Below are 72,089 nucleotides of genomic sequence, written 5' to 3'. Positions count from 1 at the left end.
GACTGGAGTAGGTTTGCTAAAGCTGCTTGGGGTGAATTGGGGTCCATCTCATCGTTCCAGATGAGCCTGAACGAATTGTCTCGGTGCCAGAATCGCGTGTCGAGGTTGGAGCTGCTAGGTTGTAATCCGTAATCGTCGGGCGGTGTGTCTGGGTCAGGGGCTTTGATGTATGTGACTTCGAAGGGGTCACTGGAATCATGCTCGGATTCGCTGGGAGTGGGGCCTGGTGCAGGGGTGTAATCATAATGTGGTGTGCTGTGGCTGTCGTCATTGCTGTCGCTATCACTGTCGCTGCTGGTTGAAGAGGGAAAGGCGGAGTTGTGCCTCTGGGGGTGGAGTTGATGTGTCTGAGGACGGGCTGGACTGGCTCGGGGAGGGTAGGAATACGTCATCTGTGGGCGGGGCGTGCTCGTCTGCTGCTGCGAGAAAGATGTGGTGTGTGGCCTGTGTTGTGCCTTGTGGTGATGATCTCACATTCATGAGGGGTTCCTGCATATTGCAAATTATCGGCTAGGAAGGTGTGGGTCTTGGTTCTCTTCACTGTGATGTCCCGTCCCTATAAAAGAAGGGTCCAACGGGCTGCGCGGATTTGGCTGACTGTGCCATCTTTAAGTCAACCGTCTAATAATAGCTGTGTTGGGGTGTGTTCAGTGAGAATGGTGATGGGGTTGAGTCCTGTAATGTAGGCGAAGTATTGTACTGCCCAAAAAACTGCGAGCAGGTGCCTTTCGCAGGCAGAAAATCCTTGCTCGACAGGATCTAACACGCGTGAGGCGTATGCTACGGGGCGTAATTGGTCATGGCGTTCCTGGAGGAGTACGGCCGAAAGGGTTCGGTTGGTGCTTGCAACTTCAATTGCGTACGGGGAAAGTGGATCTGGGACCTGTAATGCGGGGGCTGTGCTGAGGGCTCTTTTTAAAGCATCCACAGCATCCGTGTGCTGTGGAAGCCATTCCCAAGGTGCCTTTTTCTTGAGAAGGTCGGATAGGGGCGCTGCTTCAGTGGCGAAATGGTCGATATGGTTTCTGCAGTAGCCAACCAGTCCTAAAAATGACCGGAGGGCTGAGACATTATGGGGCAGGGGCAATTTGACGATCAAGTCAATTCGCTTTTGCTCGATCTCGCGTTTACCAAGTGTGATTACTGTACCCAAGTAAATCACGTTTTCCTGCAAAATCTGGGCCTTCTTGGTGTTGACTTTACATCCAATTTCTTTTAGGAGTGCAAGGAGTTTGGCGAGAAGTGAAATGTGCTCTCCCTTTGTGTCTGTCTGTAGTAACAAGTCATGTACATACTGGACCAGACAATCGGGGCGGCAACATTTTGCTAGTCCATTTTCCAGCTGTCAGTGGAAAATGGAGAGGGAGTTGTGGAAGGCACGTCCACGTATATTGTTGTCCCTGGAATGTAAAGGCGAATTTGTACTGGCACGCTTTATCCAATGGAATGGACCAAAAGTTTTGTAAGGGCCCCGAAGAATCCAGCACGAGTTTTAAGGATCCAAAATAATAAAGTTTATTTACTATAACAATATATACATAGCAGTAGCAGTAACTTCCCTTGATACCTTCTCCTTCCTCCTGGTTCCTGGACTGGCCAGCTTATTTATAGTAGGAGTTTCTCCGCCCCCCTCATTGGGGAAGTTCATACTCCCATAGGATTGTGGGATAGTCATTAGTCCCCAGCCAATCGTCAGTAGGCAGGTTATAACATCCCTCCCCCCCAAAGTCCAAGGAATCCACCGTAGGCCCTGGCGAAGGAAGGCGTCAAACTCGTTTGGCCGCAGGCCGGACGCCATTTGCACGCGGCGCTGGATCAGGTGGCGTATAATGAGATGGAGACCGGCGCTTCCGTGATGAACGGCGCGGTTGTACATCCACGGCCTGTGGACCCAAGGATTCCCCCTCTGATTCATCCTGTGTCTCCATCTCGGAGTCAGAGTCTGCTGCCTCCGTCATGTCAGCGTCTCTGTCCCCATTCGGTCCCGTCATGACCTGCGCAGGCTTGGAGTGAGGCACCAGTGGAAGATTTGGAGGACTACCTTCCCTTGTTTCTGGTCTTTGCCGCTGTTGAACTGAGCTCCGGGGGCGGGGAGGGGGCATGTTGAATTGCACGCACCTTCTCTGCGACGGGGTGCAGACCCTCGCGGTCCACCCGATAACCTAGGTAGACTACTTCTTTTTCCTGAAATACGCACTTTGTGTGACGTAAACGGACTCCAGCCTCCGAAAGGCGTTTAAGGACTGCCTCCAGATTTTCCAAATGCTCTTGCTCCGACGTCCCTGTAATCAACACGTCATCTAGGTAGACAGCCACACGTGGTAAACCTCTCAAAATGCCCTCCATAACACGTTGAAAAAATTGCGCAGGCAGAGGATACTCCAAAGGGCAACCGTGTATATTCATACAGGCCCCGGTGTGTGTTAATTGTTACATATGGTCGGGAGGCAGGGTCCAGCTCCAACTGCAGGTAGGCGTGACTCATATCTAATTTTGTGAATGAGAGTCCGCCTGCAAGTTTCGCGTAGAGATCCTCTATGCGAGGCATTGGGTATCGGTCGAGTCGGGAAACTGTATTCACTGTAAGTTTATAGTCGCCACACAAGCGAACTGTGGGAAACGCCCCTCCTGGCGTCCATAGACAACAGGGGTCATTGTAGTTCCTGCAATGTCCAGTGGTTCCCCCGTGTAGGTGGCCAACCTGGCCTGTGAGTCAGTTAGTGTAAGGGTCTGTATACCCTGCTTGATGCGGTCGAATGTCCTCTGGGCGATCACGGAGACCGCTGCGCCAGTATCCAACTCCATCTCCAGCGGGTGGCCATTGACCCGTACTGTCACCTTAATGGGGGCCACACGGGGAGCTGCCACACAATGCAGCTGCAGGCAGTCGTCCTCCGTCTCCACGTCCTCAGGAGTGGTCGCCGCAGGTTCATCCACACGGAAGGTACGGCCTCTGGGCTGGTCCCAGTTACGGCCCCTGGGCTGGTCCCAGTTTCGGTCGGAACGACGGCGCCTCTGGCGTCCCCAGGACCGCCGTCCGCGACGGGGTCGGCTCCTACAAGTCTGACACGGACATGGCTCCTCATCCATTGGCTCTGGAGAAGGCTCCCTTCGGGGAGGAATGTCCGATGGCCACTGGCGTCGGTCTGGTCGTTGCCTCGCCCAAGGTACCGCAGGAGTGCGGGGTGACGTTTTTGGGCGGAAAGGGTTTCGCCCCAAGGCATGCACTTCCATTCCCTGTAGCTCCTGTACTCCTCGCTCTGCGCTCTCTCGGGACAAGACTATTTGTATTGCCTGTTGAAAAGTCAATGTTGGCTCCGCTAACAACTTTCTCTTTATGGCCGCATTGATAATACCGCAAACCAAACGGTCGCGTAACATTTCTGACAAGGTCTCACCATTCACCATAGTCACAGTATTCCGCAATCCCGCGTAGCCTGGATAAAAAATCGGCAAGGGATTCTCCAGGGGTCCTCTCAGCGGTATTAAACCGGTAACGCTGGACTATCGTGGACGGGGTTGGGTTAAAGTGTTGCCCCACTATATTCACAAGTTCGTCAAACGTTTTGGTGTCCGGCGCAGCTGGGTACGTAAGGCTCCTAATCACCCCAAACGTATGCGGCCCACAGGCGGTGAGCAATATGACCACCTGGCGCTCGTTTTCAGTGATATTGTTTGCCCGGAAATAGTAACGCATCCGTTGTGTGTACTGGTTCCAGCTTTCCAGCGCAGCATCAAAAACATCCAAACGTCCGTACAGAGGCATGGTGTAATAGAAAACACTTCCAACCTGTATCCAACAAAAATCCAGGGAGGTGGCTTCAGCAGTGTAGACAGCTATTCACTTTTACCTTCGTCGCCAGTTTTGTAAGGGCCCCGAAGAATCCAGCACGAGTTTTAAGGATCCAACATAATAACGTTTATTTACTATAACAATATATACATAGCAGTAGCAGTAACTTCCCTTGCTACCTTCTCCTTCCTCCTGGTTCCTGGACTGGCCAGCTTATTTATAGTAGGAGTTTCTCCGCCCCCCTCATTGGGGAAGTTCATACTCCCATAGGATTGTGGGATAGTCATTAGTCCCCAGCCAATCGTCAGTAGGCAGGTTATAACAAAAAGCCGTTGCTAATGTCCAAGATCGAAAAAATATTTGACTGGAGTCCCTGTTTGAGCATGGTCTCGGGACTCGTGGCTACAGTGGGGGCTGCTACTGGGGTTACTTTGTTCAGTTCCCGGTAATCAATGGTCAGTCGCCATGATCCATCGCGTTTCCTGACGGGCCAAATTGGTGCGTTGTTTGTGGAGGCTACTGATCTGAGTACGCCTTGATCCAGCAAACTCTCTATTCCCTTTGAGATTTCTCCCTCTGCCTCTTGGGGAAAACCATACTGCTTTTGGGGTCTGGGGTCGGGACCTGTAATATTTACCAAGCCAGCTATTTTGCCACAGTCGTGCTTGTGCTGTGCAAATGCTGCTTTGTGTTGCTGCAGGACTTCCCTAACCTGATTGTCCTGACTAATGGCTCGAAGGTCAAACCAGAAGTCTCCTACTGAGCTAATCCAGTTTTCATAGTCTCCAACTGTGAGCATGGTGGGGTCTCGTGCTGCCTTTGCCATTCACCAAACACATTTATTAACTGGATCAAAAGAGAGGTTGTGGGAGTTCATAAAATCGATCCCTAGGATGTGTTCAGCTGGCTGGGGTAGATCGACCAAAACTACGGGGTGCTTAGTTGTAATGTTCCCTATTTGTATCAGGGGCTGTGATGTGTCCTTGTTGTAAATGACCTGTAAGGCCACTGAGTGTGATGGTGTCTGTTGTGGGCCACGTGTCTTGCTGAAACATCGTGGAGGAATTGAGTGTGGTGCGGGACCCTCCTGTGTCCCAAAGAAATTCTACAGGTTGTCCCCGGACATTGCCTGCTATGACCGGTCTACCGGACTTGTCCCAAAGGGTGTCGCAGACCCAAGTTGGGGAGCCCGAACACCGTCAGTCGGTGCCGTTCATGTCTATGTTCTCTGAACAGGCGCTAACGCTATGGATTGGCTTTGCCCTATTCATATTTAGGGTGCCTGTCTTTTGGTTTCTCTGCTGCTTTTGGGGCGCATTGCACTCTCGTGCAAAGTGTCCTAATTGTCCACAGTTGTAACATTCCTGGGATTTTGGCTGTTGTGGGCTATTCCTGCCCTCATTTACATATGAGGGGTACTGGTGCGCTTTAACTGGATTCATGTCTGCCTGCTGTTCCTCGGGTTTTGCAAATGCGGTTTCGCCTTGGGCTGATTGTTCCCAAGCGTGGGACAATCTCTTCAAAACCCATTTCTCGTTGTGGGCCTTGTCTGAGGGGTCGTAATTTGCGCGAGCTCTGTCCTGCGTCTGTCGCATGAGAGACCAGGATTCGAGTCCATTTGGCCATGTTATCTGGGGACAAATGAGCGTGGACTAACTCTCCGAAAACTGCTGTAAAATATATCCACAAGCATCCAGCAAACGCTGTGGGGTGCTCTGTCTTATTATCATAGAATTTACAGTGCAGAAGGAGGCCATTCAGCCCATCGAGTCTGCACCGGCTCTTGGAAAGAGCACCCTACCCAATGTCAATACCTCCACCCTATCCCCATAACCCAGTAACCCCACCCAACACTTAGAGCAACTTTGGACACTAAGGGCAATTTATCATGGCCAATCCACCTAACCTGCACATCTTTGGACTGTGGGAGGAAACCGGAGCACCCGGAGGAAACCCACGCACACACGGGGAGGATGCGCAGACTCCGCACAGACAGTGACCCAAGCCGGGATCGAACCTGGGACCCTGGAGCTGTGAAGCAATTGTGCTACCCACAATGCTACCGTGCTGCCCTTCTTCTTTTGCCTACACTTGTTTAGGCCTTCTTCTCGTGTCTCCCCTGTTATAGCCAATCGCATCTAGGATCGCTGTGTGCATCTCTTGTAGGGTGCCTCCTCCTACATTCTGTGGGTCGGGAAGAGCTGCCACGACTGAAGGGTCGAGGCTTAAAACTATGAGCTTCACTTGCTCCTTTTTGTCCAGGCCGTACATGGTAGCCTGCTGTTTAACTCTAGCGAAAAACTGGTCGGGATCTGATGTGGGAAGGAACGGTGTAATTTTTCCACACGCGTACCGTAATTTGGTCACGGTTAACGGGGTTTTATACAGGAAATCTGCATCTCCTTCTGCTGCGGCCCTGTGGTGTGTGGTTACATGGTTCATGGGGGAGTGTTCTGCCTTATCAGTCAGGGGTTGGGGTGCTTTTCTCTTTTGGGGTTTTTCTTGCGTACATGTCCCATGTACGTATCTGTGGCCAGTCTCATTCAACTCCTGCCAATCGAGGCCGTTTTCCTAGTCTAATTGGGGTCCAAATGTACTTTGAAACCCATTCTGGACAGAAAGCAGAGATTGCAATTCTGCAATTTGCTTCCGGCACTTTGCGTGATCTACTGAGCTCTGCCTTTGTTCCGTCGTGGAAGTGTGGAGCTCAAATCATTGCACTGTTTCTACAATTTCTCTACCTGTTGCTCGGTTTCTTGTCTTACCAAGACCGCATGTTGCGTGTCCTGGTAGGCCTTATCATATTGGGTCTTAAAACTATTCAAATGGGCGAGACAAGACTGGTGTGCCCACTTGGCATCATCCACCTCTCTGTCCCTCGCTGCTAACTGTTCTCACAAATCTTTATTCTCTTTCTCAAACTCGCTCACATCTCCCTCACTATTTCTGTATCTCTCCTCTATCTCTCTACGGAGCGTCCTAACGACCTCCTCTGTGCCTCGCAATTGTGCCAAGCAGGACACGATTGCCATCGGCTTGCGAGCTTTCCCTAAGCTCTTCTTGTGGATCTCTGGCAAGTTCTCCCACCAAGTATACCCTATACTCCCGGGACCTGTTTCGTCATTCACGCAGAATTCACTCCAAAGGGGTCATCCTTTCCCTTTGAGGTACTTTCTGATTTCCTCTTCCCATACGGGACACTGTCCTACTCTACTGGTCGCTGCGACCTCGAATTCCTGGGGGTTCATAAGGCGTTCCATTGCCTTCATTGCCATTTTCTGAATTCTCTACTGAATTTGGAACAGGGGGGTGATAAAGTGGTGATGTAAACACGGGTACAGCTGACGCTAGTTTACGGCCTACAAAACTCCCAACAGTTTTACGCAACAAAATCTCTCAGGTTTACCTTATATCCCTGTTAGTACGCATGCATTAACACACTTCCGAATCTCGGAGGTTTGATCAGTATTGTTCTTACAATTGTAGTTTTTCTGTTTCGAATTGGATTCCAATTCAAATTTGGGTTCTCTCGGAGTGGTTAGGCCACTTCTAAGTCGAGTCCCGGCGGAGTCGCCAGTAAATGTTGCTAATTGTGTTTCTCTTAATTTGGCTCTGAAGATGGCGGCCAAGGTGGTTGACTTCCTTAATTCTAATTACGTTTGCTCTAGAGTCACCAGGTATCTTTCGATAGCACCACAAGATTCAAAACCGAATACTGATCAAAGACTCGATACACCAGTTAGTAAGTTCAAACTCAATGCTCATTTATTTACACACACAGTCAAATACACTCATGCATAAAGCTCTACAAACTAAACTATCACTTCTGCTAAAGGCCTATACTTAGCTTCGGGCGCCCACTCAGTCAGAGGAACAATGGCCGTTGTTCGGTTCTGAGGCTGCTGGGGTCGAATTGGTATGGAATAACAGCTGGGAGCGTCTGTCTCGTAGCGTGCGTTGACCTTGGACTTACTTGTTCTGATGTTGCTGTTGGTGAGAGCCGGAGCCACAAGAGAATGATTCTCTCTTGGGAGATTCTTCTTATACCCAAAAGGGGCTTTACGCGTTTTTGGGCGGGCCTTGAGCTTGGCCCCAATTAATTGGGCCGTTTCCCAATCGTTCCTATCGATTTCCTCCAATAGAGGGGTAGGTGCCCTGATTGCTGGGCGTGTCCTAGGTGGCCATTGGCCTGCTTTGTTCTGGTCTCCTCTTGCGCCTGGATGTCTGTCTTGGTAATGTTTATTTAAATGTTACCTTTTTGTCCCTGGGGATGGCTCATTAGTATGGTAATGGTTTTGCAGTATCGGTCTTGTCTGGGAGCTACGGCTCCAATCAACAGACAAACCCTGCACCTGCTTGCTTTCCCAGTATTGTCCATTTTCCCTGCAATCTTTGCAAAGTGTCCATTTTGTAATCAGGAAGTGGCCATCCCAGATGGCTACAATATATATATTACAAAGAGCAGAGGTACCAGTACTGATTCCTGCGGAGCACCACTAGTTACAGACCTCCATTCGGAAAAACACCCTTCCACTGCTACCCTCTGTCTTCTTTGGCCAAACCTTTTCGGAATCCATCCAGCTGGTTCACCCCTGACCCCATGTGATTTAATCTTTTGCACCAGCCTGCCATGAGGGACCTTATAAAATGCTTTATGAAGTCCATGTGGACAACATGCACAGCTCTTCCCTCGTCAATCAGTTTTGTCACCTCCTCAAAAAATGCAATTAAATTAGTGAGACATGACCTCCTTCGTACAAAACCATGCTGTCTGTTGCTAATAAGACCATTCATTTCCAAATGTGCAAAGATCCTATCTCTGAGAATCTTTTCCAACAATTTCACTATCACTGACTTCAAGCTCACTGGCCTATAAATACCCGGTTTATCCTTGCAACCCTTCTTAAATAAAGGTACAACTTTGGCTATCCCCTAATCTTCTGGGATCTCACCTGTGTGGTTCAGAATAATGCCAACAGAATGGGTTCAATCCCTGTTCTGGCTCAGGTAGACTTGGGGCTGCCTCACCATTCTATCCTGGAGTAAAATCACAGCATATGTCATGGTTAAGCCATCCTCAAATAATCAAGGACACCACCTTGGCCATGCTAAATTGGGTTATGTGGATAGGGTGGAAGTGAGGGCTTAAGTGGGTCGGTGCAGACTCGATGGGCCGAATGGCTTCCTTCTGCACTGTATGTTCTATGTACCTATGTATCTATGTACCTGAAGAAGAGAGATGCAGCATCACTGTTTAGGTCATAGTAGCACAGTGGTTAACACTGTTGCTTCACAGTGCCAGGGACCCGGGTTCAATTCCCGGCTTGGGTCACTGACTGTGTGGAGTACATAAGAACGAGGAGCAGGAGTAGGCCATCTGGCCCCTCGAGCCTGCTCCACCATTCAATGAGATCATGGCTGATCTTTTGTGGACTCAGCTCCACTTTCCGGCCCGAACACCATAACCCTTAATACCTTTATTCTTCAAAAAACTATCTATCTTTATCTTAAAAACATTTAATGAAGGAGCCTCTGCTGCTTCACTGGGCAAGGAATTCCATAGATTCACAACCCTTTGGGTGAAGAAGTTCCTCCTAAACCCAGTCCTAAAAACGTCTACACTATCTCCCCGTGTCTGCATGCATTTCCTCCGGGCGCTCCAGTTTCCTCCCGCAAGTCCCAAAAGACTTTCTTGTTAGATGAAATGGACATTCTGAATTCTCCCTCAGTGTACCCGAACAGGCGCTGGAGTTTGGCGACTAGGGACTTTTCACAGTAACTTCATTGCAGTGTTAATGTAAGCCTACTTGTGACACTAATAAAGATTATTATTATAACAAATAAATTATGAACTTTCTCTTTTCTTTCTTTATATAATGGCTTATCAGCATAAAATTACTTTAGGTGAAACTTGAGACTTGGTTCTGTGCCTATAGGGCCAGTTGATAAGAGGTATGCAGTAATTGCATGTGATACATGGAAACTAGTCTTGTTTTCTTATTTTAGAATGCCTTGGACTCCAGATAGGAAAATTAACATGGTGAAATTGAAAATTGATGCTAATTTCTGTGATTCTTGGATTATGGTATATACCAATGTACTTACTGTTTTCCTTCCCATAGAAAAATCATGTCTGTTGTGTCTGGTACTGTAAATAAAGAAAACATTTCAAACCATAAACATTTTAGCAATTATGTATTCTCCCTTTGGTAAAGCTTTAATTAACCAATTTTATTGTTGTAGTACAAAGCAGCTTACAAAAATATGAAGAAAAAAACAGATGCGTTTGGCATTGTTTTGGGGGGGGCGGGAAATGGTCTGTAGAAATGTTAACAGTTTCAAGTATTTTACTGATCAATGTGTTTCTTGCAGAGCATTTGTAAGTACCATAGCCTACCATGTTGAAAAATCATTAATCTTTTAAAATAATAGTTTATTGGTATGCCATCCCAGTAGTTGCAGTGCGAGTTCATTGGCTTCTCAGCTGGGAGAACTCAGTTCCAATCCTAGTCTTGATTGACATTCACACTCTGGTTCTCCCTGGAGTGCAATTTGCCAGTCTGAGCTGGTTCATCTGGGGGGAGGGAAGTGGAATTAAGCAGAAGAGCATCCTTTACTGTACAACTCATGCATGCTTCCTACCAGGTCAAGTGATGAACAGCATATGTCTGCAGGCTGGAGAGTTTCAACCTGCTAAGGGGGACAGCAAGGCTAGCAGAGGAGGCTACGCAAAGGGGGCAAGGGAAGGGAAGGAAGAAGGAAAGAGGAGACACTAACGTTAAAAATATATTTCAAACTTATCTTTAAACAGTGAAGAAAAGGAAACACAACATTTTCCAGTCCATATTTAGGCTAGAAAACGATCATTCATTGTACATCCAATCTGTATTATGTAAACAAAATCCTCATGAATTGTGTCTGTTCAATTATTTTCCCAAAACACATGAAGAAGTGGCATTTTACATATTGCACAAAAAAATTGAGCAATATTAAAAGTGGAAATCGCAACTGAATCCTCAATATAGATTAATGCTATCATTTATTCATCAGACTGAAATATGGGCTTTTAATTGCAAAATCATTCCAATTTGAGCAACTATTTTGTGATTTTTTTTGGTTTAAAAATGTTCACAAAGGATGCTTATGTATATGTAACTGGATTTCGACCAGTTCTGAAAACCAAGGTCAAGGGATCAATTCCAAATGTTAAAACTCAAGGGATCGCACGCTATGTGGTCAATCTGCAGGTTCTTTTAATAAAAAAGAATAACATTAAATTTTCTACCCAAACACACAGGTACTCACATAGACCTCTCCAATGGTAAAACTGTCTGCTTATGTTGACAGCACGCTGTTAACATAAAATTTTAACTTGATTCTAAAATTGATCTTGTATCTTTCCAGTGTTGGGACCTTCATCTCTGAAATGGTTAGACATACAAATTAAAATGTAAGCAAGTCCAATGAATGCACAAGCTTCCATTTAAACTGTGCTCTTCAACTTATTTGTGTCAGTCCTGTTGAATGATTTTCACAAAATATAAAACATAGCATTTTTAAAAAGCAGTTTTGATCAAACTATTTAAAATGCAACTCATATGTAAAATATCAGTTTTTGTTTTCAAAGTTCCACCTAAGCGGAACAGTGTCGTTTTAACCTTTCTAACCATGGCTCATCTGGCCTGTAAAGCTCTTTCCCCTCATTTCTTTGCACCGAGCTATGAATGTTAATTGAAGCGAGTAATTCAACGCATTGTTGAAGGCCAGCTGACAGGGAATGGTGTCAGCTGCATAGGCAGCAGAAAGCCGACATCTTAATAAAATAGCCTCAGGCAAAATCCCATTAAAGCCCTCAGAAGCTTGTTTCCCCGCAGTTGAGCAGGTAGGCGGCGAGCAGTGCGTGGCAGCCCCAAGCACTCTCGGGGAACGCAGTTCAAATAAAATGAGCGCTGTTAAAAAAATATCATCCGGGCTGGCTCCTCAGAGTCATTTTGCAGGCAGGGAAACAGAGAAAGCTCCTTGATGTCGGGGCTGAGTGGCTGTGGTATGACGGCACTGACAGGGCTGTTAGCAAGCTGTACTCTTCCATTAACGAGTCACACAGACCCCATGGTGACCTTTGGGGAAAAGCGGAAGAGACAGCAGAGAGAATTCAAGAGTAAAAAGGAGAGAAGGCAGAATAAAAAGACAGGAGATTAGTAAAGTAAAATGAATTGATAACCTGACCACATATGTCAAAAGTGATTGTTTTCTTTTTAACAAGATCAATGGGACTGCTGGATTAAAAACAAGTGTCATTATAATTTGAGATGATGTGAATACGATCAAGTGTTAATATTTTTACTGGGGTGAAAAGTACTAATATTTAGCCTGCAGTAAGAATCTTTATCTTTAACATTGTGAAATGAGTAGTTCGCCTCAACAAATCTAATTAAAGTTCTGGAAACAAAGGAAAAGCATAAATATTGTACGGTTCCAGACCATCGGTAATTTTTAAATTTTCCTTCATGGGATGTGGCCGTCCTTGGCTAGGCCAGCATTTAATGCCCATCGCTAAGTAATAATCTTTATTAGTGTCACAAGTAAGCTTACATTAACACTGCAATGAAGTTACTATGAAAATCCCCTAGCCCCAACACTACGACACCTGTTCGGGTACACTGAGGGAGATTTCAGAATGCCCAATTCACCAAACAAGCACGTCTTTCGGGGCTTGTGGGCAGAAACCGGAGCACCCGGAGGAAACTCATACAGACACGAGGAGAACGTGCAGACTCTGCACAGACAGCGAACCAAGCCGAAAATCGAACCTGGGTCCATGGTGCTAACCACTGTACTACCGAACTTCTATGGGAAGGTGGAGGTGAGCTGCCACATTAAACCACTGCAGCCCATGTGATATAGATACAGCCACAAAGCTGTTAGCAAAAGAGTTCCAGCATTTTGACCCAGTGACAGTGAAGGAATGGCGATGTACTTCCAAGTCAGGATTGTGTTTCGCTTGGAGGGCAACTTGCAGCTGATATTCCTATGCCCCTGTCCTTCTAGGTGATAACGGTCACAGGTGTGGAAGGTGCTGTCGAAGAAACCTTTGTGAATTGCGGGGCATCTTGTAGATTGTCCACGCTGCTTCCACTGCGTTTCAGTGGTGGAAGAAGTGAACGTTGAAGGTGGTGATTGAGGTACCAAACAAGAGGGATGCGTTGTCTGGGAGGTGTTGACCTTCTTGAGTGTTGTTGGAGCTGCACTCATCAAGGCAATTGGAGAATATTGTGGTGTGAATGTAACTTACCACTTATCAGCCCAAGCTTGAGTGTTATCCAGGTCCGCATATGGAACCGATTGCTTCAGTATCTGAGGAGTCTCAAATGGTGTTGAACATTGTGCAGTTGTCATTGAACATCCCCACTTCTGACCTTATGATGGAGGGAAGGTCATTGATTAAGCAGGTTGTGCCAAGTATGCTACCCTGAGGAATTCCTGCAATGATGACATGAGAGTGAGATGATTGACCTCCACAACAACCATCTTTCTTTGTGCTAGATATGACTCCAGCACATATTACAAATATACTACACTAAAATGGACAGCATTTAGTCACCATGTAGCATGAGGCAAGACTAATTCTTAATTGGCTTAAAGGGTACGTGATCAATCTACTATTGGTCTAGGTGGACATGATCAATTTCTAATTGGTTTCCTGAAGATGATGGTCATCCATTGATGGAATTTCCCATTATCCTCTTACTGGTCCTCTAAGATGTCAATTACTTTTGGGACCATCCCTCTCATTAAAGTTTGTTTCTGTCACCTCTTACTAAAATCAAACAATGATTTATGGTGTCTTTCTTGCCCATTTGTTAAGGATGGAGGAAGTAAGCTTTCTTATCCTTATGAATGGTACCTTGAGTGCGTCGTCTTGGGATTTGCTGAATTGGTGCAAACTCCTCATTAAATCAAATGCTTATCGGTGATTATCGTAGAGACCATTGTCCATCACTGCTTGGAATGAGTCACTTCAATGTTAGAACAAAGAATAAAGTGCAAAGTAGCTTACAACTTATAAATACGTATATCTAATACAGAAAGTTACAATGCAAGTTGTACTTAGTTATACAGAGTGAGTAACAATATTAATGAATGGCAATAGTACTGTTTAAAATGTAATGTTCCAAACCAGTCTACTTATACATTTGATTAATACATGGTGCTGAACAATAATGATCAAAAGAATTATACTATTATAACTAATCACACACTGTCACAAAGTTTAACTCTAATACAAAGTTAAAGTTAATTGCTTCTTCTGAAAACCTATGAGCGAAACTAATGTAAGGAACATCTGCTGTTACACTTCCCTGCCTTGTCCCCATGAATTCCTGCTATCCTTTTTTCTGGTAATGAATGTGAGCTGCCCATTGAACCTTGAAGGCTACAAACTCCTGCAGTAATTTACAACAGGGGCCTCTTCAGGTGTTATCCGTGATTAGCTCATCCAGAGTTAGCTTCACTCTGTCTAACGTCCCAAGCTGCAACGTCCTGTCAAGTGTAGCTAAGAATAGTCACAAGATGCTAAATCTAAAATTCACTACAATTTAATCAGAATCACATAATAGAATATTGATTGATTATTATAATAAATTAAAACTATTCATGTGAAATCAATTTATCTACGCTAGTTTGAATTGCACCCATTTTATCTTCATCAAATATAAACAAACAGTTGGTGCATGCAGAAAATTTCCTGCTGCTTAGATGCAAGCCTCATAGAACAAAGAGTGCAATACCACCCTGGTGTGGCGTAATAGAGGAAGCGTTATTTTTGAATGGGCAGTGTTTGCACAATGTTATAAGTTTAAATCCAGAAAAAAGCTCTGAAAGATATACCCTTCAGAGTCAATCTCAATTGGTTCTAAATTAGCCCAGTTTATATCAATTCAAAATTTGGCCACCTCCTCCGCATATTCCAGGGCAGGATTTCCCAAATGGTGTTCCGCAGAACCCTGGGCTCCATTGGATGCATCCAGGGATTCCAAAGTAGGTCAGGCTGATGCATAAAATTTGGAAAATGCTTTAAGCTGCTTGTCCAATCAGAGGCTGGATTCACCCTGCATTGTTGAGCCTATCAGCAGCCAATACAGTGAGAAGCCAGCCTCTGATTGGATGAGCTGGGAACTGAGGAAAGTGAGTCTTCAAAGTTCATGATGTGGAGATGCCGGTGTTGGACTGGGGTGGGTACAGTAAGACATCTTACAACACCAGGTAAAAGCCCAACAGGTTTGTTTCGAATCATTAGCTTTCAGAGCGCAGCTCCTTCATCAGGACTTTAAACCGGTGTTGTAAGGCTTCTTACTGTTTTCAAAGTTCATGGCCAGGGCGAAAGTAGGGGAGAATGCGGATGGAAGAGCCAGGCAGGGCAGATGGTGGAGTGTCCGGGTGAGTGCTAGATGAAAAGCATTGACAAAAATTTTTATTTTCAGCAATCCTCAAAAATAGCCTCATCGTGTTCCTAGACTTGGGTGCAGAGGGCAAAATTTCAAAACTTGTAGATGACCCGAAACCTGGAAGTATTGTGAACTGTGAGGAGGATAAGGATAGATTTCAAGAGGACATAGATTGGCTGGCGGAATGGGCGGATACACAAAAGGAGAAATGTTTTGGCAAGGAGATCGAGGAGAGGCAATGGGCAGAATTTACCAGCTGTTCATGCCGGCGGGATATTCCAGCCCCACCGATGACAGAAGGGTTTCCCGGTGAAGAGGGGAAACCCTGTTCACAATGGTAGGACCAGAAAATCTCGCTGGCGGGCTGTCTCTGCCGCCGGAAATCACCCAGCTGGTTGCTCGGTAAATCCTGCCAAATATAAAATAAAGGACACGATTAAAAGAAGTTCAGGTACAGAGAAACCAATGTGTACATGTGCACAAATCGATGGAGGAGGCAGGGTAGGGTATGAAAGCCGTTAAAAAGCCCTGGGCATTATAAATAGTGGCAAAGGGCGCGATTTATCAGAAAGGTTCCAAGTGTCATATCGAGTGCAACTTCCTGACAACCGAGCCAGTGGGATCGCGGCCGGCATTTAACGGCACTTAGTGCTGAAAACTATCTTCCATGAGCTTCACGCTACTACTGGCTGTCCCGCCAGCTGATTCGCCAGATTCACGCCCAGCAGCTTCCCACGAACAAGGAAGAAGCTGCTTTTAAAACGGCACCTCCAAACTCACTCCCGGTCAGCATACAAACATAGCACCATGCAGACCAGCTCCACGCTTCGGGGTTGCCGAGCTGGCCAGGCTTCTAGACGGTCCGGAGGTGAGACGGGGCACACTGTTCTCCCGTAAGGTCGGAGGACCAGCTGCAGGAATGCCAATGCCGCCTGGGAGGCAGTGACAGTAACCGCCAGTTCAGGCAGCGTGATCAGGAGGACTGCCATACAGTGCAAGAAGAAGACCAATGACATCCACCAGTCCGCAAGGGTAAGTTAAGACCCTGGCATCAGTTCCACTTGGCACCCTCCTGATCTCAGCCCCCGACAACAGGTCAGCGGCTGGCATCTCGGACTTTCCTCATATCCGAACACGGCACTTGTGCTCCAACACACTCTGGCATCTATCATGTCCAGGCGCAGTGCCCCTACATGCCGGCTGCCATAGACACCACACCAACCCCCCATGCATCAAGTGTGCAGCTCACAAAGCCCTCTCTTTGTCCCCGCAGGAGGTTAGCCTATAATAAGCGTAAAAGGGCCCAGAATGGGAGGCAGAGATCCAGATATCAGAGTCCTCATCCACTATGAGGAACTGGCTCTGGAGATTGCGACGAGAAAGCAGTCACCAACAGCGAGGTTGGCCTGCAGCACAGAGATGAGGATCCACTGCCCCTTCATCCTGGTGGCCTGCCTCAAGTGAGTTGGTAAGCTCTGTGGAATGCCTGGAGCACGACATCAGCGCCTTGAGTGTGGAGGCTGAGGGCCTCAACATCTTGTCCCAGTCGATGAGGGACCTGTCCCAGACGTAGGTGGACATTGGTGAGGCACTCCAGAGCATGTCCCAGTCACTGAGAAGCATCGCTGAGAGGATCAACACCATGTGGTAGACAACAGAAAGTTGGCAGAGCCAGATGACTCGAGGCCTCTGGAGCTCAATCCAGCTGCTTCTCCATCCCATGGAGACCCCAGGGCCCTACGGGCAGTATCTGAGTGAAGGTAGCGCTGGAAGCTGACCCGGTGCTTGCCTGGGAGACGACAGATGTCTCCACCTCACACAAATCCCTCATGACACCAGCGCGTCTCTAGGTCAACAGGCAGAACAGGGTGGCACAGCGATGCCAGTGACACCGGTAGTTGGCCAGAGACCTCTGATTCCAAGCCCTCCTGTGAATGTCCGCCAAGGGCATCAAGGGCCACAGGGTGTGGGAAGCAGCAGGTTGTCCCCACTGTTATGATATACAGACATGCAGATAATGATATACAGACAGACAGCTAATGAACACAGAGAACAGGACATGACCAATGAGCAGGCAGGACACTCAGGGGTGGTATCTCACTCTAAAAGGCATGAGGCACTCACACTCTGCTTCTTTCCACTGATGAACATCTACAGAGTGAGTCAGGGTGTATGTTCAGTATCACACCTCCAGCACGTGGCTAAGAGCTAGTCTGGTTCAGTCAGACAGACTAACCACACTTAGGTTAGCAGAGAGTCAAACTCATAGAGAACTGTGCTAACTGTGCTACTGGTTCAATAAATCAGATTGAACGAACTTCAAGGTCTGGAGTGTCTTTTGGTTAAAGCTGCATCCCGTTGCAGCCTGTGGTATCCCAGACTACATAACACAACATGCTACCAGGAGACTGCTTAATCTAGGTAGTTTACCTCAGTCTGTTGCGTGACGACCAGCGAATGTATCCCGGCACCATGGAGAAGATGCAGGCTCCTCACCAGCTCAGGACCTCCGGCAATTTCAGTGCCAACTGGCGGACATTCAAGCAAAAGTTTCTGCTGTACATCGAAGCTTCAGACCTTGTGGGTGCGTCTGATGCAAGAAAGATCGGCTTCTCCTCTCAACAGCGAGTGATCAAGCCATCGAACTCCAACTCTTTTCACTTCACCAAAGGCCTGGACAAGACAAAGTTTCAGACCATCCTGGACAAGTTTGACAGTCACTGTGAAGTAGACACCAATGAAATCTTCACCGCTACATATTCAAACAGCGTCTACAAGGTAAAGATGAATCTTTCAACTCCTTCTGAACTAACCTCCGCCTGCTAGCGCTGTCCTGCAACTTTGGTGATATTGCTGACTCCATGATTAGAGACCAAATCATTTTTGGAGTTCACTCTGATCCTCTGAGAGAGCAGCTACTGAAAATCAAGCATATGACCCTGCCAGTCGCGATTGAAACATGTCACTTCCAGCCCACACTATTCACAGTCCAATGGGAAGGTTGAAAAAGGGGTGCACATTGTGAAACTGCTCAACTTCAAGGCCGTGGATTCTGCTTCTGACATCTACCACGCGCTGCTTGCGTACAGGGTGACCCCACTGTCCACTGGCATGTTGCTGACTCAACTCCTGATGAACAGGGACCTGCGGATGACACTTCCAGCCATACACTGGCCCAACCTGGATTGTAGGGCCAGAGAGATAGCATCTGCTGTAGATCGGTTGCCGTGGTGGATCCAGACAGTCTGGGAAGCTGCCGTTGATCCATCTCATGACTAGCCGCTCAAAGCATTTCATGACAACAGACATCAGGGACACCGATCTGCAGTCGTTGAGGCACGCTACCTTGTTCTTCTTTGGTACTGGTATTATGGTGGTCTTCTTGAAGTAGGTAGGGACCTCAGAGCTCAGGAGAAGTGAGGCGTTGAAGATATCTGCAAATACACTCGCAGTAGTTGGGTAGTCAGGGTGGTTGGAACAGTAAGCAGGTCAAGTTGAGGCTCTTGTTGGGTCAGAGGGGTAGTTTAGTGATTAGGGATGTTATCGGATTGGGTCAGGTTGGGGGAGGTAATTGGGGGTGAGCGTGCTGATGGGGTAGGGTCAGTTGTGTCATTACCCAGCTGTGAGACTAGGTTTTAATCTGTCTAACATTTTGGTCGAAATTCTACCCCCCCCCCCCCCCGCCCAAACCCCCCCCCACACACACACACACACCCCCGCAAAGATCAGGAATCCTGATTTGGTGGAGAACCCTTTCAGCCCAAAAACTGCTTTCTGCGGTTAGAAAACAGGAAGTGAAAGCACATAGCATTTTTGAAGTGGCCAGCAATTGTCAATCAGAACAATGTTTTATAAACATTGCAATAAGGCTCAATAGAGGGTACTTCAGATGCATTCAAGCTTGAAGGAAAATATAAATAACTAAACCTCCAGCCTGCCGTGTTTAAATTATTAAGCTGTCAATCAAAGGTTAGTTTAAAGGTCCCTGTGAAATTGAATGAATGCTGAGCATTTCAAAGGATCTCAGGGGATTTTCAACTGTTTTGGGCTTTCTAGGAAGGCTCTGACACTTTAAAAAGCAGCAGTTTTAAAAGCATAGGGCTAAGCGGAATATGCGGAAAAGGAAATCCTCTTGGCTTGCATCTTCAACGAACAGTCTGATCTGCTCATCAGCTGTCAGGCAGAATAGTTCAGAGTCAGAAGGCCACTTCAAAGTTTAAACAGGTCAGACAGGATAATGATTTTGGTCAGAGGGCTGCCGGAGATCACCATGCCAAGAGTAGTCTTCATGTTTCCCAGGACTGGAAGGGGCAGTCCAGACAGAGGACCTCCACCCCTGGGGACAGTCTGGGGTTAACCCCTTAATCACATTCTGAGCCCACCGAGCCCCTGTGCACTCCCTCTGCAGCCTGGCAGTGGAAGAGGAGCATGTGAATAATGGGTTTATCTCCTTGACTCCCTCCCTCAGAGACCAGCACAGCAGGCTAGGGTGTCACTGCCAGGGTATCAGTGCTATGGTGCCAGGGGGCAGTGCACCATTGGCAAAGCCAGAGGATGGGGCCTGAATGGTGCCTGAAGGTGGAGACCTGGGGGGAGCAGTGGTGGGGACCGGGTCACTCTGCATGCCTGGTGTTTTAGGGTGACCCGGACGCTGGGCTAGGGGTGCCATTTCAAAATGGTGGCCCAAGACTAGTAAGTGTAGGGCAACCATCATGTTCGCTGCATGCATAATTTACCAGAGCAAATGTATGTGAATACCACTTTGGCGACGATCTAACGCTAGTGAGACACGGTTCCGATTCTCCGCTGGCAGGAGCACTTAGTCGCCACACTCCGGCGTCTGTTCGTGTACATTGAGGGAAAATTGAGAATATCCAATTCACCCATAAGTCCCGAAAAAGTACTATTAGGTGAATTGGACATTCTGAATTCTCCCTCTGTGTACCCGAACAGGCGCCAGAGTGTGGCGACTAGGGGCTTTTCACAGTTACTTCATTGCAGTGTTAATGCAAGCCTACTTGTGACAATAAAGAATATTATTATTAGCCCCTGAAACAGAGAATTCCTTTTAGGTATTTCCAACTGAACTATCCCATGTCTCTGACTCTAACTCAGGGTCTGAGGCAGTCGGGGAGGATCCTGGAAGCAGGGGAATTGCCCATTGGAATCCAAACATTCCAGGCAATATCCCATACAGGTCCTTGTGTCAGGACTTCCAGCGGGTGAACACATCTTTGGTTGTACGTCCAGAGCCCAACAATCTGGTCTGCGGTGATTGCTAATTCTCATTTTGTCGAGGGTATTCTTGTGTGGTCTTGATCCCGGAATAAAGATGGCCGTCCAGACCATCATGTTTAAAGGAAATCTTATCAGTTTTGAGCCATCTATCTATACCTCTATGTCGTCCTAATTGGTTTGGGTTAGAATCAAATACATTTGATTTGATGGTTAACTGTCAATCCTTAATGTGCAACATAAGTTCTGAATGTTTCATGTTTGAATATTTGTGTGTGTTATGGAATGCGATTCTGTGCTAGTATCATGATTGGTTTCTACTGGTTTTCTGCTGACTTTGCTTTTATCCACATTCTGGACAATGGTGCCTTCATGTTGCTATGGTGTTTACTTGGCCTTGATCTGATTACTGGTACAGCTCATTCCTTAATGTCAAACCATCTTTGAAAATATGTTTGTTAGAACAATAGCTTTTTCATCTTGCTTAGTAAAAATGTTGCTTTTATCTTCAATTAGTTCATGCATGTGTCAGGCTTTTTGTGTCTCTGTTTAAACTATGTGTTTTGCAATGACCTGTGGTTATGAGTGCTGAAATCCTCATTTTAAATAATATTTACATTAAAATAGCCTATTTACCTGTCAGATCTATTAGGAAATAGTTGATTACTATCAGTGGGCCTCATTGGGCTTTCGAAGTTGTGTTCATAACATTTGTAATTATAGATAATTATTGTCCTACAATTCGCCAACCATCATATGGTTCAATTTTCTTATTATGTTCTGCTGATACGAGCTGAGCATACCGGAAATTCACATGTCTGCTCCTCGTGATCTTTTGTCTATATTTCCATTCAGTGGGCGGAACTTACTCAAGAAAAGAGTGGTGATAAAAAGGTTGAGGAAGCCACCAACCCTGAAGGCGTCTTTCTCCACCATAGTGTACAATAATGAAGGGGTGGATCCCACGATGCCACACTGGCAGGGCGGGCTCTGATAGAGCAACCGGTTTTAAAAGATCGGGCTTCCCTATAAAAACAGTGCCCCAATACAAAAAATTACAGATAGAGCCCCTCCCACCATAGCCAAAAACAACCCCCCCCTCCCCCACAAAAGAACTCCCCACCCCCTCCACGGACCACCCTTTCCCCTCCCCACCCCAGAAAACACCCAACCATGGAATACCACCCCCTCCCCACAGAACATCCCCACATGGAACACCCATCCACACAACATCTCTCCAAGGAACCCCCCCCACCCCCCCAATACTGCCCCCTGGTACTACCTGCAGTAAAACCCCTGGCGGTGCCTGTGCAGCTCCCGGGGCAATGACAAGGTATGAGCCTCTTCCCAATGAACCAAGCACTCACCTGACCTCGGCTAATGGATTCTGCCATGGGGGACCCATCATGATTCACGGCAGCTTGCCAACATGAATGGACAATCTAACGGCAGTGGTGGGGGTGGGGGACAATCTAACGGCAGGGGGGGAACTATCAGACGTATAAAAGTCTAATAATTAATTTTAAATGTATTCAAACGAGTATTGCGATGTTGAATATCGGGATTCCCATGACCTCATTGGTGGGGACGAGGACAATGGGTACGGGAAATCTCACCAGCGTGAACTGCGTTTTGAGACTCCTGCTCCTGCACCCGAAAACAGGAGCGGAAAATAACTCCCACAGTCTTTATCACCTGGGAAAAGTCTAAGTACATAAACATACACTTTGCAGGACCGATGGAATTAGACATTACTAAAGAATAGTTATGAATACAGGAGGTATAAATGATTTTTGATCCTTCACTTACCTCACCTCCTGACTCCCCAAAGCCTGCCCAAGGCACAAGTCGAGAACATGATGGAGTACTCTATACTTGCCTGGTGCCTGGATGAATGCAGCTCTTTTTTTTTTGTGTGAGTCAGGCCCCGGGCCCTGGGAGGGGGGGGAGGTTCCAGGCCCCAGGGAGGGTGTGTGGATGTCAGGCCCCAGGCCCCGCGGGGGGCGGGGTCAGGCCCCAGGCCCGGGCCCCGCGGAGTGGGTGGGTGTGTGTGTGTCCGGGACCCGGGAGTGGGGGGGTGTGAGTGTCAGGCCCCAGGCCCGGGCCCCGCGGAGTGGGTGTGTGTGTGTGTCCGGGACCCGGGAGTGGGGGGGGTGTGAGTGTCGGGCCCCCAGCGGATGTTGTGAGAACCACTTCGTCTCCGGCCCCCCAATCACGGGCACGGTTCCGTCTGCCGATTGGCTGCTGCTTAGCAACCTGCCGACAAGCTCACGTGACCCGCCTTTAATGCTGGGGCACTGGGAAGTTGCAAACAAGTGGCGAGCACCGAGCCTGCACCAGCTCCTGGGAGCAGTCCCTCACTTAACATCATGAATGCAGCTCTAACAACACTCAAGAAGCTTGACACCATCCAGAACAAAATGGCCCATTTGATCAGCATCCCATCCACCACCTTAAACATGCATTCCCTGCACCACTAATGTACAGTGGCAGCAAAGTGTAGCAAATAGACGATGCACTGCAGGAGCTCACCCGCAACCTGTACCACACAGAAGGACAAGACGCAGCAGGCGAATAGGGATATGACAGCCTGCAAGTTCTCCCCAAGCCACACACCATCCTGACCTGGAACCACGTCACTGTTCCTTCACTGCTGCCTTGTCAGAATTCTGGTACTCCCTTTCCAACACCCACTAGTACTGAACGGCACATGGCTGGGGTCTCCCGGGGAGGCTGGTAGATGCCAGGAGCCCGATATATCCCAGGTCAGCATGCCTAAGCGGGTTTTAAAGCCACTTAGGTATACAAGGCTTGGTCCCATCCATTGCGGGCGCGAACCTGATCATGTCGCCTTGCATGATCTGGGTAGATATCGTGAGGCGTACTGGCTGTCGGGAAGCCTGTGTGAGGCCTCTTCCGGCATCTACCGACTCCGTAGATCGTGCCCAGGAAGTTTTTTGTCAGGGTCAAAGGGGAATAAACCTGTTTATTTTCTGTAGACTAACCTTTCTATTAAATAGCAAGTAGTGAGAAGATCGTTATAGGAATGCATTTAGAACTCATCCCCAAGGGTAATTTCCAGTAGAAATATGCAGAAGATTGATCAGATGACCCCAGAAATTTACAGCCCTGGTATCTTAATGGAGATGGCCTGAGGTCCACTTGGGCCATTTCCATGGAGCCAGTGAGCTGCTTAGAGTAGTTTGGGAAATGAAGTGTGGTTGAAAATCGCAGGGGCCCAGAGAGGAAGGTGGGCTGTGAGATTGGGAAGGGGCAATCAGGTTAGTAATGTGGTTGGTGCTGTCCGATCAGTGGGAGAGGGGTGGTCAGGTAAAGAGGGAAGTAGTTAGGAAGGAGTGTAGAAATCGGGGGTGGGGGCTTGGGAGGGGAGCAGAACATTGGGCTGCAATCTTTGAATGTATCTCCTCCCAGCTCCAAAATCATGTATCTACCAGACGCTAGATGGACAAAGCGGTTCAAGGAAGTGGTTCACAACCACCTTCTCAAGGGCAATGAGCGCTGTGCAATAAATAGCCAGTGACACATTGCACAACAAATTTTAAAAAAAACTTTTCCTAATTTATGCAGTTCTATCATTTTGGGGTTAATTTTTAATTCGACCCACCCAGCTCAGACCAGAAAGGGTGAATTACCCACTGTTGCCACCCCCCGCGCCCGCTCTGTATTCCATCATCTTCTCTTTTAACCTGCTTTCTGAGTAGGCAATGAAGGGTCTTTGAAATATACAGATCAGTTTCTGAAGACATCATTGCTCCTATCGTGTAATTTGAACTCCAAGTTGAAGACAGAAACTGCTGCAACTTTCCTATCAGGTAAAATCAAGTAGGAGGACAGAAGACAATAAAATGTTACTTTCTTCTGTGGTACACAGAGGTACAGGCACAAAGTGTATTGTCCACACATAGTAAAACCATGCCGAACAGGCAGCCAAATAGGCATTCTTTAAGGGACCACCTGCTAGGTTGCAACTCATTGTCATAATATGCACCCATGCACATCATGAGGTGAAAACAGGCAATGACAGATACCCAGGTTAGCCAATCAACATACAGGACAGAACACAACCAATCACCAGACAGAACACCAGAGGGGGGCTTCCAACCATAAAACACACGAGGCATCAGCACTCCGCCTCTTTCCACTGGTGACAACTGTAGTAACAGTCAGGGTGTACAAATCATTCAACACCTTCTACATGTGGATCAGAGCTAGCCTGGTCTAGTAAGTTAGCGTTAATACACTTAGAATAGTAGAGTGTCAACCCACAGCCAGCTGTGTACATTGTTACAGAAGTTCAATGAATCGTATTGAACCAATGCCTACGTTTGGTGTATGCTTTACATTTCATCTGCATCCTGTTGCAGTCCGTGTTACCCCAGGGTGAATAACATGACACTCATAAGGTTAGTTTCAAAAACATACTTCCATGTTTTTTGCAGCTGGGAGGAGATACATTCAAAGATTGCAGGCCAATGTCAGCCTCTTCACCACCACACCCATTGATTCCTACACTCCTTCCTCACTACTTCCCTCTTTACCTGACTGTAATGATACGTATATTGACTGGGGTGTAAAGAGTTAACAAATTAATGATAATGATTCTTACCACAAGAGGGAACCACAGATCAGTCATGTGACGAGGGGATTCTGGGATTAAATTAGATTAGAAGATGATTAGATGATTAGGAGTTAAGAGTTAGGAGAGAGCTGGAAGAGTGTCAGGCATAGAGAGCAGTTGTATACGTGAGAGTTCTGTAAGTTAGAGACAGCAGGTTTATACAATCACCTTATACCTTAGGAATGTGAACGAATCTTAGTAGTTTAATAAATTTATAGTTGTTTTTTAACAAAGCTTTGTGTTCTTTATTCAACACTACGCACCTGAGCCATCCAGGTAAAGCAGAATAGAGAACACAACACTGACCACCCCCCTCCCACTGATCGGATAGTATCACCCACCTTACTAACCTGATTGCCCCCTTCCCAATCTCACAGCCCACCTTCCTCTCTGGGCCACTGTGATTTTCAACCACACTTAATTTCCAAACTACTCTATGCAGCTCACTGGCTCCATGGAAATGGCCCAAGTGGACCTCGGACCATCTCCATTAAGACACAGGAATTGTAAATTTCTGGTGCCATCTGATCAATCTGCTGCACATTGTTAAGTTCTTGTACAGAGACAATTACTGAGTTGGCATACTAAAGAACATCTAATTCCAGACTAGTTAATTTTACTTTAGTATCATAAACTGTGGTTGGAAACTAATGCTACAAAACTGGAACTAATACAAACTCGACTGACCATGATGGTTTCTCCTCAAGACTCCCTCCATGCTACAGTATCACATGTTACTATTTGCCTGACCCCCACTGATCGGAGGCTATACATATTTACACATACACTTGTTAATGCATATCACTACATCCCCTTTCCTTGAGATTTTGAAGAAAACATATAATACATTATTTCAGTAAATATTTCATATGATATGCATAACAATGTATTTTACATCATGTACAGTTATATTGTCAATTCACAGATCCAACCGTTCTGGTTTCTTTCTGTTTCCTGTTGATCGTCTCAACTTTGGTAAATCTGGTGAATCTGTGTGATAGTTCTGAACTTCTAACTTCTGTCGGTACATCTACTATGATTGTATCATCGTTCTGAACATCATTCTGTACATTGGCATTTAACTCATTCGCGGTTTGTGTGGTTTGAATGAATGTAAACTTTCATATACATCCTCGCCTTGCTGTTTAGCAACAGGTTGTTTCACTTTTAGGAGTGCCCGTCTATTCCTCCTTAAAACCTGTCCTTATCACAGTATAGGACCTGGACTTGTTTTCAGCAATACCTTAGCACGTTTTGACCAGCCATCAGGATCCTCCACTCTCACCATGTCATTTGATTTCAAAGATTTCAGACTCTTGGTAGACTTGTCATAATATTCCGATTGTTTCTTCTTCTGAGATTCCATTTGATCTCTTATCTTCTCATTCAGCCTTTGCTTGGTATGGCATGGCAGAGTTTTTCATAGTTTCGGATTCATCAACATTACTGCTGGCGATAAACCACAATTTAATGGAGACGTTCGATAACTTAGCAGTGCTAAATATGGATCATCTTTACTTTCCATAGCCTTCTTCAGCAACTGCTTGACTATCTGAACCCCTTTTTCTGCTTTGCCATTTGATTGTGTGTATGATGGACTTAACGTTACATGCTTAAAGTAATATTGCCGTGCAAATTCCTGCCATTCTTTACCGTTAAAGCATGGTCCATTATCACTCATTCCTACCTCAGGTATTCCATGTTGTGCAAACATTGCTTGTGTGTGCATGATTACACAATTTGCTGATGAGCTAGTTATTGTGCTATCTCTGGATAATTTGAGTGATAATCTACCACTACCAAATATTCTTTACCATCAAAGTAGAATAAGTTCATCCCAACCTTTTGCCACAATTTCACCTGTTTTCATCGGTTCCTTTGCTTGTCGATATTGATATCGTTGACAAATGGTATTCTTTTCAACCATGTTCTGTATGTCTTTGTTTATTCCTGGCCAATACACAGTATCTCGCACTCATCGCTTGCATTTCTCAATTCCAAGGTGACCCTCATGAATCTTTTGTAGCAACACCTTTCACAGAGACTGTGGAATTACGATTTTCTCTTGCCTCAGTAACAAACCATTTGCTGCACTTATCTCTGATCGTATGTGATGATATTAAGAACATGAACTTTTCAGCCATCCATTGTTGAGATTGTGTATCACTATTTGTAATCCTTCTCTGTTTCTTCAACAATCAGTTTTGACTTTGCATCTGACACCGGTAGTGTTTCCGTAATCATACCTACATGAACTTGCAGATCCTCTCCAGTGGAGCTGACACCTTATGCTGTTGTAGCTCTAGACAACCCATCCGCTACATCAATATGCTTGCCAGTTGTACAGATTAATTAAAAGTCATATCTCTGAAGTTTCATCGTCAGACGTTGAATACGATGAGATATCTCACTGAGATTCTCCTTGATTATTGCAACCAGCGGTCTATGATCTGTCTCGACAATGAACGTAGGTAGACCATCTATGTAGCAATGGAATTTCTCCAAACTATTCACTGGCCCTAAACACTCTTTTTCTATTTGTGCATAACCACATTCAGATTCTGTCATAGATCTTGAAGCATATGCTACTAGTTTTCAATCACTACCATTTTCTTGTTGCAGCAATACTGCACCTAGACCATCGTTTGATGCATCTGTTGAAATCTTGGTATTTTTTGTATTGGTCTCCTTATTTAAAGAAAAATATAAATGTGTGAAAAGCAGTTCAGAGAAGGTTTACGAGACTAGTACCAAGAGTGTTGTCTTATGAGCAAAGGTTGGAAAGATTAGTATCCACTAGAGTTTTGAAGAGTAAGAGGTGACTTGATCGAAACCTGAGCGTTTGTGACAGGGTGAATGTGGAGAGGATGTTTCCTCTTGTTGGAGAATTTAGAACTAGGGGTCACTGTTTAAAAATAAGGAGTTGCTCATTTAAGACAGATGATGAAAAGTTTTTTTCCCGAATAGGTTTGTGAGTCTTTGGAACGCTCTTCCTTAAAAAGGCAGTGGAAGCAATGTCTTTGTATATTTAAAAGATTAATTGATTAACAAGGGAGGGAAAGGTTATCAGGGGTGGGCAGGAATGTGGTGTCGAGGTTACAATCAGATCGGTTATGATCTACTTGAATGACAGAGCAGGATGGAGCGGCCAAGTGGCCAGCTCCTGCTCCTAATTCGCATGTACTTCCCTAAAGGATATAACTGAACGACACGGGTTTTTTCATCACTCCAATAGTTTCGCGGTTAGCATTACTGAGACTACCTTTAAAATCCAAATGTATTCATTGAATTCAAATTCCACCAGCTGCCATAGTGGGAATTGACCATATCCCCAGAGCATTAGCCTGAGTCTCTGTATTGCTGATCCAGTAACATTACCATTACGCCACCATCCCCATCGACAGATGGGGCCTGGGCTTAACATCTCATCTGAAATACGTCGTCTCCAACTATGAAATGCTCCATCCTATCCTAAAGATAACAGGATCGCAGCACATGGATCCCGGGTATTTCAAATGGATCGATACCAACAGAGGTGCAAATGGTTACTTCCTGATTTTGTGGCCATTGAAAAATCTTCAATTTTACAGGGTAATAAATGGATAGGAAAGCAAGGAATAAAATGTCTCAGATTACTCCAAAAAAAACTGGCCTCCAGAATATCTATCCCAATACCTCCACTGCTCAATCCTAACATGTTGCAAACAAGGGTAACAGGACCCGATGCTCCAACAATCCCAATATTTTAAGAACCAATATGCCAAGTAGAATATTTGATCATTCTCAGTATATGATAATACCTTTAACTAAGTCCTAAAATAGAAATGGTATTAGGAATGCAACTGCCTTCAATTGGTTGTCAAAAAACGTGGAAGTGATGGATCGCATTCCTGAAATCCCGTTGATCTAGCAAATTATTTTTACATCCCGTTGCCTGAATCTGTAGAAAGAGATAGGGATGTCCAATAGCTTAAACATATTCAATAAAAAGATTAAGATAAACTATTCAAGATTATTTTGCTATATAAGAGAAATCCTATCCTTTTCTGTGCCTTCTCTAAAGTACAAACATTTTATCCACACGTTCTCAAGTACTTACAGCAGAAAATACATCATAAGCACGTAATCACAAAAAGCTACCTTAAATAAATCCTTATTAAAATATTCAAAGTAATTTTTGACACATCGAAGACAAAACCTCCCGTTGTGACTAACATTTTGCATTAAGTGCGTGCATTGTTTTCCTGAGTAAAGTGAAAGCGTTTCTACTTTAAGCTAAACTGAAATAACAACACAACCCGTCACTGTCAAAATCGCAGAGCATTTCATTTCTAATGCCTTTTTATTGAAAAACCAAGGAAAAGAAGTGAAACCACGGAACAGCAGACACCATTCATTTCTGTGACAGACTGTATGGCTGGGAATTTTCAAAATCCTTGGCCTTGATCATATTTTTCTTGCGTGTTTCAAACAGACGGTATCTGGAATGCTAGGACAAGTGTGCATTGGTCTACTTGTCACTGAGAAAACAATAACACCAACCAAGAATGCAAATCCAAAATGCGTGTCTGGGACACGAGAGAACAAAAGCAAATATATGTTAGCCGCCTTCAGAATACTAGACAGTGGGACCAGCAACTGACAACAATCAATACTCCACAGCTTACAACAACAACTTATATTTAAATACCACTTTTAACGTAATAAAACACCCCAAGGCGCTTCCCAGGGGCATCATAAAACAAAATTAGACAGTGAGCCATGTTAGCACAAATGTCGAAAAGCTTGGTTGAGGAGTAAGGTCTTTAGGAGTGTCTTCAAAGATGAGAAAGAGAGTCAGAGAGGTTTAGGAAAGGGAATTCAGAGTTTGGGGCCCAGGTAAGCTGCAGACACCACAGCCCATGGTGGAGCAATTCATAATCAGGAATGCTCAAGAGGCGACATTAGATGAGTACAGACTTCCTGTTGGGCTGGAAGAGTTGATAGGGATAGTGAGGACGAGACCATGGAGGAATTTGAATACAAAGATGAGAATTTAAAAATTCTGACTCTGGGAGCCAAAGTAGGCCAGTGAGCACAAGGATGTTAGACGACTGGCACCTGGTGTAAATGAGGGCACCCTTTGTAGAATTTGGCGGCGTGAATTCAAGTTTATGCAGTGTAGAATATGGGAGGACAGCCAGCTTAATGCAAACATCACAGACAGTATTAAAGTTATATTTAATGTCTAAACCTCCAGAAATAATTGCTCTAACACCATGTTCTCTTTGAATGTATTTATAACATAATAATAATTATTATTATTATTATTACCTCGGTGCACGGAATGACAAGGGCAATTCTCATACAGTCAATTGTTCATTGCAGGCTGTTTGCAAATGAGTGTCTTCACTGAAAAAAAAGATTAACAAGTGAAATAATTGAGATTTTTAGGATTTTAAACAGGTAAAATATTTTAGACTCTGACATGTTGCCCCGAAAAGTAGAACAATGGGCAGGATTCTCCGTCCTGGGACACCAAAAATGCATTCCCCGATGGGATGGAGAATCGGGCATTGGGGGACAATCGTGATCCCTGTGGGGTGTCACCTATTATGAGGGTCCCTAGGGGATCCCCAATTCCAGGGTCCCACTGGGGGGTCCTCCTATTACCAGGGTCGCTGGGGTGTCTCCTTATTATAGGGGTCTCTGTGGAGTCCCTCTATTGCAGGCGTCCTTGGGGGGGGCACTCAGGCAATCCGGTGGTGACGGGCTGATGTGCGGTGTGATGGGGGGGGGGGGAGGTTTGGGGCCGATTGCAGTGCAGCGGGTTGGCCGGACGCAAGACCTCCCTATCATGCTGCCCGCTCAAGATGGCGGTTTGATAACGGGATTCCCTGGGAATCTTTCTATTTCCACGCATGCATAAATTTGCATGGTGTGGAATATTGAATTGCATCCCGCTTTATGACTGCAAGGGAATCGTAAAACTGGTGCCATTCAGCTCCAGTGGGAGAACTTATGGTGGAATGTTCTGCTTACTGACGCCGAAATTGCGAAACGCAATTGGACGGGGAATAGCATCGAATGCCAAAATCGGGGTAGGTGCCGGTTCTACTCCAAATCGGGATGCTCCGGCACCCCAGAAACTGTGTAAATGCGTCTCTCGCCACGCGCCGTTAAAGTACAGTAGGCATATCATTAGCAGGCCTTGCAGCCTATTCTCCGGGGCCTCCGAGATTCACCACCTCCGATTGTCCGAGTTCCTGACGGCGTGGTTCACTTGTGGTCTCAAAAGTCGGGAACCTGGCATCGTGGCTGCTGAGCGAGAGAGAGAGGGGATAGGAAATGGAGTAGAGTGACTGCAGGCTGCCACCCCGGACACTGGGGTGGGGGAGGGAACAGGCCGAGCAGCCGGGACTGGGGTAGTGCTCAGGCACTGACCGCAATTACAGTGGCCATCTTGTTGCGCACCCACTGACCACACAGCCCAGCCCCTGGTTCTACACCATGACACCAGCCGTATGGGTGCACCCACCCCACCACCCCACCCCCTGCCACAGCCCCAGACACCCCGCCCAACCAGCTGCCACCCACGGGGGACCACCCAGGACCACACCCATGTCAGCCCCCAGCGAGGGCAGCAGCAGAATGGCCAGCAGCGGAACGGGCTACAGAGGACCAGGTTACAGAGGAAAGAGCTGCAGCGGGGCAGGTGGTGGACACACAGGCTGGAGGGCCAGCCACCCAATGGGCCGAGGAGGAGGCGGTGCCAAGGACGCGTCGCATGAGTACTCGTGTGTACTCATGCGGCGCATGTCATTCGAGGACCTGCCGGACCGGGCATGCCGTCAGAGACTCCGGATGAGCAGCGCGACACATCGGCCATATGATGGCACATCTGACACTGCGGGTGTATGGGGGAGGACACCCTCTCCCCCAGTGACCGTCAAGGTGACGGTCGCCCTGAACGCCTATGCGACGGGGTCCTTTCTGTCGCCGAGTGGGAACCTGTCCGGGATTTCACAGACCTAGGCGCACACTGCATCCATGCTGTCGCTGAGGCCCTATATGCCCAGGTGGAGGAATACATCCATTTCCATGTGGACCGAGCACACCAGGATGTCTGAACAGTGGGGTGCACCACCATTGCCCGCATGCCCCGGGTCCAGGGGACAATCGATGGGATGCATTCTGCCCTACAGGCATCTGCAGATAACAGGCCGTTGGACACAAACCGAAATGGGTACCACTCAATGAACATCCAGCTGGTCTGTGACCATCAATTGCGCATCATGCACTTCTGCGTCATGCAGTGTGCAGGACTCCTTCATCCTGGCACACTTGGAGGGTCCCTGACATGTTTGAGGGGCATGCCTCCCCCTGGCTGAGGGGTTGTCTCCTGGGTGAAGGGCTTACCCGCTGCGGCCTTGGCTAATGAGACCTAGCCGGAGGCCACAGACCGAAGCGGACACTCGCTACAACGGCACCCATACAGCGACCAGGAGTGTGATCGAGCGGTGCTTCGGCATCCTGAAGATGCGGTTCAGGTGTCTGGACCACTCTGGAAGGACCCCCCAGTACGAGGCTGAGAGGGTCGCCCACATTGTGGCGATCTGCTGCATCTTTCACAACATCGCGCAGCAGAGGGGCGATATGCTGCAGGAGGAGGATGAGGAGAAAGGGGAGACCTCGTCCGATGAGGAGGATTCAGGGGAGGGGGACGATGAGCAGGAAATGGGGCACGGACAGCGACGGGAGGCCGAACAACGTTATCGCCTGGGCCAATAAGCACGGGGCGCTCTGATCGCCTCCAGGTTCACTGACTAGAATTGAAGGAGTGGAGGGGTGGTGCTGGCCAGGGGCACAGACACCATATCCCAGACCACACCCACTCACTTCCCAAACTGCCAGACCGCCCTCTTCCACACCGCTCCATTATACATACCTGCGGTACTACAAGGTGGGGGCCCTGGGTTGGCAGTAACAACGGGTCTCGTTCATGGGATGGAGGATGATGACAATCCGCTCTGCGATGAGCTCTGGTGCTCCACATCGTGTGACAACATCTGACTCAGGCCCACAAAAGCACCTTCCACCTGGGTAATCCTGCATGTGAGCTGGCCAGTCAATCACACGGTCCCGTCAAATTCCTGGGGTGGTGGTGCTGGGCACGGTCAGAGTGCGGAGGGCAGGGGGGGGGGGGGGAGCATGGTCCTCACACAGGGCCTGCACTGGTCCCCCGCTCCCACCCTGCCCCTCCCTCCCGCCACCCCACTGGCCAGTTGGGACCAGCCTACCCCGACACCCATCAGACAGAGCACCGAGGCAGGTTTTAACGGTGTTAACAGGGCAATATGTGCCCTGTCTGTGCCCGCGCCCCTATAGCTAAACTGTGCCCTGCACCCGTGCCAACCTAACTGATGTCTAACTTTCTGGCCTTACGGACCCTAAGGCTGTGCCTAGATGGTTCCCCAGACAGTACAGCAACAGTGGAGGCGGCCTGCTGTGACTCCTGCCCTGCGACAAGGGTCCCCCTTGGCATGCGTCTCCGGGGACGACCCGGCCTGGATGGGCTGCTCGAGTGTCTCAGGTGGCATGGTCCCACCCTGTTCTGCCCAGACAGGAGTGGGGGGGGGGGTGGTCGGGGTTGCGGCGGTGTTCCAGCACCTCCCCTGCGAGAGTGTTACGACTGAAAAGTCGGCGCAAAACGGACACTGATACTCCGTCTAGTGGGCGGGGGGGGGGGGGGGGGTGGCGGCTAGCAGGCATGCAGCATAGAGCACCCATAGAGCACCCAGCTAGAGAATTGCCAGATCCGTGGCTGCGCATGCGCAGGCCGGTGGCCTGCAGGGGCCACGCCGTGCAACATAGCACCAGCCGCATGCAGGCCTGGCCTGCCAACAAATGTCCCCCCTTTGGCCAGGCTCGCCATTCCCAGACCACACCCCACCAGTGCCCCCAGTCGCGGCCAAAGCCCCCCCTGCCCGCGGATCATCTCTCCCCAACTGTGGCAAGGAGTTCCCGAAAATAAATAGCATGAGAGACCCATACCATCAGGTACTCGGCCAGTCGGAGGTGAAGCATCAGGGGGGGGGAGGGCCTCGGGTAACGTCCTGAGGCCGTCCATACGCCGTCCAGCGTGCTCCTAGAGTACGCTGTTTTGGAGGGAGTGGAGCATCGCAAAAACGGCACCTCCCCCAATTTTGGTGCCAAAGTGGATTCTCTGGCCGATTGCCAAATGCGATTACGGCGTCGGAAACCGGAGAATCCCGCCCAGTATATTTGCAATTTAAGACATGACACGGTATACCACACTGGGAAGGAAAAGTAGACTTTGGATCCATGATTTCCAAATCTCTCTACACCTGGGTTTTCTTTGTGTCATTTCTGCGTCTGCTGAGGATTAATTAATAGAGATTGATTGCAATGAATAAGCAACATTGCTATTATCATTGGCATGTTGGACGAGTGTACCAATGTTGACTTTGAAAAAAATATTGTTCAAAATAACTCAAATGACAGACTTTTCAACTGATTTAGTAAGGCTTGCTGAGTATGCAGTTGATTTATTATTGCTGACTCCTATTGACAACTTTTTATTCATTCACGGGATGTCATTGGCAAGGGTAACATTTATTGCCCATCTCTAATCATCTGCTGCAATAAAAAGTTACTAGAAATACACTCCTGGGTGGAAATACAGCAGGACCTATGTTGCCTATTTATTTACTTATTATTATGTCTTTTTGTGTGTTGGGACTTATTCACACATTCCTCTCCTTCTGGCTCTTGTCAGAATAACCCATTGAATTGTTGTGAGCGCTGGTTCAGTACTATCCTCAATGTCCCAAATCCTAACATATCTCCGATATTAATGTCTGGCATTGCAGTGATTCTGACAGCTTCATTTTCTCTAATGTCTATTTTAACATTAATGTTTCTGCCTATTTGCCCCCATCTCTATGAAGATATTAGTGTTTTCTGCACAAGTAGAAACCCAAATTAGATTTTGAACATTTCTAACATATTTTAGTATGAAGTGGCCTTTTTAGTGTCAAATTACACCATTCAAAAATGAAGGCCAAATGTTAGCCCACTGTTATCCCACCTCTAACTCACACCATTAAATTTCAGACTGCTTGTAGGTTAAATGAAACACCTGACTTCCTGGCCAATTGGTTCCGTTTGATTTAGCACTGTGACATTGAAGGTAAGGTCTTGCACTTTTGCAGTACATAGAACATAGAACATTACAGCGCAGTACGGGGTACTTTTGCCATAAATCGTATCCTCAAGGTGCTATGCAGATAGGTCCAAGGAAAATGAATACCAATTGGGAAGGAAGAAGGAAACACAGCTGACAGTAATAAAACTTCCCAAGCATCAAAATACCCATAAATCATAGTGTATCCATCAAAGCCCTACAGTGCAGAAGGAGGCTTTTCGGCCCATTGAGTCTGATCCACCCAATGAGCCCAACCAATGGCCCACTCCCCCATCCTATCCCTGTAACCCCACCTAACCTGCACATTTTTTGACACTAAGGGTTAATTTAGCATGGGCAATCCACCTAACCTGCACATCTTTGGACTGTGGGAGGAAGAACAGGGAAAATGTGCAACCTCCACAAAGACCATGCCAATTATCATGTTTTGCATGTTTGCAGCTCATAAATTAACCCAACCTTATCAGTCACTGTTATATTTTAAATAATGACTTATTTAAAATATATATATTACTCTTGAATCCACCAGGATGATAAAATGACCTATAGCCTTCTTGATGAACTATTTAATGAGTAATAAAATAATAAACTGTGAGTCCTTTTACTCAATATTAAACTAACAATAAAGAATTAAAGTACAATACAGATAACTATATAACTATACACTATTATAACAAACTAGTTCTCACTTCTCTCACTCTAGCTTTTCTATGCCTTGCTTGTTCACTGTTCTGAATCACACCATTATCTCATCATCATCTGACTTAGAAAATGTGGGAAACCAGTGCTTAAAGTATCTGACTGTGAGCCATCTAGTGTTGAAATAGCTGTATTACATTTACATACATTGATCATGTATATTGATATCTGAATATCACTACATCCCCCTTTCTTTTTTAACATTTTTTTGAAATATTTGAAAAGAAAATTTACGTAAGAAACACAGTGTAAACAATATACAGTAATCACTAGATTATTGAAAAAGTTCACAAATTCAGACGATTGGGTTTTCTTCTCCTCCTTGTCTATCTTTTCAACTTCAAAGGTGAGGAAGAATTCTCCAGTTTGTTGTAAATCAGTGCATTGGATTGCTTTCTTCTGTCAAGTTGATTGGAAACAATCTGGTTCATATCAAGATCTGGAAAAATGTTGACAGTATCTTTGGCTTGAAGTAGATCTCTTCTATTTCTTCTTAGAATGGTTCCATCAGAAGTTCTGATCAGATAAGATCTTGGTAAGAATTGCCAAATTATGTGAGCTTTGTCAGACCAACCTCCTTCAGGAAGTCTGAATCTAACTATATCACCTTCAGATAGAGTAGACAATTTTTTCGAATCTTGATCAAAATATCTTTTCTGACTTATTTTCTGTTGCATTCTTTTGAAAAGATTTTGTCGTTCTTGATCAGCAAAGTGTAATTCAGGTAATGTTCTCAACACTCTGTTGTACAACATTTGAGATGGAGAGAAGCCTGTTGTTAGAGTAGGTGTTCTGTAATTGAATAAAGCTAAGTAAAAATCAGAATCGGATTCTTTAGATTTGCTAACGAGCTGTTTCATGATGTGAACACCTTTCTCTGCTGTTCCATTTGATTGCGGAAAGTGTGGGCTTGAAGTAACATGTTGAAAATTGTATTACAATGAGAAATCATGCCATTCATGACTTGAAAAACAAGGGCCATTGTCAGACATTACGATACTGGGAATACCATGCCTGGCAAAAATCTCCTTGCATGCCTTTATGACATTGTTGGATGTGATGTCGTTCAGTTTCACTAACTCAGGAAAATTGGAAAAATAGTCAATGACTACAAGATAGTCTTTTCCAAAAAAGTGAAAAAGATCAGCACCAACCTTGATCCATGGTGATGTTACTAGATCATGTGGTTGCAGTGGTTCTTTGCATTGCTGACTTTGATGGGATTGACACAACGAGATCATGATGTGTTGAACACGACGAGATCATGTTTGCAATATCATTGTTGATACCAGGCCAATAGATAGACTGTGGCACGTCTTCTACATTTCTCAATGCCTTGATGACCCTCAAGTAATCTCAACAGCATTTCAGAACGCATGCGTTGTGGAATTACAATGCGATCTTGTCTCAGCAGTATACCATTTACAATAGTCAGTTCTGACTGAATGGATTGATATTGCGGACAATTGCCTTTGGGCCATCCTTCTTGAAGATGATTCATAACTTTCATCAACGTGGTATCTTTTTGTGTCTCAATGCAAATTTACTGAAATTTGACATCTGATACAGGTAGTAATTCTTTGAATAACTGCAAATGTGAATCAACATCATTGATGGATTCTTCTTGGAGAATGTCAGTGTTGACTGACCTAGATAAAGTATCAGCAATTACTAATGCTTTACCTGTTGTATACTTCAGTGTGAAATCGTATCTTCTTAATTTCATCATTAAACGTTGAAGTCTGGGAGTTATGTCATTTAAGTTTTGTTCTATGATGTGTACTCGTGGACGATGGTCAGTTTCCACTGAGAAGTTGGGTAGACTATATATGTAGTCATGGAATTTTGAAATCGCCATGACTAACCCGAGACACACTTTTTCGATTTGGGCGTACCTACACTCAGTGTCAGTCATTGATCTTGATTGGCAATAGGAACCCAATTATCAAAATGGTCTTGTTGCAGTAAAACAGCACCAATGCTATTTTTACTTGCATCAGTTGAAACTTTGGTTGGTTTTGTAGGATAAAAGAATGATAAGCTTGGAGCTTGGATAAATTGTTGTTTCAAATCAATCCATTCTGCAGTGTGTTTGTCAGTCCAGATGAATTCTGTGTTCTTTCTGATCAATTGACGTAGAGCAGTTGTTCTCACGGATAGATTTGAAATGAACTTTCTTAGTGATGCACTATCAATTACGATGAGACGAGAGTTGAGAGTAATCGAGGCTTTATTACGCAGAGATGTAGAGCCTCCCGCAGCTGCTGCCGAAATGGCTGCAGCTCGGAGAGCCCACACATTTATACTCCGCCTACTGGGCGGAGCCAGCAGGCAGGGATCTACCCCCGTACCTGTAGTACAGGGACCTTACCGTAATACCCTTGTATGCAGTATATACAATATAATAGTGGTGACTACCACATTCACCCCCTGTTAAAAAAGAGTTCAGTGGGGGTGGTGGAAAACTATTTACATACAGGTTGTTTAAAATTTAAGAAAGAGGTTACAAACTTAGACGATCGGGCGCCTTGATCCGTCGTTGCGAGCGCCGCAATTCTGGTGGCGATTCAGGTGTTGGTTCGGTCGTCGGTGACTCCGGGGGCGTGTCGACCTCATCTTCATCAAGGGGAGGACGGATCGTCCTGGAGCAGGGGCTGTGGTGGGGTGCGCCGGGGGAGGGAGGGTAGTGCTGGGGCGGGGGGGGGGGGTGTGGGGACCCAGCTGGCGCCAGGTCCCTGAGGGAGACTGTGTCTTGGCGGCCATCGGGGTACGCTACATAGGTGTACTGCGGGTTCGTGTGGAGTAACTGTACCCTCTCAACCAATGGGTCTGCCTTGGTAGCCGCACGTGCTTGCAAAGGAGAATGGGTCATGGAGCTGCCAGCCATGTTGGGAGCGAAACCCCAGAGGTGGACTTCCTTGGGAAGGCAAAGAGACGTTTATGGGGAGTTTCGTTCGTCGCAGTGCACAGGAGCGACTGAATGGAGTGAAGGGCATCGGAGAGGACTTCCTGCCAGCTGGACGGCCTTCCAGACCGTCCCAGTCTCGAGCTCCACCTGCCCGTTTCTCCGGGGGTTGTAGCTCGTCGTCCTGCTCGAGGCAATGACCCTGTTGAGCAGATACTGGCGCAGCTCATCGCTCACAAATGAAGATCCCCGGTCGCAGTGGATGTAGGCGGGGAAACCGAACAGGGTGAAGATGGTGTTGATGGCTTTGATGACAGTGGCAGATGTCATATCGGGGCATGGGATGGCGAAGGGGAATCTTGAATATTCGTCGATCACATTAAGAAAGTACATGTTGCGGTCGGTGGAGGGGAGGGGCCCTTTGAAGTCCACGCTGAGACGTTCAAAGGGGCGGGAGGCATTCACCAGGCGCGCACGGTCTGGCCGGTAGAAGTGCGGTTTACACTCCGCGCAGACCTGGCAGTCCCTGGTGAGAGCCCTGACTTCCTCGATGGAGTAGGGCAGATTGCGGGCCTTTATGAAGTGATAAAAGCGGGTGACCCCTGGGTGACAGAGATCGTCATGCAGGGTCCGGAGTCGGTCCACTTGTGCGCTGGCACATGTACCTCGGGAGAGGGCATCGGGGAGCTTGTTGAGCTTACCGGGGTGATACAAAATCTCGTAATTGTTGGTGGAGAGCTCAATCCTCCACCTCAAGATCTTATCATTTTTTATCTTACCCCGCTGTGTGTTGTTAAACATGAAAGCAACCGACCGTTGGTCAGTGAGGAGAGTGAATCTCCTGCCGGCCAGGTAATGCCTCCAATGCCGCACAGCTTCAATGATAGCTTGGGCCTCCTTTTCGACTGAGGAGTGCTGAATTTCGGCAGCAGCTGCGGGAGGCTCCACATCTCTGCGTAATAAATTGATGCACTATCAATGTCCGCGTAGTTAGGGACCCACTGGGCGTAGTACGAGAAGAACCCCAGGTATCGTTTGAGGGCCTTGGGGCAGTGGGGAAGGGGGAGTTCCATGAGGGGGCGCATGCGATCGGGGTCGGGCCCTAGAATTCCGTTCTGAACCGCATAGCCGAGGGTGGCTAATCGGTTCATGCTGAACACGCACTTCTCCTTGTTGTAGGTTAGGTTGAGGAGTTTGGCGGTGTGGAGGAATTCAGAACGGTTAGCGTCGTGGTCCTACTGGTCGTGGCCGCAGATGGTGATGTTATCCAGGTACGGGAAAGTGGCCTGCAGTCCGTACCAGTCAACCATTCGGTCCATCTCCCGTTGGAAGACCGAGACCCCGTTAGTGACACCGAAGGGAACCCTAAGAAAGTGGTAAAGGCGGCCGTCCGCTTCAAACGCAGTGTATTGGTGGTCCGCCTTGCGAATGGGGAGAAGACCCGATACTGTGCAATCTGATTGACCATATCAGATATGCGTGGGAGGGGGTATGCATCGAGCTGCGTGTACCGATTGATGGTCTGACTGTAGTCAACGACCATCCTGTTTTTCTCCCCAGTTTTCACCACTACCACTTGGGCCCTACAGGGGCTGTTGCTGGCCTCGATAATACCTACCCGCAGTAGCCGCTGGACCTCAGACCTGATGAAGGTCCTGTCCTGGGTGCTGTACCATCTGCTCCTGGTGGCGACGGGTTTGCAATCCGGGGTGAGGTTCACAAACAGGGAAGGTGGGTCGACCTTAAGGGTCCTGAGGCCGCAAACAGTAAGGGGTAGCAGGGGCCTGCCAAATTTCAGGGTTAGGCTCTGGAGGTTGCACTGGAAGTCCAGGCCGAGTAACAAGGCAGCTAGGAGGTTGGGGAGGACTTAGAGCCGGAAGCCGCTGAAATCTACGCCCTGGATGGTGAGGGCGGTGGTGCAATACCCCCGGATCACCACGGAGTGGGATCCGGAGGCCAGGAAGATTCTCTGGTTGATGCGGTGTACCGTGAGGGAGCAGCGCCTTACCGTATAAGGGTGGATGAAGCTCTCAGTGCTCCCGGAGTCCAGAAGGCAGGATATCTTGCGCCCGTCGACCTCCGCTGTCGTCGATGCGGTTGCGAGGTTGTGCGGTCGGGACTGGTCGATCGTGATGGAGGCCAGACGTGGCTGGTCAGCGGCGGTTGCAGGCGATGAGCAGCCTGATGAGGTGCCCGACGAGTAGGGGTCCTGAGGCGAGGAAATGGCAATGCCCACGGGCCGCACATGTCCTGAGGCGAGCAAGATGGTGAGCAAGATGGCGGCGCCCACGGGCTGCACATGTTGTGAGGCGAGCAAGATGGCGAGCAAGTTGGCGGCACCCACGGGCCGCACGTGTTGTGAGGGGAGCAAGATGGTGGCGCCCACGGGCCGCACGTGGTCTGAGGCAAGGAAGATGGCGGCGCCCGCGGAACGCACATGGGGGGTGCCGGGACAATAGCGGCGACCGAGCGGGCCAGGCACACAGCAGTGAAATGTCCTTTCTTCCCGCATGCCTTGCAGAGCGCGCTCCGTGACGGGCAGCGCTGCCGGGGGTGTTTTGTCTGTCCGCAGAAGTAGCACTTGGGTCCCCCGGGGTTGGTAGGCTTCCACGCGGCGCAGGCCTGGGGTTAGCTGGGGGAGGTCGCTGATGGGGTCCCTGAGGTGAGGTGTTCGCTGGTGGAGTCCACGATGCCCAGGAGGGGTGGGCCGTGCGGTCGGGGGCATATGCCTGTATATTGCGTGAGGCGACTGTGAGCAAGAGCGCTAGATTCTTGGTCGCCGCGAGGTCGAGGGTTGCCCCTTCTAAGAGGCACTGGTGGATGTCGGCCCACCCTATGCCTGTAACGAACGCGTCTCTAGCTAGCAGGTCAGAATGTTCAGCGGCCAAAACGGCCTGGCAATCACAGTCTCTCACCAGGATGTGCAGGGCACACCAGAAATCTTCTACAGACTCACCGGGGAGTTGATGCCGCATGGACAGGAGGTGCCTGGCATAGAGTTTGTTAGTCTGCTGAGTGTAGTCCTCCTTCAGTAGCGCCATGGCCTCAGCGTAGGTCGGTGCATCCCAGATGAGGGGAAAGGTATCGGAGCTCAGCCCGTGTAAAGGATCTGGAGCTTCTGTGCCTCTGAGGGTGGGTCTGTCGCATGTCCAATGTATGCTTCAAAGCAAGCTAGCCAATGTGTGATGCCCGACTTGGCGTTGTCTGCTTGAGGGTGCAGCTGCAGGCGATCAAGCTTGATGCGGAGATCCATCGTTGTAAAATCTCTGCGTCATAAATTGATGCACTATCAATTACGACGAGACGAGAGTAGAGTGTAATCGAGGCTTTATTACACAGAGATGTGGAGCCTCCCGCAGCTGCTGCCAAAATGGCTGCAGCTCGGAGAGCCCACACATTTATACTCCGCCTGTAGTACAGAGGCCTTATCGTAATACCCTCGTATGCAGTATATACAATACAACAGTGGTGACTACCACACCTAGAAAGTTGACGAATCCGAGAATGTGTAAGACAGCGTTCTTATCTGTGAGAATTTGCATTGCCTTGATAGCTTGCACACTGTCTTGATCTGGTTTAATGCCTTGAGCCATTATGTTGTCAGCTAGAAATTTTAAAACCGAGGCCGCAAACATGCCCTTGGCCTTGTTTAACTTTAAACCATAGTTGCCAATTCTCTGGAAAACCTCCTGAAGATGCTTGATATGCTCTTCAGGTGTTGTTGACCAGACGATTATGTCGTCAACATAAACCCAAACTCCTTCTATGTTCTCGGTCATCTGCTCCATTGCTCTGTGAAACATTTCAGAAGCAGATATGATACCAAAAGGCATCCCATTGAAACAGTATCTTCCAAAAGGTTTATTAAAAGTACAAAGAAGTTTGCTGGAGTCTTCTAACTGCATCTGCCAAAATCCTTGAGACACATCAAGCTTGGTAAATATTTTAGCATTTGCCATCTCAGCAGTGATATGTTCTTTCTTTGGTATTGGATAATGCTCTTTCTTGATACTTTTATTGCGAACTTTTGGGTCCGTACAGATTCTTATTTCACCTGAAGGTTTCTTTACACAGACTAGACTATGATTCTGGATAGGAGCAAAAGCAACAGGGTAGTTGTTATGTGGGACTTTAACTTTCCAAATATTGACTTGAAACACTATAGTTCGAGTACTTTAGATGGGTCCGTTTTTGTCCAATGTGTGCAGGAGGGTTTCCTGACACAGTATGTAGATAGGACAACGAGAGGCGAGGCCATATTGGATTTGGTACTGGGTAATGAACCAGGACAGGTGTTAGATTTGGAGGTAGGTGAGCACTTTGGTGATAGTGACCACAATTCGATTACGTTTACTTTAGTGATGGAAAGGGATAGGTATATACCGCAGGGCAAGAGTTATATCTGGGGGAAAGGCAATTATGATGCGATGAGGCAAGACTTAGGATGCATCAGATGGAGAGGAAAACTGCAGGGGATGGGCACAATGGAAATGTGGAGCTTGTTCAAGGAACAGCTACTGCGTGTCCTTGATAAGTATGTACCTGTCAGGCAGGGAGGAAGTGGTCGAGCAAGGGAACCGTGGTTTACTAAGGCAGTCGAATCACTTGTCAAGAGGAAGAAGGAGGCTTATGTAAAGATGAGACATGAAGGTTCAGTAAGGGCACTCGAGAGTTACAAGTTTGCTAGGAAGGACCTGAAGAGAGAGCTAAGAGGAGCCAGGAGGGGACTTGAGAAGTCTTTGGCAGGTAGGATCAAGGATAACCCTAAAGCTTTCTATAGATATTTCAGGACAAAATTCATAATGCTGAAGTGCAAAGGGACTTGGGAGTCCTAGTCCAGGATTCTCAAAAGGTAAACTTGCAGGTTGAGTCCGTAATTAAAAAAGCAAATGCAATGTTGTCATTTATCTCAAGAGGCTTGGAATATAAAAGCAGGGATGTACTTCTGAAGATTTATAAAGCATTAGTTAGGCCCCATGTAGAATACTGTGAGCAATTTTGGGCCCCATACCTCAGGAAGGACATACTGGCACTGGAGCGGGTCCAGCGGAGATTCACACGGATGATCCCAGGAATGGTAGGCCTAACATACGATGAACGTCTGAGGATCCTGGGATTATATTCATTGGAGTTTAGGAGGTTGAGGGGCGATCTAATAGAAACTTACAAGATAATGAGTGGATGTAGGGAAGTTGTTTCCATTAGCAGGGGAGACTAGGACCCGGGGGCACAGCCTTAGAATAAAAGGGAGTCACTTTAGAACAGAGATGAGGAGAAATTTCTTCAGCCAGAGAGTGGTGGGTCTGTGGAATTCATTGCCACAGAGGGCGGTGGAGGCCGGGACGTTGAGTGTCTTTATGACAGAAGTTGATAAATTCTTGATTTCTCGAGGAATTAAGGGCTATGGAGAGAGAGCGGGTAAATGGAGTTGAAATCAGCCATGATTGAATGGTGGAGTGGACTCGATGGGCCAAATGGCCTTACTTCCGCTCCTATGTCTTATGGTCTTGAAAGAATGACTAGAGTAAGAGTAGGGCCAGTCAAGGACAGGAGTGGGAAGTTGTGCTTGGAGTCCGAGGAGATAGGAGAGGTGCTAAATGAATATTTTTCATCAGTATTCACACAGGAAAAAGACAATGTTGTCGAGGAGAATACTGAGATTCAGGCTACTAGACTAGAAGGGCTTGAGGTTCATAAGGAGGAGGTGTTAGCAATTCTGCAAAGTGTGAAAATATATAAGTCCCCTGGGCCGGATGGGATTTATCCTAGGATTCTCTGGGAAGCTAGGGAGGAGATTGCTGAGCCTTTGGCTTTGATCTTTAAATCATCTTTGTCTACAGGAATAGTGCCAGTCGACTGGAGGATAGCAAATGTTGTCCCCTTGTTCAAAAAGGGGAGTAGAGACAACCCCGGTAACTATAGACCAGTGAGCCTTACTTCTGTTGTGGGCAAAATCTTGGAAAGGTTTATAAGTGATAGGGTGTATAATCATCTGGAAAGGAATAATTTGATTAGAGATAGTCAACACGGTTTTGTGAAGGGTAGGTCGTGCCTCACAAACCTTATTGAGTTCTTTGAGAAGGTGACCAAACAGGTGGATGAGGGTAAAGCAGTTGATGTGGTGTATATGGATTTCAGTAAAGCGTTTGATAATGTTCCCCACGGTAGGCAACTGCAGAAAATACGGAAGCATGGGATTCAGGGAGATTTAGCAGTTTGGATCAGAAATTAGCTCGCTGGAAGAAGACAAAGGGTGGTGGATGATGGGAAGTGTTCAGACTAGAGTCCAGTTACTAGTGGTGTGCCACAAGGATCTGCTTTGGGGCCACTGCTGTTTGTCATTTTTATAAATGACAAGGAGGAGGGCGTAGAAGGATGGGTGAGTAAATTTGCAGATGACACTAAAGTCGGTGGCGTTGTGGACAGTGCGGACGAATGTTACAAGTTACAGAGGGACATAGATAAGCTGCAGCACTGGGCTGAGAGGTGGCAAATGGAGTTTAATGCAGAAAAGTGTGAGGTGATTCATTTTGGAAGGAATAACAGGAAGACAGAGTACTGGGCTAATGGTAAAATTCTTGGCAGTGTGGATGAGCAGAGAGATCTCGGTGTCCATGTACATAGATCCCTGAAAGGTGCCACTCAGGTTGAGAGGGTTGTTAAGAAGGCGTACGGTGTGTTAGCTTTTATTGGGAGAGGGATTGAGTTTCAGAGCCATGAGGTCATGTTGCAGCTGTACAAAACTCTGGTGCGGCCGCATTTGGAGTATTGCGTGCAATTCTGGTCGCCGCATTATGGGAAGGATGTGGAAGCAATGGAAAGGGTGCAGAGGAGATTTACCAGAATGTTGCCTGGTATGGAGGGAAGATCTTATGAGGAAAGGCTGAGGGACTTGAGGCTGTTTTTGTTAGAGAGAAGAAGGTTAAGAGGTGACTTAATTGAGGCATACAAGATGATCAGAGGATTGGATAGGGTGGACAGTGAGAGCCTTTGTTCTCAGATGGTGATGTCTAGCACGAGGGGACATAGCTTTAAATTGAGGGGAGATAGATATAAGACAGATGTCAGAGGTAGGTTCCTTACTCAGAGAGTAGTAAGGGCGTGGGATGCCCTGCCTGCAACAGTAGTGGACTCGCCAACACTAAGGGTATTCAAATGGTCATTGGATAGACATATGGACGATAAGGGAATAGTGTAGATTGGCTTTAGAGTGGTTTCACAGGTCGGCGCAACATTGAGGGCCGAAGGGCCTGTACTGCGCTGTAATGTTCTATGTTCTATGTTCTAGGGAGCTTACCCAGTAAGTAGGTTGAGTAACCTTAGCGATTATTCCTTGAGTTTGAAGTCTCGACAATTCAACTTTCAGTCGATCTTTAAGTGGAGCAGGAACATGTCTAGGTGGATGAATCACCGATTTGACATCCTTTTTCAGTTGGATTTTCTGCTGAAAAGGTAACGTGCCCATACCTTGAAAAACATTTGGGTATTGCTGTAAGAGTTGCTGAACATCAAATCTGAGTGCACTTGATTGACAGGTATTCATGAAGATTCTCTGTATGACTTTCAAATCTTTGCATGCTTGTGCTCCAAGTAATGATGAATGAGTATCATTGACAATCTCAAACCTTGCTTGTTGTTGAATGTCTCTGTTTGTGACACTTATGTAGCAGAATCCATGTGACAAAATGGGGTTGCCATTGTCATCACGCAATGAGCATTCTGGAGGAATCATTTCAAAATAACTCATGATCTTGGACAGGTCCTTGGAATTCAAAAGATTTGCCGAGGCGCTGTATCCAATTTAAAAGTGATTGGAATTGTGTTAACGTACACAGTAGTCATCTATGTTGACTTTCTGATCTTCTGTTGCTTGAAGATTTTTCTCATATTCTTGATGAGGTAACTTCATTGTTTTAAGATGATCCTCACTTGCTTGTAGATCATGCCTGATGAACGAATCAACTACATCAACAAAGAAAGTATTTCCTAATGAGAAAATTTCATCATCTTCCGTGAAATCTCCTTGAGTGTTGATTTCTTCTGTTTTGTCCACAGTTTGTACTTTGTGATACTTTTTGTATGTAGAAGGAATGTATTTAGCAGTTGATTGACACTGTGGAGCATAATGGTTCAGTTTCTGACATTTTAAACATCGTTTGCCAAAAGCTGCACAATTCCCCTTTAAGTGGGCATTACCACATCTGTGACACATAATTACACTGTTGTCATGATGTAATTGTGACGTACACGCATGCGCAGACTTCTTCTTGAATGTCTCGCATTTTGGTGCGTAGTGTGCATGTGCAGAGCTCGAAAATGCTTGCAGAGGATAGCTTCCGTTCCTTACAGATTTCTGCTTTGCTTGCGACACCACTTTAATTTTCTCTGCCTAGCGGTAGAGGTTTGTGCTTTTTTCCTTTGGATAAAATGCTAGATATTGGTTTCTGGTTTGTTCTGCTGCTTTACATTTGTCAATCAGGATTTGTAGAGTTAAATCATTCTGACGAATTAACGCTTCTCTGATATTATCATCAAGTATACCACATACTATTTGGTCTCGTACAAGTGAATCATGCAGATTTTCATAGTTACACATTTTAGCTAAGAGCTTGAGATCTGTGATAAAATTATTCACAGGTTCACCAGTTTTTTGAACTCTCCGATGAAATTTCAGTTGTTCTAAAATCTCATTTGTCTGCATTTTACAATGTTCATCAAACTTCGCGGTCACTGGATCAAATTTGGTTTTATCTTCACCAGCACTAAAATGAAATGAGTTGAATATTTTGACTGCTTGCTGTCCTGCAAGAGATAGAAATAACGCGATCCTTCTAGCTTCTGATGCTGCACCTAAATCACTAGCTTCTAGGTAAAGTTGAAATTGCTGCTTGAACCACTTCCAATTTAAATTTAAATTACCAGTTGTCTTTAGATGTCTTGGTGCTTGAACTTGGTCCATTGATAGGTAGTTTGCGTCGATGTTTTCAAAGTTGCAATGATTGCAATAGTCGAATAGTTGAATCCATTTGTTCTTTTTTTCTTTCTTCTTTTCTATGCTAAATCTTTGTTAGTCTTTCTTAAAAGATTTATAACTCGCTGGCACCATGTTATATTTTAAATAATGATTTATCTAAAATATATATATTTATTATTTTAAAAAAATAAATTTAGAGTACCCAATTCATTTTTTCCAATTAAGGGGGCAATTTAGCGTGGCAAATCCACCTACCCTGCACATCTTTGGGTTGTGGGGGCGAAACCCATGCAAACACGGGGAGAATGTGCAAACTCCACACGGAAAGTGACCCAGAGCCGGGATCGAACCTGGAACCGTGGCGCCGTGAGGCAGCAATGCTAACCACTGCGCCACCATGCTGCCCCTAAAATATATATATTACTCTTGAATCCACCAGGATGATAAAATGACCAATAGTCTTCCTGTTGAAAGATAAACTATTTAATGAGTAATAAAATAATAAACTGAGTCCTTTTACTCAATACTAAACTAACAAGAAAGAATTAAAGTACAATACAGATAACTATGTAGCTATACACTATTATAACAAACTAGTTCTAACTTCTCTCACTCTAGCTATTTTATGTCTTGCTTGTTCACTGTTCTGAATCACATCATCATCACCTGACTTAGAAAAGGCGGGAAACGAGATCTTATCGTATCTGACTGTGAGCCATCTGGTGTTGAAATGACTGTACTATATTTACATACATGATCATGTAGATAATAAATATCTGAATATCACTACAGTCACAACATGCCATACTCTCGTTAGTAGACAGCCTCAATCTTTCACCGCACAGATGTATGTTTTTACATGCATCGATTGCTTGGAACTGAGCACAAGAGATCAAGTAGGTGATAGGGCCTGTGGTGAAGTTGCATGTGTATTTAAGACATGCCTACTCTTGGTGCGAATGCTAATGACTTTTCAAAATGGCAACCACCCAGCCCACATCATGCTCACATGCAAGTCGACCCCCATTTTTGGAAGGATTTTTCAAAGCTTCAAAGTTTAACTTATACGCCATCGTTAATAACTTTTTAAATATATATTTTTATTAGAACTTTACCATTTTTACAAATAATGTAACAAACCCTCATAACTGATACAGTACAGTATAAATGATTCTGCATAAATAAATACAGAAAAAGGCAGGAGAACACCAATACAATTGCTTCAGCTTTCTCATTAATGTTGGTGTCTCCGACTATACAATAAAAAAGAACAACAAGCGGATAAGCGAAAGTCTAGGAGAGAAGTGGTTAAGGCTATGGAAATATGGCGCACACCATCACATATAGTGAATTTAGGACAGTACTACTTAACTTATGGAAAAGGGTGTTGGAGCAAGTCAGACACAGGCTGAGCCTATAAATTGAGATAGGGTCCCATAATTTTCAGAATCCAATTTAGAATGGAGTATGTATGTTAGGAACTCCATAGGGATAGAAGCCATGAAAATTTTATGCCAATTCTGAATCGAAGGGTAATTATTGCTAATCCATGAGCAAAGGATGTTCTTCCGTGCCGCAAGGGTCAGGAGATTATACAGCCTTTTTTCATTAGAGTCAATGATTCTGCTATCTGGGAGCCTCAGAATTAGGAATAAAGGATCAAATTCTCCTCAAGTTCTTTGAGACCAGTTGGATTGAATTTTGACACAGGACCACACAGTGAATGTAGTCACCCTTGACTACATTGCACTTTTGGCACAACGAGGATATAAGCAGGGTTAGACCTGTGTCTCAATCTTGGTTTCATATGTAGACGGTGTAATATTTTGAGCTGAGGGTCCTTCGTTCTATTACAGACTGAAATTCTATTGCCATTTTTCCATATAGTCTCTTCATCAATACTGTCTGCAAAGTATTTTTCCCAAGGCCACAGTGTTTCTAATATACTCACAGAGGATCTAGAACATAAAGTGTCATAAAATGTGCTAATTAATTGCTGAGGTGCCGCAGAGGTCAGGATTTTATCCACTGGGGAGATTGAAGTGTCGAGATGCATAGTTGTTTTATTAAGGATAAAGTCTCTCAGTTACAGATATTTATAAAAGGAGTATCTCGGGATATTAAATTGTTGGCACAGCTGCTCAAAGAAAGCCAGGGAAGCACGACTGAACAGGGGCAAAATTCTCAGTTATCGGCGCAAAGTCCGCCGACCGGCGGCAAAAACGGCGCAAATCCCACCTGCATCGCGCCGCAAAGTCTCCGGCCCGGAATGGGCTAGCAGCGACGTGACGCTATCCGCGCGGGCTCACGTGGTTCACGCCATGCGGCGTCATACACGCCGCACGGCGTGACGGCTCATTAAGGACGCGCTGCTCCCCCCACCCGACCAGAACACCCAACCGGATGGCCGCCCGCCGCTCAGCCCTGAGGTTCCAGTCTCCTGACATTGAGGCGCTCCTGGACGCAGTGGAGCAGAGGAGGGAGGCCCTGTATCCCGGGCACGGCCGCAGAGTTGCCCCACGCCACAGCCGGCGTCTGTGGAGGGAGGTGGCAGAGGCCGTCACCGCTGTGGCCCTGACACCACGGACAGGCACCCAGTGCCACAAGAAGGTGAACGACCTCGTCAGGGCAGCCAGGGTGAGCCTCCCCCCCACCCCCCCGCCCGATATCCATATCCCCCTATGAAGTTTACTTTCATAGTCTACCTTACTCTTCTTTATATCTTTTTTAGTAGCTTTCTGTTGTCCCCTAAAGACTTCCCAGTCCTCTAGTCTCCCACTAATTTTTGCCACTTTGTATGTTTTTTCCTTCAATTTGATACTCTCCCTCACCTCCTTAGATATCCACGGTCGATTTTTCCCCTTTCTACCGTCTTTCTTTTTTGTTGGTATGAACCTTTCCTGAACACTGTGAAAGATCGCTCGGAAGGTTCTCCACTGTTCCTCAACTGCTTCACCATGAAGTCTTTGCTCCCAGTCTACCTTAGCTAGTTCTTCTTTCATCCCATTGTAATCACCTTTGTTTAAGCACAAAACACTAGTGTTTGATTTTACCTTGTCATCCTCCAACTGTATTTTAAATTCCACCATATTTTGGTCGCTCCTTCCAAGAGGATCCCGAACTATGAGATCATTAATCAATCCTGCCTCATTACACAGGACCAGATCTAGGACCGCTTGTTCCCTTGTAGGTTCCATTACATACTGTTCCAGGAAATTATCCCGGGCACATTCTATAAACTCTTCCTCAAGACTGCCTTTACCAACCTGGTTAAACCAATCGATATGCAGATTAAAATCTCCCATGATAACCGCTGTACCATTTCTACATGCATCCGTTATTTCTTTGCTTATTGCCTGCCCTACCATCCTGTTACTATTTGGTGGCCTATAGACTACTCCTATCAGTGACCTTTTCGCCTTACTATTCCTGATTTCCACCCAAATTGATTCAACCTTGTCCTCCATAGCACCAATATCATCCCTTACTATTGCCCGGATGCCATCCTTAAACAACAAAGCTACACCATCACCCTTACCGTCCATTCTATCCTTTCGTATAGTCTGATACCTTTGGATATTTAACTCCCAGTCGTGACCATCTTTTAACCATGTTTCAGTAATGGCCACTAAATTATAATCATTCACGATTATAATTTATAATCGATTATAACTCATTTACATTATTTTGTATACTACGAGCATTCAGGTAAAGTACACTTATGCTGTTTTTTATGTCTTTGTTATGAATCCTAACACCTTGATCAGTAACTTTTCGCAATTTATTTTTCCTCTTACCCTTTCTCCTAATTTTCCTTGTCTTTGAACCCATATCTCTACATAATAACCTGTCACGTAACCTGCTGCCTTGATCTCCATTAACCATTATACTGTCCATAGCTTTACACTTCCCTTCCCCCCAACTTGCTAGTTTAAAGTCCTTGTGACCAACCTATTTATCCTATTCGCTAGAACACTGGTCCCAGAATGGTTCAGGTGAAGACCGTCCCAACGGTACAGGTCCCTCCTGCCCCAGTACTGATGCCAATGCCCCATGAAATGGAATCCCTCTTTCCCACACCACTCCTTTAGAGGTAGAATTCAGAATGTTCAATTCACCTAACAGCACTTCTTTCGGGACTTGTGGGAGGAAACCAGAGCACCCGGAGGAAACCCACGCAGACACGGGGAGAACGTGTAGACTCCGCACAGACAGTTATCCAAGCCGGGAATCGAACCTGGGATCCTGGCGCTGTGAAGCAATATTGCTAACCACTGTGCTACCGCTGGGAGAGGGTATCATCCTCTAAACTCTCGTGGTACCAGGTCCACCATCATCTGGCACAGGTGCCGCATGGTCTCGTTGGTGAGCTGAAGTCTTTTGCAACACAGGCAATCTGGCATCTCCTCGAAGGACAGGTGTTGATGGTATACACGTGCCCAGATGCAGGGCCTCCTTTGCACCTCTTTCTCAGACTGTCGGATGGCGGACTGGTTCCTCACCGGCTGGCTCCTGCTCTTCTGGGGCAGGCTCCTCTTGTGCGGGGTCCCCCTTCAGCAGGCCCTGTAATCCAACCTCTATGCATCTGCAATGGCAACTGTGGCCAGATAGATAGGAAGCATTAGATAGCAGGAGATAGGGGCATAGTGGTTAGCACTGCTGACTCACTGCATCAGGAACCCGGGTTCCAATTTCAGTCTTGAGTAACTGTCTGTGTCGAGTTTGCCAGTTCTCTCCGTGTCTGTGTGGGCTTCCTCCGGCTGCTCCGGCTTCCTCCCACAGTCCAAAGACGTGCGGGTTACATGGATTGGCCATGCTAAATTGCAAGGATTTAGTGTCCAGGGATTTTCAGATTAGGCTATGGGGTTACGGGGATAAGGCGAGGTGGACATGGGTACAGTACTCAGCCGAAGGGTCGGTGCAGACTCGATGGGCCTCATGGCCCCTTGTACACTGTAGGATTCTATGATTCCTGGCTGTACTCCAAAGTTCATTCTCTGCAGGGGGAAAAGAAAAGACAAGGTGAGAGTATTCCCTTGCCCAGCCAGATCCAACAGACTGCATAGTGACCCTGAGCTGCACTTAATAATAATAATAATAATAATCTTTATTGTCACAAGTAGGCTTACATTAACACGGCAATGATGTTACTGTGAAAATCCCCGAGTCGCCACATTCCAGCGCCTGTTCGGGTACACAGAGGGAGAATTCAGAATGTCCAATTCACCTAACAGCACGTCTTTTGGGACTTGTGGGAGGAAACCGGAGCACCCGGAGGAAACCCACGCAGACACGGGGAGAACATGCAGACTCCACACAGACAGTGACCCAAGCCGGGAATCAAACCTGGGACCAAGGAGCCGCGAAGCAACTGTGCTAACCACTGTGCTACCGTGACCCCCGCCCTTGTGATAGAGTGCCTTTTAGAATCATGTCCAACACCTTCCCCATCACCGGATCTGTTCATTTAAATTTTTGCACCTGAGAAGAAATTATCGGAACATTTTCCACATGTTACAGGTAGAATATCTTGTTGAAGTGTTCACCAGACATGTGCTTAATTTTTTTGGTCTTGTTAATCTTGCAGCAGCTGTCTAAAGTGTTCACTGTTCACGTTCATATGCTATTCAGACCAACGATATTAAATGACATAATCGTGTGCCAACAAGATTAACACCCAATATTGTAATTGACTAGTAGCGAGCAAAGGGTTTCCATTATGTGGCCCAAACATTGTTGGGTGACGATGGTCAGTCAATTGAGTAAATTGATGGCCAAATAAATAATGGTGACACCTTTGAATACCAAAAATAATGCTGAGAGCTTCTTTCTCAAGTTAAAAATAGTTGGACTCGCTGCCAGTCAACATGTTGGAAGCAAATGCTACTGGTCGCTCTTCGCCTGAAGGCATTATATGCCCATGGGTGATGCGTTGCAAGCAAGCTGCAGCCTCAGATTTGGGTTATGATGGACGAATAACTCAGATTCCTGTCATTCCTTTTGATATTTTGGTAAGCTTCCTCACAATCTTCAAGTCCAGAGCCAAGCTAGTTTGTTACAAAGCAATGTGCGTAGAGGCTTCCGCTGTGTTACTAAGTGTGGTATCTTTCCATAGTAATTTAATAATCCTAGAAATGACCTTAACTGAGTCACTTTCTGCAGTCGTGAAACATCCAGGATCTCCAACATCTTCTTAGGTTCTTTGTGAAGACTGCCTTGGTCCAAGATAGAGAATAGAAAGATTTAAACATTTCGCATTTCTCTTTCTTCACCCGGAGATTATACAGCTGCAGCCTTGCAAGAGTAGTTCCTAGGTTCTTTACGTGCTCTACGTCGTTCGAACCTGTTATCAAAATGTCAACCAGGTAGCATTGCACACCCAATAACTCACTCAAGATCTGATCCAGAGATAATTGAAAGAGAGACGGTGCTAATATTTTCCTGACCTGCCTCCGATACTGAAATAGACCCTTGTATGTTATTATGCTCAATAACGGTTGATGTTCAATACGTACGTTCATTTGCAGATAGGCTTAGGAGAGATCAAGTTTGCTAAATCTTTGGCCTCCTGAGAGTCCTGCAAAAAGATCTTTGATAAGTGGTAGAGGGTACTGACCAGCACATAAAACAGTGTTGCTAGTTGTTTTGAAATTCCTGCATATTCGTACTGAACTATCCTTTTTTAAGACTGGGACAGTTGGTGTTGCCCAATCGCTGGTGGCAACAGATTCATTAACCTCTCGAGTTCTTCCATTTTAGGTCAAATAGCCTTTGGTACTGTACATGCTTTCAAACACTTAGGCATGCTGTCTGCCTTTATCTTGAGTTTCATTTTGACCCAGTCATGGATCCAAGGGACTCCTCGAATACTTTTGTACACTTTCTCAGAAACTGTTGAAGGACATTCGTAGAATCAACAATTTGATTCAAGAGAGCCCAGTTTAGCTTCATCTTCCTTAACCAAGATCTCCCAAACAATGCTGGAAAGTTTCCTTTAACAAAGTGAAGAGGCAAGTCCACTTTCTGTTAGTTAACTTCCACAGTCACCTTGATCAAGCCCTTCAGCGGCACAACCTCCTCGGTATGTGTCCTCAAGACCACATCAGATGGTTGTACTGGCAAATACCTCAACTTCTGACAGTATATCAGTTCAGGTATAAGTGGTACACAGCATCCATATCCACTTCTATCTTAATAGTGCCCCATTTCATTTTGGATATACCCAAAATTGTTGCTGGTGAACACCATATTGACATTCCTTAAACCAAATTGACACTTTGCTCGATGAGTTTTTAGCTGGAACACTTAATTGGTAAACTCACCCTGTTGACTTTGCAGTATATTTGTTAGTACACTTCTTATGTGTGGATGAAAGTTGGTGTGACCAACATGCCTTGGCAATGTGACCAATTCTACCACAATTTCTGCATTTGTTCTCCTTGCTCCAACAATCTCCAGCCATATGGCCCATTTGGTTACAGTGATGACATAAGACCATAAGACAGAGGAGCGGAAGTAAGGCCATTCGGCCCATCGAGTCCACTCCACCATTCAATCATGGCTGATTTCAACTCCATTTACCCGCTCTCTCTCCATAGCCCTTAATTCCTCGAGAAATCAAGAATTTATCAACTTCTGTCTTAAAGACACTCAACGTCACGGCCTCCACCGCCCTCTGTGGCAATGGATTCCACAGACCCACCACTCTCTGGCTGAAGAAATTTCTACTCATCTCTGTCCTAAAGTGACTCCCTTTTATTCTAAGGCTGTGCCCCCGGGTCCTAGTCTCCCCTGCTAATGGAAACAACTTCCCTATGTCCACCCTATCTAAGCCATTCATTATCTTGTAAGTTTCTATTAGATCTCCCTTCAACCTCCTGAACTCCAATGAATATAATCCCAGGATCCTCAGACGTTCATCGTATGTTAGGCCTACCATTCCTGGGATCATCCGTGTGAATCTCCGCTGGACCCGCTCCAGTGCCAGTATGTCCTTCCTGAGGTGTGGGGCCCAAAATTGCACACAGTATTCTAAATGGGGCCTAACTAATGCTTTATAAATCTTCAGAAGTACATCCCTGCTTTTATATTCCAAGCCTCTTGAGATAAATGACAACATTGCATTTGCTTTCTTAATTACGGACTCAACCTGCAAGTTTACCTTTAGAGAATCCTGGACTAGGACTCCCAAATCACTTTGCACTTCAGCATTATGAATGTTGTTACCGTTTAGAAAATAGTCCATGCCTCTATTCTTTTTTCCAAAGTGCAAGACCTCGCACTTGCCCACGTTGAATTTCATCAGCCATTTCTTGGACCACTCTCCTAAACTGTCTAAATCTTTCTGCAGCCTCCCCACCTCCTCCATACTACCTGCCCCTCCACCTATCTTTGTATCATCGGCAAACTTAGCCAGAATGCCCCCAGTCCCGTCATCTAGATCGTTAATATATAAAGAGAACAGCTGTGGCCCCAACACTGAACCCTGTGGGACACCACTCGTCACCGGTCACATGGTAGATTCTTGGTGGGCCTGCTTCCCACAGACTCCATCTTATGGATTTAAGCTCAAACTCCAATCAGTGAAGCTTTTCTTGCAGCATGTTCCACAGACGTTGCAATTTTTATAGCAGATTTTTGGGTTAATGGGTCTTCAGTCAACAATTTCTTTTGGATGGCTTTAATCCTGCCACAAGCTAATCGATCACCAAGTGTACCATCCAAAGTCTGGCAAAATTCGCAGGACTTTGATAGCTTTCACAGTGATGCAACAAATTGTGGAATGTTTTCCCTTCTTCCTGTGCACAACGGTGAAAGCAGAATCTTTCTGCTATTAATAGTGGACGGGGAAATAAATTTTCTTGCAAGACAGTCATTAACTTGTCTTCAGGTTTAGCTAGGTGTACTAAATTCTGTAGCAACATGAATGTTTTCCTCGAAACTGAGCTGAGAAAAGTCGCTTTATGCAGGTCTGCTGGTGTCTGATTATCTTTACGAAACAAATGGAACCTTTTCTCATAAGAATTTCATATTTCCTCCTCTTCATCAACCACGTCCATGGCGCTTTTTCTTCCCACCATTTTTGGATAAAGTTCCCTGATCTGTGCTACTCAGCCTCAGTCCCCAGTAATTTGCAGTTGTCCAATAGCTATGTTTTAAAAACTCCTTTACTTGCACTAGTGGCTGTCACGATCGACCAGATGATTCGCCAATGCCCCATTACAAACTGTATTGTGTCCAGGTATTTACTGGAGAGTTGATTTTGCCTTGGAAGTCGACAATGGCCGTGATTTAATGCACAAAAAACAGAGTCCTGTTTTGGGTGCGTATAGCCGAGTCTTTCTCAGAGCCTGCAGCACTGAGAACGATCCCCCCACCAAACGGGTCTCTGCCTTAATTTATAGCCTAGGTTAGAAACATCCCGCCAAGGGCGCACTTACTTTATTTCCTGCACCGACAAGTTCAGCTCGTCAGTGCAGTAAGAGATTGGGGCGTCTTTTTTAAATACCGCCCCGATCTCTGAGGCTCATCACAGACAGTGACCCAAGCCGGGAATCGAACCCAGGACCCTGGCACTGTGAAGCAACAGTGATAACCACTGTACTACCAGCTGGCAAGGCACTCCTGCCAAGTGAACGACACACCGCTTCAGGCCCCACCCTTTGGCAGTGTCAACCTGGCACTGACCCCTGGCATCCCAGCAATGGTAACCTGGCACTGCCAGGTTGGCACTTACCAGGGTGCCAGAAGCCAACACTTAGTCAGAGCACCTGGTCTTCCTTGGAAGGATTTCAGAACAGAGAAAACCCCAGCAGGAAAAAAGGCAGTCAGAACAGCTGGTCTTTCTTGGAAGCGCTTCAGGATAGAGGAAACCCCACCAAAACAAAACTGCCCAAACAATAGAAACAATACCTGCCCAAAAGAGGAAGTACCTCAGAGTTAATGGGCCATAAAGAACTGTAAAAATAGACAAGGCTAATCCCTCCTTTGAAATAGCCTGGACCTGTCAAAGGTAATGGACCATGACATTAAATGGAGTTCAAAGCTTTTAGGCTTCTCAGCAATCCCAGAGGCTTGGAATGGTTAAAGGGGAATGAAATTGAATGTGAAAAAGGCACTTCAAGCATTTCCAACACATCTTTTACCTTCATCTGATAGATCTTTGAATTTGACATGCTGGAAGAGACATCAACGTTTTTTAAGGCTACAGAGGGAAGACATTCCACACAACCCCCATCCCAGGAAAGACCCTCAACCTCAGCATATCCAACCCAGCACATGTTCCCCTGACCCCAAACTCCCTTGAAGGACCCCCTCAGCACCCTGGAGGAAAGTGTAGAGAGGGTACTCACCCCCTTGCTCCCACTCAGTGTCCCTGAGGACTGGTCTCACTTTTAGGGATCAGTAGCGGGTGACGTCTCACTAGCAGTGAGGGTGTGGGGTAAATACCAGGTTCTCGTCTTTTCTGGGTGAGTTCCTGATCACACCAGCTGGAGCGGACAGAGAGAAAGGGAAACTGATTTGCGGCTAGCGCAAATATCACCTGCAATTCTCCAGCCATAGCGGCATTTACACCAGGCACAATGCAACCAGACATCCCCATTGATTTTAAAACGTGGGTTTTCTAGTGGGAGACAAAGAGTTCCCACAGAAATTAGATCAATGGGCATACACGTCCATTTAAGACAATTCTTCAGTGTTTTTGACAAATATTGTCAAAGCTATAACATTGTGAGAACTCTGGAAATTCAGGGCAATTGTGTTTTCAGTCTGAATTAACAAAACTTGTTTGGCTTAGAACATAGAACAATACAGCGCAGTACAGGCCCTTCGGCCCACGATGTTGCACCGAAACAAAAGCCATCCAACCTACACTATGCCATTATCATCCATATGTTTATCCAATAAACTTTTAAATGCCCTCAATGTTGGCGAGTTCACCACTGTAGCAGGTAGGGCATTCCACGGCCTCACTACTCTTTGCGTAAAGAACCTACCTCTGACCTCTGTCCTATATCTATTACCCCTCAGTTTAAAGTTATGTCCCCTCGTGCCAGCCATATCCATCCGCGGGAGAAGGCTCTCACTGTCCACCCTATCCAACCCCCTGATCATTTTGTATGCCTCTATTAAGTCTCCTCTTAACCTTCTTCTCTCCAACGAAAACAACCTCAAGTCCATCAGCCTTTCCTCATAAGATTTTCCCTCCATACCAGGCAACATCCTGGTAAATCTCCTCTGCACCCGCTCCAAAGCCTCCACGTCCTTCCTATAATGCGTTGACCAGAACTGTACGCAATACTCCAAATGCGGCCGTACCAGAGTTCTGTACAGCTGCAACATGACCTCCCGACTCCGGAACTCAATCCCTCTACCAATAAAGGCCAACACTCCATAGGCCTTCTTCACAACCCTATCAACCTGGGTGGCAACTTTCAGGGATCTATGTACATGGACACCTAGATCCTTCTGCTCATCCACACTTTCAAGAACTTTACCATTAGCCAAATATTCCGCATTCCTGTTATTCCTTCCAAAGTGAATCACCTCACACTTCTCTACATTAAACTCCATTTGCCATCTCTCGGCCCAGCTCTGCAGCTTATCTATATCCCTCTGTAATCTGCTACATCCTTCCACACTATCGACAACACCACCGACTTTAGTATCGTCTGCAAATTTACTTTAGCTTCTTTAGTTATTTACTTTAACTTGATTTAACTTTGTTTTCAATAGCTAATATATCCTCGGTGATTCTTTCAGGCAGCCTGGACCACGATTCGGATGTTCTGCAGTAGCGTTTGCCTGTCCCTTTTAGGCCATTTGTCAAAAACATCCCTATAGGAGTACAAGTAATTATAGCTGCCTGCAAATATGCTGAGGTGAATTCGAGGTCAGTAAATTGTTTGTAGATTTCAGGCTGCAGGTAAAAGAACTCAGCTAGGCTTTCTTTTTTTTAAATAAAACGTGACATCTGGAGTATGATGAATGTATGCCAGAGGCAAAGCTTTTTCTGCAGTTATAGATATTCATCTTTTTCTAACTCTTTTTTCACGATACCTTTTAAGTTGAAACATTTTCATGTACCTTTTTCATCGACTCCCTTTTTCCATCATCCACAAGGGGGTGGGAAAAAGCTTTACTTACATGTTTTCATTGTAGTGATCTCTGTATATGTAAATACATGATTGGTTAATGTGCAGTCAGTACAGGCAGATGATCACTAGATGGCAACACTAACAGGGACTATATAAGCAAGCTCAAGCAGTTTCCCACTCTCTTCGTGTGTGTTGTAGCTAGAGGATAGAAGTGTGACCAGCTCAGAGTATAGTGTATTATATTCATTGTTAATTTAATTCAATCTTAGTTAATTCTACTACTAGTCAAAGTATTAAAGTAAAGAACTCGCAAGTATATTATTTTGTTACTCAATAAAATTTTGTCATCAACTGGAAGACTTTGACTGTTTATCATCAAGTTAAGTATAACTCAGCAAGACAAATGAGTAGCATATATATTACACCCCAGTAATATAACATTCATTGACTGAAAACAAGACATCACGATCAAGGACTCAAACCTCCATTGGATCAATATTCCAGCAATAAGTGTGAGAGTTCCCCAGCCAGGAGTGATTGGCACTAACTACTCCAAAATATTCTGGCTCATTTATCTATCAATTATGGTTTCCCACCACCAAGTGGGCCGAATTACTCTTTCAAAATCTTTTGAGCTCCAGACTCATTCGAAGTCTGGACTTCTGGGAGACACCTATGTAGATATGCTGTCAGGCCTATATGCCTACTGTTGCTGATCAGTCAATGGGCCTGCCGGTGAGAAAAGAGGTAACAAAATACCAGCCTGGGAGGCCCTTTCCCTGATTGTACCCTGACATATTTGGGTAGGATGGAAGCTCCAACCCAGACCAGGGCAAAAATATGGCCTGTGGTCCACATCTGGCCCTCAGGAGTTGTCCAGTTTGGCCCATGGCTGCAGCTGGGAAAGCATGTAAGGGCCATCAGCGAATGCAATGCACACCGAATGTGCAATGCCACTAGCACCGGGCTGTTTGGTGTCACGAGCTGTGAAGGTAAAATGCAGGTCCCAGAGAGCTTCAAGGGAAGTATTTCAAGGCCAACAGAAGTACTTCCAAGTAAGTTGGAGTTGGCCACTGATTGTACACTTGAGGCAGGCCTTCATAGTAAGTGCATATGGTCACTGTTAAAAGGGGCGGGCGAACATGGAGCAGTAGTGACCACAAGGTAAAGCGTACTTATACACTTAAGTGTATTTATTTGATTACTGCAGTTTTTGTAGTGCTATCATGGTTGCGTTGTAATTCACCGGCTGACCACTAGGAGTCCCATTAGTATATAAGTGAATGTTAGAGTCAGGTGACCTCAGACTGACAAGGGAGCTGGGAGAGAGATAGTGGTTTGTACATGTTCATACTGTTATTCATCTGTTGTTTTGTATATATTTGACCCACAGTTAATGGGCAGCTTTGCACAACACTCTCAATGTCCACAGTTAATAAATTGTTTATAGTTTCAGCTACAAGTGTTCTTGTAATATAAATCAGGCCATCCAACAAGATGTTTTAACATAGAACATAGAAAATACAGCACAGAACAGGCCCTTCGGCCCACGATGTTGTGCCGAACCATTGTCCTAGATTAATCATAGATTATCATTGAATTTACAGTGCAGAAGGAGGCCATTCGGCCCTTTGAGTCTGCACCGGCTCTTGGAAAGAGCACCCTACCCAAACTCAACACCTCCACCCAACACCAAGGGCAATTTGGACATTAAGGGCAATTTATCATTGGCCAATTCACCTAACCCGCACATCTTTGGATTGTGGGAGGAAACCGGAGCACCCGGAGGAAACCCACGCAGACACGGGGAGGACGTGCAGACTCCGCACAGACAGTGACCCAAGCCGGAATCGAACCTGGGACCCTGGAGCTGTGAAACAATTGTGCTATCCACAATGCTACCGTGCTGCCCTTGAGAACAAATAAATCTACACTATATCATTTAACCGTAATCCATGTACCTATCCAATAGCTGCTTGAAGGTCCCTAATGTTTCCGACTCAACTACTTCCACAGGCAGTGCATTCCATGCCCCCACTACTCTCTGGGTAAAGAACCTACCTCTGATATCCCTCCTATATCTTCCACCTTTCACCTTAAATTTATGTCCCCTTGTAATGGTTTGTTCCACTCGGGGAAAAAATCTCTGACTGTCTACTCTATCTATTCCCCTGATCATCTTATAAACCTCTATCAAGTCGCCCCTCATCCTTCTCCGTTCTAATGAGAAAAGGCCTAGCACCCTCAACCTTTCCTCGTAAGACCTACTCTCCATTCCAGGCAACATCCTGGTAAATCTCCTTTGCACCTTTTCCAAAGCTTCCACATCCTTCCTAAAATGAGGCGACCAGAACTGTACACAGTACTCCAAATGTGGCCTTACCAAAGTTTTGTACAGCTGCATCATCACCTCACGGCTGTTAAATTCAATCCCTCTGTTAATGAACGCGAGCACACCATAGGCCTTCTTCACAGCTCTATCCACTTGAGTGGCAACTTTCAAAGATGTATGAACATAGACCCCAAGATCTCTCTGCTCCTCCATATTGCCACATTTGATTTGCTTTTTGATTTGGCATCCATTCTATACACTGTAACTTCAAAACTCCAACTTATTTAACATTTAGATTTTAATACACTTTATGAAATTAAGTCAAATCTTATATAGTTTTGTTCTCCCCATTGTTCTCACTCCCTCACTGAAGAGGCTGATTCTTTCTGAGGCCTGATGCCATGGGTACTGGCAGTCCAGGATTTGAACTGGGGGCCATCATGTCTTCATTGGCATAGTAATACATAAGTGCTTTCATCTACGAGAATAGTGATACATCTATAAAACATTCTTGTACCTCTGGGTCCTTCGTGTCAATGTTTTACAGTATAAATTCCTGTAGCCACATTTAAAGCAGGACCAGGGATGGTAAATTTAATAAAATGGGGAGATGAGAAAAGCTGGGGGTTTACTCTTTAGGGCAGAGAGATTTAAGCATAGATTTCAGAAAGGTGTTAAAATCATGAAGTGTGCTGATTAGGTAAATAAGGAGGAATTGTTTCTGGTGCCAGTAACCCAGTAGCTCTTGGTCTGTAGCCCTGTAGGTACAAGCACCTCAAGCACAAATCTGGTGTTCTTGATTAGTAAGGGGATTTCTGATTAATATGGAGATCAGGGATTATGGGGAGAAGGAGAATGGGAATGAGGAACATATCAGTCATGATAAAATGGCGGAGCAAACTTGATGGGCCAAATGGCCTAATTCTGCTCCGATATATTATGGTCCTATGGTCTAACTAGAGGCCCAGATTGAAAATAATTGACAAAAAGACACAGAAGGTGGCAGGTTTGTGAACCCAGCAAAAACCTGATCTACAATTCTGCCGGTGGGCCCAGGATTGAAAAGTTAAAGCATAAATGCTGCTAACTGCAGCTAGTCCCAAGATATATAAGTCAAGGTCTCCACAAACAATCTCACTTTAACATTTTGACATCGGGAGTTTCAATGATTAGCTGTTTATGCTCTTGTGAAGGTAAGAGTTCGTCATAACCTGCATCCGCACAGGACGTATGGGTTGGGGACAATTGTACTCCCAGTATTCTTTGCGAATACGAGCTTCCCCGCTTGGGGGGGTGAAAGCTTAATTGCCAATGTATATAATGTTGGCTGATTCAGGACCGGCTGGCTCAGACAGGGTTGGGTACCACCGGAAGCAGTGTACCTTAAGCCTTATAAATAAAACTCTCTTTCTTTTGTTGAACCCAGTATGGACTTCCCGTGTCTTCTTAAAAGAGTTAGAAAAGCATATCCTGCCCTTGCCAGAGTTGCAGCTCTTTAGGACAAGTGTAAGGTTTTAGCTTAGAGTTTTGTGTTTGAGATAAATTGGGTGGACTCCAATCTGAGTGCAAAGACCTCTGCTCCTATTTTTCCTCACTTCTCTGTACTGGTCAATCCTTTACAGCCAAATACAAGAAGAGAAAAATCTGCCCTCTAATGCTTTGCTGTACTAATACCCTGGGCCCCTTTGTAGCTCCGTCAGGTTAGTTATAGCAAAGCTTGGGTTGTGAAGGTCACACTACCAGGCCAGACAGGGGAAGAATTTGAAGTCGGGCCCTGTTCTGCACAACTCTCTGCTCTTTTGAATTAGAGTTGGTCAGTTTAAAGACTCAGGGGAGGCTGATGGCAAACACAGATTTATTTACACTATTTACAAAGATATGTGCATAATACAGCATATTGCTCACAGTACAATCCTAGCTGGGAGGATTAACCACACCAGGTACTGTTTTGGGCCTGCTTTTATGTTAGCTCATAATAAACCCCAGTTTGGCCTCCATCCTCTACTTGGGAAGCTCGTAATACACGAGCCCCCCCAGGGAGATCAATAATGGTTTCCCTGTTGTTCTCTTGGGGGTTGTGACAGTCAGAATTTGGCAGGCTCCACGACTTCCATTTGGTGGTCGCTCCTCCTGTTCAAAAGAAGTCAATGTTAAATGTGGCTCAGAACTCAGGTCGTGTTGGACCATTGCACAAAACAGCCACATCACAAAATTCCCGTTTCTTTTGAGCACCAGTCCAATTTCAATTTCACTTCACCCACCGCCCCCTCCCGGTAAGAAATTCCTGGGCAGGAGTTTACACTGGACAAGGTCCCTGGTCTCCCACTGTAAATGCTGGAGACACCGGCTCCCTGCATTTATTTAATAGCCAGCAGGCAATTCATTGATCTGAGGTAACACATCTGCTCCCATTTGGTGAGGAGGTCACACCTCCCAGACCTGCTAGTCAATCAAATAGTCAGCAGCACCACCAAATGAATTGGCCACTGTTGGGACTGCACCCAGTTTTAATGATGATCATTACTAACGCCAGATGCAAAGGTAAGTCCAAGGGAAGTGGGGTTAATAATCAGAGAAGGCTGACAGGCCCTACCGAGGAAAGTGGGGTCCCAAGCTATGTAAGGCAGTAAAAAGAGGAAATGCAGGATGCAAAGATCCTGCGATGGACCCAGAGGTGACATAAAGGAAATATTGCCAAACCTTCCCGCCTCCAGGCAGACTGAAAATTGCTGGGCTTCAGTCTTGGTGCTGGCCTCCACCTGCTGCAGGTTAAAACCCAGCGGCTGTTGGAAAGAAGCCATTATATTGGCTATTAATTAGTCACTTAAGGGTCTCAATTAGTCTATGGGTGGACAACCAGACACATTCCCGCCCGTGCAGGTGAAGTCGAAACGAAGCGCAGAGGCAGGGACAGGAAGATCAGCGCACGGAACGGTGGCCGGATATTTTTCCTGTTGGAGCCCCCTGTGGTGGTATGTATTAGGGGTAATACGGTACACCACGTGTCGACAGGCTATTGGTGGCGGGATGCCAGGTCCTGATAGGATCTGCCACCTACTGGACTCCACCCAGAAATGCCGGTATAAGAACCCAGTTTTTCCCTCCATTTCCCTCAGCAGTTGCATTCTGTAACCACGCTGCTGGGGATAAAGTTCTGCTTAATAAAGCCTTCAATTGACATTACCTCAACCTGCCTCGCGTCATATTGACGGTGCTACAACCCTCAACAAATTATAATGCAAATGCAGAATATAGCAGAGTTTCCACAGTTGGTTATAAAGGAAGAGCATTTACTTTTAGCGGTTTTGCCCCAATGGGCCATAGGATTATATTAAATAAGTAGTTAACCCTGTAAGATTGTGATTAGAACCTATTTTCATACTGAGCATCATGAGGAAATACTGGAAATTCTGAGAACGCTTTTGCCAAAATCATAATCTTATCCTGCTTAACTAGCTGCTGATCAACCAGGTTCTAAGGATAAAACTGGGGAAAAAATGTGCCAGTTTAGAGAAGCCACCTGCCATGCACATTTGCAATTCAATCACCTCCAGGAAGCAGAATAAATAACAACCACCAACATGTTTATTGCAGCTTTTATTTCAACATTAGTTGCAAAAGACAGGGGTTTGGGATCATCCAATTTCTCTTTAACCGTGGAAAAAGATCCCTCACCCTTTGAAAGCAAGCCTTTGTTCAGAGCAAATATCTATGTACCGAATAACACAGGAATACTTCTGTTCTGCAGCTGACATGAATTCCAGTAGCTTGCTGTGCAGCTCTATTTGTGCTGGAGGCACAGAAATAAAAGTCTAGTTTGCTAAAAGTACTTCTAATGTCAAAACAAGCAGGAAATCAGCAAACTTCTATTATCTTTCAGTTATCCGGAAGGGCATCCCTGTTAGGGCACAGGAATAATCGTTAACTGCACCTAAGACCTTGGGAAGTCTTTTGTAATTTTACCACCGCCAATAATTCTTCTTTACATTTTTTCTATAGTTTCTAAAGGCATACTTCAAAATTGATACAAGGTAACAAAACTTATTTCAGACGGGATTAAGAAAATTGTGCTGAACTTTGCTGTCGGCCCTGAGATCAAAGATTGAAACAAAAATGCTGCTGACAAGAATATGATCATAAACTATTTCCACACAGAGTGATAAAACATGGCAATCACACACCTCTGCTGCAGGGAATTCCTAAACTTGCGTGTGTTATTTTTAATCCAGATTTCGTGGGAATAGTGCCACCGTAAGTCCTCCGAAATCGACAGCAACTTCTGAAGTCCTGCACTGTTAAAAACAGAGATAGATGTTTCTGCCAATGGTCTTATGTTTCTCCAGAGGGTGTGCTATTGCAGTCCTGCCTGAGTTAAATCAATTAGAAACCATTTACTGACAAGAATTTCTATGCTTAGTGTGGTAATACCAGGTATTGCGGTACCTGAGAGGCTGACGCCATTGGTTGAGACCCTGGAGTCTACCATTGGCTGTGTGAAGTAGCTCCGCCCTGAAGGCGGGGTATAAGAGATGGTGCCGTCCCAGCAGCCTTCACTACTGTAACAAAGCTGCTGGGGATCAGTTCAAGTGCATTAAAGCCTCAGTTACTGAATACCTTCGTCTCGAGTATATTGATTGCGCATCACTTAGGCGATGAGTCTTGTTATTAAAAGCCTTGATAAAGTTTTATTGCTAAACAGCGTGAAAGTGAATATTTGCTGAATGTCAGATCCTTTATTATCAAGTAAATAAATGATGCATACTTTTCAAATAAGTATTTGAAAGTAAGTTTGCTATTCTGATACTTTAGCTTCTACCGTAATCCCATGTGTATGCCCCAATCATTTATTTTTATTATGCATAGCAGTTAGGAATTCAGCAAAGGAATTCAGTGTTTTTTTATTTCCTGGTTTGCTGTTTGTGAGAATATATCAATGTGATTGTTTATCATACCTGGCTGCTGCTGGACTATTGCAGAACCTTATGACCTGGAGCTAAAAGCAAACAGAAATCATGAAAGGGGAAATACATACCACAGAGATTGCTAGATATTTGTGGGAAGCCTCCTTTGAAGTCAGAGGTGGTGCAGGCACCATTGCACCACTGCCATTTTCACATTCCAGTCATTTTTATCTTAACTTTGGATCTAATTTCTCTTTTACACATTTATTCCACCTACCAACATTCACCAAATTTGAACAGCGTAGAACGTTAAATGTTTTCGTCGTAGTTTGAAGTCAGGTAAGTGAGAGGGAATGGTCCTTTAGTTTTTATGAAATCTGAATTAAAAAATAAATAAAAGGGTTAGCAGACTTGTCATGTTGATAGTTCAAGATTGTATCATTCTATATTGTTTGCTCTATGGTCCAGTCACGGGAATTAAGAAAAATGTTGACAGCCCGCCCAAATGTTGGAATTAAATATTAAGCTTTGTTAAATCAGATGTACGATGCAAAATTCTATTCTACTGCAGACTATGTACAAGTACAATATCTGGTCTAACCAGATTCAAAGAAAAACCATGGAACTTACACACGCATGCTCACACACACACACACAGACACACATTTGCCATTCTCATTCTGACGATCAGTTTCATTGACTGCAGCTCTCCTTCAACGATTGGTCATTACCTTCCTTGTCTTCAGTAATCTTACCTTAACAACTTGTTTTTTGATCTTCAGCAGTGGACAGGATGCTACATTGCCAAGGGCTTATTGACATATCGATGACAGACTTTGATCTTGATAACCAATAATATATTTCAATTTTGTTAAAACCTAAAGTTGAATCAGATATGCCACTGTCCCCCTAACATAAACTTTCTTTCAATAAATTCCATTGTGAGAAGACCACAGTAACAGTTGTTGTTCACACAAATCTCAACTGTCGAGCTGGGAAACTTTCTGATAAGGATTGTTTATTGAATACATTTATTGAATTGTTATTGAATGCGGCACGGTAACACAATGGTTAGCAAGGCTGCCTGACAGCGCCAAAGTCCCAGGTTTGATTCTGACATTGGGTGACTGTGCGGAGTTTGCACTTTCTCCCTGTGCCTGCGTGGGTTTCCTCCGGAGGCTCCGGTTTCCTCCCACCGTGTAAAGTTGTGCAGGTTAGGTGGAGTGGCCATGCTAAATTGATCCTCAGTGTCCATAGACGTGTGGGTTGGGAAGGGGTTGCGTGGTTCGTGTTGGAGTGTTGACCGGGGTGGGGTACTCTTTCGGAGGGTTGGTGCAGACTTAATGAGCCAAATTGGAGGAGTCTCAAAGGCTTCAGGCGCAGAACATTGCACCGGTAATACGTAGCACCGAGGCCACCAACACTGCTAGGGTCGCGACCGCAGTGGAGAGCCTGGAGCAAAACGTCAGCAACATGAGTGCTGGTGTTCAAGGCGTTGCTCAGTTAATGATGACCATGGGAGAGCTCCTTGTCAACATGTCCGAGACACTGGGGGACATGTCCCTGATGCAGGTGGACCTTGCCGAGCTACTGCAGAACATGTCCCAGTTTCAGCTGGGCATTGCCTAGGCACTGCAGAGCATGTCCCAGTCTCAGCTGGGCATTGCCTAGGCACTGCAGAGCATGTCCCAGTCTCAGGACCTCAGCGGATATTCCTTATTCCCCGAGAGCTAACCGATCATCCTGGGGTGTCCCTTTGTGGAGCTCCGACTGCTCCAAGATGTAGCTGTCGTGCACACTCCCTGGAAACCGTGCACACACATGTATGATCTTCAGGTGGTGGTCGCATACTGGTTGGACGTTTAGGGAGTGGATCTCCTTTCTGTTAATGAAGGGCACTCCTGGACCGTCAGGTGTGCGCAAGGTGGTATTTCCTGTCATCCATTACCCCCTGAACATAGGACATCCTGGTGATGGCAGAGAATCCTGCTGCCCAGACATCTTGATGGGCCTGGTCCAGGTCCAAGTTTATATCATCAGCTACTCGGGCAAACAGGGCATCTGCGACTTCCCAGATGCATTTGTGGGCTGTTGGTTGGGCAATGTCCCTGCCCGAACCCTGGAATGAACGCGAGGAGTAGAAGTTCAGGGCTGCGGTGACCGGAACGGGTATCCTCCTCCACGTGGTGCCACATCCGCAAGGACATGGCGCAGGTGGCACAGTGTCCCCTTGTTGAGGAGCAGCCGCCTGCGGCACATACTGTCCGCCATCTCAAACGCCCTACAACGCCTGTTATGCGTTCATGTCCAGGGGCGGGATACTCTGACCCCCCTGCCGGGTCGGAGAATCGCCAGGGAGCGGCATGAATCCCACCCCCGCCGGTCGCCGAATTCTCCGGCACCGAAGATTCGGCGGGGCGGGAATCACGCCGCGCTGGTCGGTGGCCCCCCCCCTTCCCCCCCCGGTGGCCCCCCCCCCCCAGCGATTCTCCGTCCCGCGATGGGCCGAAGTCCCGCTGCTGTCATGCCAGTCGTGCCTGCGTGAATCAAACCACCTACCTTAACGTGGGACTGGCGGCGCGGGCGGGCTCCAGGGGGGGGGGGGGTGGAGGGGGGGGTCGCGTGGCGATCTGGCCCTGGGGGGTGCCCCCACGGTGATCTGGCCCGCGATCGGTGCCCACCGATCCACGGGTGGGCCTGTGACATGGGGGCACTCTTTTACTTTCGCCTCAGCCATAGCCTCCGCGATGGCCGATGCGGAAGTGACCCCCATGCGCATGCGCGGGGATAACGTCAGCAGCTGCTGATGCTCCCGCGCATGCGCGGACTTCCGCCGGCCGGCGGAGTCCCTTCGGCCCCGGCTGGTCTGGCGCCAAAGGCCTTTCCCGCCGGCCGGCGGCGCGCCAACCACTCCGGCGCGGGCCTCGCCTCTCAAGGTGAGGGCTTGGCCCCTAAAGGTGTGGAGAAATCCGCACCTTTGGGACGGCCCGACGCCGGAGTGGTTCCCGCCACTCCATCCCGCCGGGGCCCCCCGCCCCTCAAGTGGGGTTTGAATTGAGGTCATCTATAGTCCTCGTTATAATGTATCATCCTGCCTATTTTGGTGTCTGTAAATTTTGATATTGTGGAGCCAATGCCAAGTCAGCTCGTTTGAGAAGAGCAATGGTCGTGACACTGATCACCTGAGGGACATTACCATTTACATCTTGCCATTCAGAAATCCACTGATCTTCTTCTGTGCTTCAGTCAGGTTCCTATGCCTGTTAACACATTCCCTGTACATGCCTTTTATCAGGTGCTTTATGAAACATATTGCGGGCGCAATTCTCCCAAATGGGAACCTCGGGAAGCTGCACATTATAGTGAGGCGGGGTCTCCTGACTTTCGGCCATCACGCTGCGCAAGCTGCTTTTCCGGCACAGCGTGGCCATTTGGATCATGCTCTGCATTTTATTGTGACTATGTGAAAATGAACGGTCAACAGAATGTGAATGTAGAGAGATGATATGATATAAAAGTATTAGGTTGCCTGCATGAGGCAAGCATTTTGTGGGATTTGTTCTTTTTCCCACGCAGCAAGTGTTTAAAAGGATCATAAATAGAACAGAATATATGTGCTCAATAAATAAATTCCATTTGGTTGAATCCTTCTGTGTTTGCCAAGACAGATAGGTGAAAACTGTAGATTTTTTTCCAGCTAGCTCAATTTACAACAGCAACGACAATAACTTGTCAATATAGAAGCACATTTAATCTAGCATTGCAAGAGGTGACAGAATCACCCTGCCCTCTACACAGGTAAGCCATGGCATTCAAGCTGGATGGAATAAATCATACTTCAATACCCTACCCCTCTAATGTAGAACCTGTTGCCACTGCTCCCCAGGGCCAACAGCCACAAGAGAAATATCCACTGGGACCCAGGGGCCCAGAATGCTGCTGCCTTTTACATGCACTTGGCAGAGAAGCAAAGTCCAACAGTGGTCCCAGTGAATGCAATGGGTAGTGAGGCTTTAGTCGGCCTCAGTGCTTGAATTCTTCACTGCTATCCCATCACAGAGTCCGCCCTTCTTACTCTAAATTCAGCTGGTGTCATGATTCCCAAGCCAAATTATGCCAAATTCATCTAGGAAGCTACCTCGAAGTGCTTTTGGAATGCATTGGGTGGATTATAACTCTAATACAGAATTAAATAAGCATATACAGAACTCTTCTGTCTCTGTGCAATCTGCAGTCATGCATAAGTTAAAAGTACAACTCTTGCCCACTGATTGCGTGCTGTATTCCACAACTGCAGGCCTTTTTAATTTGACAAGTTCTCTAGATTGTGGACAAATCCCTTTTTCTATTTCTTGATCACTGTTTGATAGTCTACGGGGCTGGTTTAGCACAGTGGGCTAAGACAGCTGGCTTGTAATGCAGAACAAGACCAGCAGGGCGGGTTCAATTCCTATACCGACCTCCCCGAACAGGCGCCGGAATGTGGTGACTAGGGGCCTTTTCACAGTACTTCATTGAAGCCTACTTGTGACAATAAGTGATTATTATTATATTAGTCTATAATGAGCAATCATTATTTCCAACGAGCTCTTACGATTTTACAATTCAATGTGGAGAGCACGCCACCCTCACCAACATGGATTATCTAGAATGCTTCAATGCTATAGATATCAGCTTTAAGCTTGCTAGACTCAGCTATTGGCATGGAGTCAAACACAACAAGAGTTTAGATTTGTGACTCAGCAGTGAAGACAGTCCCAGTTTGTGGCCACTGGTACACACATCTTGCTGAGTACAGAGGAAATAATTTCCAGTAGTCATTACTGGAGCTGATGCACTCAGCAAAGGGCAGGGTACCACAT

This window comes from Scyliorhinus torazame, chromosome 4 (genome assembly GCF_047496885.1).
Source record: "Scyliorhinus torazame isolate Kashiwa2021f chromosome 4, sScyTor2.1, whole genome shotgun sequence".
NCBI lineage: Eukaryota > Metazoa > Chordata > Chondrichthyes > Carcharhiniformes > Scyliorhinidae > Scyliorhinus > Scyliorhinus torazame.
This window is presented reverse-complemented; position numbering follows the sequence as displayed.